Source organism: Peromyscus eremicus, chromosome 1, assembly GCF_949786415.1.
Source record: "Peromyscus eremicus chromosome 1, PerEre_H2_v1, whole genome shotgun sequence".
Lineage (NCBI taxonomy): Eukaryota > Metazoa > Chordata > Mammalia > Rodentia > Cricetidae > Peromyscus > Peromyscus eremicus.
The window spans coordinates 184,222,295-184,282,135 of NC_081416.1; the positions used below are offsets into that span (position 1 = coordinate 184,222,295).

Below are 59,841 nucleotides of genomic sequence, written 5' to 3' on the forward strand. Positions count from 1 at the left end.
AGGACTATGTCTAGATGTAAACAGCCTGGCCTTGATTTAGCAATAAACAACACCTGCAAACCAGTCTTTGCGTATTCTCTGTAGGGGCAGCTTAGTCTGTTTTGACCTTGTTCTAAGGTCTTTGCAAAATGTGTAAAGGCTGTCTTTGAGACTGAGAATACTGTTACTTTCCTGCCAGTAAAGAAGAATATTCTGGTATTATTTCTATACATCAGAATTATACAGCTTAAACAGAAATCATAACCTGACCATCCACAATTGTAAGTATGCCCAAGATGTAAAAACACACTAACAAAGAGCTGTGGAAAGCACCCCACAGATGGTCTTATTAGGGAGGCATAACAGTGGCACCCAAGAAAGTTACAGACAGAAAACAACCAGTTTCCACAGTCAGTGACCTCATGGCTTTGCCCAGTGGGTCTCCCCATCAGGGAGCTATCCACCTGGTGGGTCGACTTGTCAAACACTAGTTGTCACTTGCTGTATACTCCCACAGCCCTTGGCAGTTTGTGATGTCTGTTTCCCAGCCCTGCAGCTCCACTGGGCTTAAGTTTCCCCCACTACACTGCTGACTGGTAATTCTCCCAGATGCCTAAGGGTGTCCTGCAGCTGAGGGGAGTTTTCCTGTCTGTACAAGATATGGACATGACATCTGTGTCTTCTATTTGGTTCTGAACAATATAGCTCCTAGAGGTCCCTCTGGGAATGCTGGGTTTTCCAGACCATCATGCCATGGTTCAGGTAACATGGCTCCTATAATGCAGATTTCACCATGCACTTGCACAAATGCTCAATTTTCCAAGCCCACATAACCTCTGCTTCACTTCCCCATCACTCATCAGCTCACATAATTGTCCCAGCCCCACTGATACCCATCTGTCCCACTCTGTCCAGGCTACCTTTGACACGGCTCCAGTTGTCAGACTGCCTTGGACCTGCTCTACTCAGTCTCCCCACATGTTGCTGCTATCATTCACGAGAACTGTGGTTATAAATAAGTATAGAATGAAGAAAATAATATTGTGTGGGGAGTATAAAGTGAGATATCTTCATTGCGTACAAGTTCACAAATTTACCACGGGAAATCTGATATGAATTAGGTAGGATAATCATCAAATGTCACTAAGTGGAGAGGCCTCAATCCATGGACTGCTTAAAATTGGCATCCAAGGTCCAGCTGGTTGCATTGTCCAAATTGCCAAGGACCAGTCCAGAAGCCTAAGCTTCTACTGTATCCTGTTTCAGACTAATCAGCCCCAATAGAGCAGCAATTAATACAGATTATTACACAGTCATTTGCCAATGGGAGACTGAATTTACTCAAGATTGTACAATCCATCTGAGGTCATGTTTCAACAAACTCCAATACTGAGAACACCAAAATGTTCTCAAACAATATTTCCCCATTAGTTGAAAATTAATATCCTTTTGTACTGAAACCCATGAAACACTTATGCAATGGTATGGTTTTGTTCATTATAACATGAAGTCTAAAAATTCTGAGTCTTGCTGTTTTTAGTATCAATATTCTAATATAATACTTGGGAATTGAACTAAATACTTCATCTTTTTTCAGTGCTTCAGAATGATCTTCCAGCACACCCTTGGGGATTTCTTTTTTTGTGTGTTTTGTTTTGTTTGTTTGTTTGTTTTTCGAGAAACGGTTTCTCTGTGTAGCTTTGTGCCTTTTTCTGGAACTCACTTGGTAGCCCAGGCTGGCCTTGAACTTACAGAGATCTGCCTGGCTCTGCTTCCTGAGTGCTGGGATTAAAGGTGTGCGCCACCACTGCCAGGCTTTTTTGGGGGGCAGGATTTCTAAGCTATATATGAGTATGTGCATCTTCTCTTACTCATAGGTCATCTCTTCAATGCTTCACAGTCTCTTGATATTTCTATGGATGAGCTCACATGAAATTAAGCTGACTCTAAGTCTTTATTAAGGCATTTCTTTGAGTTTTATTTCATGCTGAATTTTCTGATATGTCTACACTATTAGCATTGTGTAAAGAATTTAACAAAAGGCATTTGATTCATTTACTGAGGCTTATAGAATGGTACAACAGGATACAAGGATAGCACAATGGTATTCAGTATTTACCCATGGACAACAGTCTTCTGAGAGTCATTGGAGTTTGACTGAATCATGGAGTCTAAACATGACTTCAGATTCATGCATGGACACAGCTCAGTTTGGATGATATCTGTCAATAACACAAGCTTGTACCTGTATTTTCATTTTTCCCACTGCAGACCGGCCACTCTCTTCCTTGCATTAAAGGCTTCTTTCTTAGGCTCCCCAAGCCTCTACATTCTGTCTGTGTTGAGCCCTTTCAATGGGACAATGTACTACTATAGTAGTAAGCATAGAGCAGTGAGCAAAACAATCTTCCCCACTTTAGTTGACTCAGATGCTTTTGTTCTAACATTGATTTTCTGGTGTAAAAGTTTGGAGGAACAATTAATGGGTTCAACACATGTGGTATGAGAGATTTTTCCTGGAGAGACACAACATTCATATGCACCCACATAGTCAAAAATGGGAACTGAAAAGAGAACCAAGTATGCTTGCCACTGAAATCCATGTTGTTGAACCAATGGGCTTTATTGGGGTTCCTTATATAAATATGGAACTGGAGCTGTTTACAAAAGCAAAAGTTACTCACAGACAGTTGTCATCATGAAACTCCAAGTCAACGTGAAATACAGCTTTTGAACAGTAGACAGTCACAGCATACTACACACCTGTAGGCATACCTACATGTTAAAGAGGACTGTATCTTACTGGCTTAATTTATCAAAGCCTCTTCTAAGCAGCAGGAATGGTATAAATTTCTTCCATGGGATTAAGCATAGTGAATCCTGTCAGTTTCAGGAACTTCTTGAAGCTTTTTTTTTAATGGTTTATTTCTTGTCCTAATCAGCTTCCCCACAGGATGGAATGCTTCAGTCTCCAGAAAACTGCTACTCAACAGCACATTTTTAGACTTCTCCATTTTGTCTTCATTATGAAGTATTTGAGGTTGAAAAAGTAAAATGTTTTAACAAAAATTTTCCTACAATGTCACAGTTCCAGAATTTTTCCTCAGTATAAAGTCTTGAATTTTTCTAAGATTTGAGCTTTACTTAAAGGCTTTCACAAATTTCTCATGTTCATGATTCTCTAGGGTGGAGCTTGCAGTGACCTATAATGACAGAACTTGGATAAAAAGCATAGGCTTTATACATTATTTAATATGGAAACTTTGATCTCCAGTTTGAATTTTCTTATGTTTTCTTAGACCTGAGAGGTTGGCAAAGACTTTGCTTTATCCACTGCTTTTATAAGGTTCTCTTCTGTATGAATTCTTTGATGAGTTCTAAGCCTGGCTTCCTGGATAAAGGATTAGTCACATTCAGTGCATTGGTAAGGTTTCTTCCAGTATGAATTTTCTCATGTTTTCTAAGAACTGAGCCAATGGAAAAGGATTTTTCACATCTACTACATTTGTAAGGTTTCTCTCCTGTATGAATTCTCTGATGAGTTATAAGATTGCCTTTCTGGATAAAGCATTTGTCACATTCACTACAGTTGTAAGGTTTCTCTCCTGTATGAATTTTCTGATGTATTCTAAGCTTGGCTTTCTGGATAAAATATTTGTCACATTCACTACATTTGTAAGGTTTCTCTCCTGTGTGAATTTTCTGATGTGTTCTAAGATATGACCCAGTATTAAAGGATTTCCCACATTCACTACATTTATAAGGTTTCTCCCCTGTATGAATTCTCTGGTGTCTTCTAAGGTTGGCTTTCTGGACAAAATATTTCTCACATTCACTGCATTTGTAAGGTTTCTCTCCAGTATGAATTTTCTGATGTCTTCTAAGACCTGAGCAAGTGGAAAAGGATTTGCCACATTCACTACATTTGTAAGGTTTCTCTCCTGTATGGGTTTTCTGATGAGTTCTAAGATCAGCTTTCCAGATAAAGCATTTGTCACATTCACTGCATTTGTGAGGTTTCTCTCCAGTATGAATTTTCTGATGATTTCTAAGATCTGAGACAATGGTAAAGAATTTCCCACATTCGCTACATTTGTAAGGTTTCTCTCCAGTATGAATTGTCTGATGTCTTCTAAGACCTGAGCCAACAGTAAAAGATTTCTCACATTCAGTACATTTGTAAGGTTTCTCTCCTGTGTGAATTGCCTGATGTGTTCTAAGGTTGACTTTCTGGATAAAGGATTTGTCACATTCATTGCACTTATAAGGTTTCTCTCCAGTATGAATCCTTTGATGGAGTCTAAGAGATGTTCGAAAGGTAAAGGATTTCTCACATTCACTACATTTGTAAATTTTCTCTCCTGTATGAATTCTCTGGTGTTTTCTAAGACCTGAGGAGGTAGAAAGGAATTTGCCACAGTCATTACATTTGTAAAGTTTCTCTCCACTGTGGGTTCTATAATGGTATTCAAGGTGTGACAATTTATAGAACGCCTTACTACACTGTTTACATTTATAAGGCCTCCCTCTTCCACGAATTTTCTCATGTTTTCTAAGACCTGAGGAACAGATAAAGGATTTTCTACAATTTTTACATTTGTAAGTCTCCTCTCCAGCATGGATTCCATAGTGTCTTTTAAAACCTGATGAATGATAAAAGCACTTGCCACATTCTGTACATTTATAGGTTTTCTTTCCATAATGGATTTTGTGATGTACTTTCTGGTGTGACAAATGCAGAAAGGATTTATTACACTCTATAAATTTATAGAGTTTCTCGCCAGGATGAGTTCTCTGATGTCTACTGAGGATTAAATAGGTCCTGAAGCATTTTCCACATTTCCTGCATTGGTATGGTTTCTTTCCATTATGGATTTGTTTCAATGTGAGTTCATGTTTAACGTCCAGAATTTCATCATATTCTGTATTTTTGGGTTCTTTCTTTCCAGTGTGGATTCTTTGATACTGGCTAATGGTGGAACACAAATTTAAACACTCCCCATAATCTTTACATTTGTATTGTTGTTCTACAGTGTTCCCACTTCCATGTCTCTTCAGGTTTGATGACTCAACAGAGTTATACCTGTGGTTACCACTTCTGAAATTCTGGCAGTTTTCTGTAGTATCACTTGTTTTATAAGGAATACATTGGGAGGATTCATGAATCATTTTGTCAGACCATTTGTGAGACTTCTCTTGGATATACACATGCTGGTGGACAATATGCTTTGAGCCTTGATCCAAGACCTTCTCATATTTACATATGCAATGGTTCTCTGGAAAATTAGCATAATTAGGAATAATAAGGATTGATGCTTGATTAAACAGATCCAATAACTGATACATCCTTAAGTTCTCTAAGAAAAATAAATTAGCAATTCTTAGGGACAGAACTCTTACCAGAGGCCTTTTGTATTTCACTATCACTAAATGGATGCTCAGAAGAACCACCACTCTGATCTCCATCAAACCACAAGGACCAATAATAGCCTTCTCATACTTACCTAATCTTCACACTTTGCAGAAGGTTGAACAAATGAGGGATGGAGCAATAATGTACTTTGAGAAAAGAGCTCTTTTAACAATCATATGGAGAATGCTTCTCTTTTTTCTTACTTGGATTTTTGAGAGAATCACACCGTGTAGCCTTCACTGCCTAGGAACGCACTATGTAACACAGGCTAGCCTAGAACTCACCAGATCCACTTGCTTCAGCCTCCCTAGAGATAGGATTAAAATCATGCTGTGCCAGGACTAGAGACCATATTTCAAAAAATAAAAAATAAACAACAATATGCACACCACCAACAGCTCTTTCTCTGTTTTAAAATCTCTTCATTCTTTTGAAATCTGAAATAGGTGCCTAGTTTAATTCACGAGTAAAAATCAAATTATCCAACAACTAAGTGCACTACAATGCATTTCCTTGCTTTGAATATTCAATTTCTTTGAACTCTGAAGTTAGGATTAAAAATTAGTTGAGAGGACTGGAGAGATCATATAGTATGTAGCACTGGTTGTTCGTGAAGAAAACACTGAAAATGTAAAGTTATGGTTATGGTTATAGTTATCAGAATTCCCCTTATTTTTGGTAGCCTCTAGACAGATCAGAGAGTTTTACATACCTACAAAGTAGGTAAATACAAAGGAAGAGTCAGGAATTCTACAAGAAAAGCATTCTTACCTACAAAAACTAGATTGCTGTAATTCTCCCACATTACGTCTGTGTACAGAGCCCTTTGAGAAGAATCTAGACATTCCCACTCCTCCTGGGAGAAGACCACAGCCACATTCCTGAATGTCAACAGACCCTGTAATGGAAAATTACTCAATTACCATGTGCTGCTGGATAAAATGCTTTCCTAAATAAAAAAGACCTAAGGAATTAAAGACATTTTCATGATACAGGTGAGGTGTGACATTATTCAAAGACAAAAGTTTTCTAACAATATTGCAGAGATGGTTCAGAAGTTAAGAACACTGGTGCCTCTTCTGGAAGACCCAAGTTTGGTTCCCAGAACCCACACAGCACTCCATAATAGAGTATAACTCCAGTTCCATCAGATCTAATGCTGTCTTCTGAACTCTACAGGAAGTACACATATTACTTATGTAAACATTCAGGCAAATATATCCATAACATAAAGCAAAAAAATGTTTAATAAAAGATAAATTCTAGAATATTCATAATCTATATTGTATTTTCTTTCTTTTATTTATTAAGAAATTTTTTATTCATTTTACATACCAACCACATATCCCCCTCTCTTTCCTCCTCCTGACCCCCAGTCTCCCCCCACTGAAATCACCCCCCATTCTCTCTTCTGACAAGGTAAGGCCTCCCATGGGTAGTCAGCAGAGCCTGGTACATTCAGTTGAGGCAGGTTCAAGGCTCTCCCCCTGCATCAAGGCTGTGCAAGGTGTCCTACCATAGGTAAAAGCCAACTCACGCACCCGGGATAGATCCTGATCCTACTGCCAGGGGCCCCTTAAGCAGATCAAGCTACACAACTGTCTGCCATATGCAGAGGGCTTAGTCCACTAGTCCAGTCCCATGGAGGCTCCACAGCTGTTGGTCTAAAGTTCATGAGTTCCCATTAGATTGGTTTGATCGTAAAAATACATAGCTTCAGGGCAAGGAAACATACAGGGTTGGGGGGAGCCTTCCTCTGCCCAAAGAAGAGAGCAAAGTAATTAAGAGAAACATTCATTTACGCTTGAAAATTGATGGCTTATTCACAGAACTGAGTCAATAACTCTAGAAAATTCTTACTAATATATTCCACATAATGCAATATAGAGGTCAGGACAGGACTGCTTACACCTTGCCTGAAAACTAAAACAAAAGACAAAGAGAAAACACTGATCTGTCTATTGAGAACTTCACACTGAGCTTATTTTGTTATCAGGAGAATGATATGAGAATCCTTAAACAGACAGATTTCAGGTGTCAACACATCCATCATCACTGTGTGATATCAGACAGCAAAGAAATAATCCACTGTATTGCAATTTGCATCTCCTCTTCTCAGAAACATCAGTTTTATGGCAAGAGCAAGCTACACACTCCTTCCATCATCTGTACTATCTAAAGTACCGAAATATTTACTACAAGGATTCAAGACTCTGAGTCTCTTCTATTTCTACTTTTCCATAAATAGCCCAGTGATGTAAACCAAAAGTCATGTGTTTCCATGACCACTTTCATAATATGGTTCTGGAAACCTTATCATCCCTGAAATGAAACCTATGTGGCACATGAGACCTTCATTCCTCACTAAAAGACCTAAGTCCATCCTCTGTAGGAACTGGGCATCAATATATTTCTTTGATCATCATTCACAATGGAATCTTTCAGAATTGCAGGTCTTAAATGCATGGAAAGTATATTTCCTCACAGTAATAAAATAGAACAAGGCTGAGCTTTGTAGGCAACAAAATTTAAAAAGGTTTCATGTTAATTATCAGAAGGAAAAAAAGAAAAAAAATGATAGGAAATAAACACTTTAGAGAGCTTTACCAGAGGCAGGGAATTAAAGGCTTGCATGGTTTTGATTTTTAAAAAATTTCCAAAGAAATGTGGACATGACACTGACCTGGGGAATATTTATTGGAGAAGCATCCATTTTCCCTGTTGCTCTTCTCTGAGTTTCTGTCTTAGGAACAAAGACTGGAACTCTTCTTGACATTTCACATCAAGGTGTCAAAAAATGAAAAGCTAAAATTAATACAACCCTGTTACAGACAATGCTAAACTATATAACAAAACCCCCAAATGAAAATGATGCCAGAGGTATTGTCAACATTTCTCTAGAGAGGAGAGCATGAGAAGACATATTTATAGTGATGAAAAAAAAATAACTATGAACACTATCATTGCACCCAGAAATGTAAGCTCTTAAAATTCTTGAAGAAGGAAGTGCATTTGAAGGAAGTTATGAAATAACAAAGGTCATGCACTCAAGCTGCACTAAAGATCATAATTAGAGGTAAACTATACATATAAAAATCTGAGAAAATTATCCATGATAACACAGGGAATAAGAACATTTTATATAAAGAAGAGAAGAACAGAGGAGAGCTGGGGGTGAAATACCATACCCAACTCACAATAACAACAATCCACTATTTTTAACTGGAGGGAAGAAAAATACTATCAGTAATTTTACCAAACAGAATATTTTTTTTTAAAACGTCATTATTAGAAATAAAAGCCCTGTGAGATGAAAATCTCAAAAGAAATGGAAATGTCTAAGACAAAGTTCAACAAGATTCTGTGATGAACTTCTAAAGGAACTAGGAAGAACGGAAACACAGCTGAACACAGTAAAGGGCACATGTGCCACACAAAGACGAACCACATGGTGCTGAGAAATAATGAACAGCATTTGCAGGAAAACTAGAAGGAGAGGAAGATGCATGTGTTCTCCAGTCCAATTTAATCCAGAGGCGTAAGAGTGAGCTAGAGAAATCTGAATAAAACAAAGGATAAAAAGGAGATACAGGTAGGAAAGAAAGGCACCAAACTCCTCTTTAATGATGATAAAGTCACACACAAAACTCTTCACAGACGCCATGGGCAACTCTAAGACTTGACAAGTGTTTTAGTTATTATTTAAAAATACAAAACTAACACACAAGATGACTAGTTTCCTACAAATCCATGACAATTTGAGAAGTAAATTAGGAATTTGACCCATTCAGGTTGCTTCAAAAAGATCTAGGAATAAGCCAAAATAATGATGACTTTACTTCTATAAGGGAATTTTGAAGGCACCCAGGGAAAAAAAATGAAAAAATAAAAGTATACAAGGAAATGAATGGACAGACACTCTGACTGACAAAGGACTGGTATAAATGATTATGTTACTAACAGCCATCAGCAGAATCGATGCAAGTCCCAGCAGCAAAATACTGACATTTTCCCTAAAAGTACATATGGATACAGTCATATGGTCACAGGACAATCACAAATATCAAAGAAAGGAGTGCAGTTCTTACAGAAAATAAAAGTTTTCTTTGAATATAAATTAGGGGTTTGGGAAACTCAGCCTCTTGCCCAATGGCTGGCAACCATAAGTGAGAGAATGGAATTAACATGGGTTCTTATCACTGCTTTGCAAGAATGCATTTTGTACAATTATTGAAATGTTTGTTAAGATCCAGAAAAGCAATATATTCAGAGCTACAGCTCTGCAATTTTGTATGCACAGGAACTAACGTAAAGAGAGCCCCTGAAAAGGGGAGATAAAAATCCCTGCCAATTATTGAAAATAAATAAAGAAATAAGTGAGAAATAAATAAATGAGAGAAAAAAAATTTCTGCCTGACACATCTTGGTAGGGCTGGCCAAATGGATTCCATACCCACTCATCCTCCAGGCCAGCTACACTGAGTGGAACTCAAAGCCCTCCAGCCCTACTGTCTTTTCCAGGGCCGGGGTCTGGCCTCGTTTAGAGCACAGAAAGGCATCTGAGGCAATACATCAATTCCAAGGAACGGTGAGCGGGGCTCTGCTGCTGCAGCATGAACTAGCTTGGCTGCCCCAGAACTTAGTTTTTTGGCATTTGTTTTTCCCTCACATCAGAAATAACTCAATTTAGATTGATCAATGTTCCCTTCATGGGGAGAAATTAAAACAGGCCCAATCTCTAGTGCAGGGACAATTGTAACTAGGACATAGAAAACTTAAGCCAATGCTGATTAAATTTCCTGAGGTATTGGTGATTCATTATATGGATGACATTCTCTTCTCTTATTCATCTAATAAACACTTAAATGAGTGCTTGACTTTCAAGGTCAATAAACTAAAAGAGAAAAATTTTAAATTTGGCATCATGTCAATTGAGTATACTTTTTTTTGCATCCGCTTATTTTTTTTACGATTTATTTATCTTTTAGATATATAGTGATCTGCCTGTATGTCTGCCTGCAGGCCAGAAGAGTGCACCATATCTTATTATGGATGGTTGTAAGCCACCATGTGGTTGGTGGGAATTGAACGCAGGAACTCAGGAAAAGCAGCCAGTGCTCTTAACTGCTGAGCCATTTCTCTAGCCCATTTGGGTATACCTCTTATCTGCCTATCACTACTGAGGATTTAGCTCTGCTCTTGAAGTTACCTGCTGGAGACTCCTGGGTCAATTCTAGAAGTGTCACACCTGAAGCAGAGTGGATGATTAGCTTATTAAAGCTGCAGCTGAAACAGTAACTCCGAATTAATCCCTTACTTCCTTATCAACTACCTATCCTTCTTTCGTCTTCATCTCCAGCTGGAATTACACATCACAAGGTAATGGTATTAAAAAAATTCAGTCATGTCATAATTCTATGCAATAATCTATAACTCCTTACTTACAAGAACTTATAGACTTAATAATGATGGGAGGGACACATCTGTGGTAAAGAACCCACAGAAATCAGTGTGCCACTAAATAAAATGCAGGTTGATTATTTGTTCCACACTGATAACTGGTGAGTTGCATTAGCATGTTACTTGGGCTCAATAGACAATCACTATCCAAAAAATCCCCTATTAATATTTTTTGAAGATACCCTATGAGTATTGCCTAACATTACATTTAAAAAAATCTTATAGAGATTACTTTTAATGCTTTTACAGATGGCTCTTCAAAAGGACAAGGAACACATGTTTCATATACAAATTTCCACATGCTCCACAAAAAAAGACTGTACCCATCCCAGATGTACAGCTCAAAGGTCTGAACTTGCTACATTTAATCAAATTTTATTAGATGTTTTCCAACAATTAAATATTTTAACTGATTCTGTTGTTTATTTAAATTTGAATGACAGTTTCTTGGGTGGACTAAGGAAGAATCAGACTCATCCAGTCATGTTGGATAGCTATAAAATCCCAGTTTGCTTATCCTCGCCCAAAATGGCTATCCTGAAGGAAGACTGAGGCTAACACTAACTAACCTCATATATAAATTATCACAGGAAGGATAGAGAAGCACTGAGAATAGAAATCAACCTAAATTGAGAGAAAAAGGAATGCTGCAGAAGGATTGTGAATTATAGAAAGGGTAAAATAGAAGAAAACATTTGGAATGAGGTTCTCAAGGAAGGAATAATAAACAGCAAATTGGAACAGATGGGACATGAGTAGCTTAGAGACAAAAATGGAAAAAAAAAAGGTTTAGTACACTACTTCAGCTAGTGTTATTTGCCTTAAAAATAAAAGGTAAAGAACACCTGTGGTAGCCTTCCCTGCTCCCATCTCCTGTGGATCCTACAGATCTTCCCCCTTTAACCTCACTCCCCACATTTGTTGCTTTATCCCAGACTCCAAGACCAGCAGGCAGCCCTGCTAACCAGAAACCCTGACAGACTGCCTACAGATCCTTCCTTCCCCCTCTGTTCCTCAGATCCAATACCCCCGTCTGTCTCACCCCTCGCTCCACAACACAACATCTGCTGTAGCCTTCCTTTCCCCTCTGCCCACATCTCCTGTGGATCCCACAGACCTTCCGCTCCTAACCTCCCTTCCACACTTGTTGCTATGTCCCAGCCTCCAACTTCAGCAGACACTCCCTGCTAAGCTACTGACCACACCTGCCAAGAAAGTAGGTGGACTGCCTGTAGATCTTCCCTTCTCCTTCCATTCCCCTAGATCCATCCCAAGAGTCTCATCCCCAGCACTACAGCAGGACGTCTGTGGTGACCTCTCTCCACTGTCTCTCTCCATTCCCAGCAGATGAAATAAGTATGTCCTTATTGAACACTGTTCTACTCTCACTTGTGAACCCCCTCAGGACCATAGCATATCCACACTCCTCGGTATCAGCTCCCAATACCAGAAACACATTTTACCTGAAACCCCAAATGGCCATCTCTTTTCACCAAATGATTCTTCCAGTAGAGGGACTGGGTTGCATTCAATTGAGTTGTTGGCCATGGGGGACCCATGGAAAATCCCCAAACTGAGGCTTTTGCTATGACAATGAGTTGTGCTCTGCAAACTGACAGTGGGCCCCACTGCTGAGGACAACTTATTTTGAACACAGAGAATTTGAGTGGAGCCCATCTGGAGCCTTCACGCCTTCATTCTAGCATCTTTGGTGCAAGAAGGAACTAGTTAGGCTACCAAAAGAGAAACAACAACACCAACCCAACCACAAAATCTTTGACCTATAATCAGTCCTGCCTGCAAGATATGTTAGGGCAATGAAGACACAGAATGAGTGGGAGTAGCCAAACAATGTCTGATTTGACTTAAGGCCCACTCCATGAGATGGAACCCATACCCAACATTGTTTAGGTGACCAAGACCCAGAGAACTAGGGTGAAAAAATCTAACACTGTTGGTCAAAATAAAAACAAAAACAAACAAACAAACAAACAAACAAACAAACAAAAAATAAATGACTCCTAAAGATGCCCTGGTATATTCACAGATCAGTGCCTTATTCAGCCATCATCAGAGAGGCTTCCTGCAGCAGATGGGAACAAATAAAGAGAGACACAGCCAGACATTACATACACACACACACACACACACACACACACACACACACACACACACCTTCTATCACACAGCCCTAAATGAGATGTCTCTGTCAAATTCCTCCCCTCAGAGCTAAGGGAACCATGCAGAAGAGTGTAAGAGGGGATGGAGGACACTGGGAGAACAAGGGCCTCTGAATTAACTGCACAAGGCCCACATGAACTCACAGAGACTGAAGAAGCAAGTGCAGGGCCTACAGGGTTCTGCACCAGGTCTTCTGTGTATATATTATAGCTTTCAGCTTAGTACTTTATAGACTCCTGAGAGTGTCATCAAGTGGGTCTCTGATTCTTGTGTCTGCTCTTGGGGCTCTTTTCCTTCTGTTGGGTTTCTTTCACCAGCCTCGATGTGACAGTTTTTTGTTTTATATTACTATATTTTATTTGGCCATGTTTGGCTGCTATCTCCTAGAAGCCTGCTGTTTAATAATGAGAGACAGAAAAGGAGTGGATCTAGAGAGGAGGGGAGGTGGTGAGGGACTGGGAGAAATAGAGGGAGGGGAAACTGTAATAAATATATATTGCATGAGAAAAGAATTGAATAAATGGGAAAAATAAAATATTAAAAAAATAAATACAAGGTAAATAAGGAATAAAATAACAGATCCAGTCCTATCAAAGTATGACAGTGACACTGAAGTGCCAGCACCTCTGTCTCCAGAGAACAAAGCAGGAAAATCCTGCCGAGGGGAAAACCAGGAACAGCCGTGGCCACTGTTGGTAAAAAGCTGCTCCAAAGCGTTGTTGCAACCAATGAGTTATCTTTATGGAGACTACAAATGTCTTCTCTGCTGTTGCCTGGTCAAATTAGGGATCAATGAAATGATCAGAAGATTAGCAAAATTAAAAAAAAATATTCTTCCTTTACATCAAAAATGAAAATTTACTCATTGAAGGCACTGAAAGCGCAAATTCTTTTGTATTTATTATTACTAAAACTTCACTTTTTAAATTTTGTATTTTTGTACCACATAACCAATATTTAAAAATAACAATGTAAACATGCTTTGGGTGGACTTAGAAATAAAAACAGAAATAAATTAAAATCAAGAAAGTTTTTTAAAGGCTGGAGAGATGGCTCAGGGATTAACAGCACTGGCTGCTCTTCTAAAGGACCTGGGTTCAATTCCCAGCACCCACCTGGCAGCTCAGCGCTGTCTGTAACTCCAGTTCCAGGGGAACTGGCACCATCACAGACATACATGCAGACAAAACACCAATGCGCATAAAATAAAAATAAATTGATTACTTTAAAAAAGACAGTTAAAAATGTTTCTTCTGGGTAATGTGGTGGTCAAGAAATGCAAACATAAATTGCATGTTTCTCAAATTACCTTCAAAGACAGAAGTGGTTAAACCAGAAATACAATAAAAAAATTAGATTATTTTGAAGCTTTCACCTAATACTTTTTTGGGACAGCCTGAGAATCTGCTATATCAGACTGTCTACAAAATACGGTAAAAACTGGAGCTTTGATATTGTACATTCTTTGCTTCATTTATAGTATCAGCTAAATATGTACTTTCATACTTGAATGGGAAAACCCAACTGTTTTCTCCTCAAAATTTTCTGTGAACATTTCTCAGGTACTTCTAAATACCCTTTTACCTAGTAGGAGTCTTCTTAAGCTCAAAATTAACTTGCCCTAAATTTTAAAGATAACAAATCTTAAATTAATGAAGCCTTAGGTTTAATTTTGTTTTGGTTTGTTTTTTGAGAAATGGTTTCTCTGTGTAGCCCTGGATGTCCTGGAACTTGCTTTTTATATCAGGGTGGCCTTGAACTCACAGAGATCTACCTTCCTTTGCCACCTAAGTGCTGGGATTAAAAGTGTGTGTTACCAGGTTAATGTGGTAGTTTGAATGTAACTGGCCCCCATAATCTCATAAAGAGTGGCACTATTAAGACATATGGCTTTGTTGGAATGGGTATAGCCTTGTTGGAGGAAGTGTGTCTCTGTGGGGGTGGGCTTTGAGGTTTCCTATACTCAGGATATCGCCCAATGTGCGAGTAGACTTCCTGTTATCATGCTGACTGACTCTCAGCTATTTTTCCAGCACCATGTCTGCCTGCATGCTCTCATGTCATACTCTCCGCCATGATGATGGACTTTACCTCTCAACCTGTAAGTTTCTGAACCCCAATTACAAGTTTTCATTTATAAGAGTTGCCGTGGTCATGGTGTCTTTTCACAGCAATACAAACCCTAACTAAGACAGTTAATGACCACTATTAATGTAATATGTTTTGTTTATTTTTAGTTTCATGCATGCCCTTGATCTGATAAATGATCAGAATCAGACTCTGGCAAGGGAGGTAAAGAAGGCTCATGAGAGCCTATCCTCTATTAACAGCATTATTTTACATGGTATAAAGACACAATTATACAGCATTCTAATGCATGATTAGTAATGCATGGACATCAGCTTGACATCCGGAACTACAGCTGTTTGTGTCTGGGACCTTCTCTGCTATCATATATGTAGAGATCTATGCTCGGAGTGCATAATGTCTCTCCGTGACTAGTCGGTTACAGAACACATCCCCAGGTCTGGGATGGGGCCCTAGTGACCCCAGGAACATACCATTGTGACACATCTGAAACCTGACTTTGTAAAAGAGTCTTTTATACATTTCCTTTTTAGGACTCTGATCACAATTAAATACTAGTAATGACCCTGCCTATGCTAGCAAAAGTGATTTGAGGAATTTTAATATTAATCGTGTTACTAAACTATCCACAGGGTGAAGCTATTGTGGAATGACAACATCAAATATTTAACTGGAAAAATTTACAAAATAAAAAGATGATGTTGTTTATACTCATCTAAATCCTCACATACTATTTAGCTATGCTAACTTTAAATTTAAAAAAAAAATCACTTTAAAGGATAAGGCTTTTTCTGCTGCCCAAAATCATTTTACCCTAAAGGAGACGTAGACTAATGTACATGTGTGGTTGTTTGAATGAAAATGATCCCCGATGGCTTAGAGGGAGTGGCATCATTTAAAAGAAATAGCTTTGGTGGAGTAGGTGTGGCCTTGTTGGAGGAAGTGTGTCACTGGGGGTGTGCTTTGAGGTTTCAGAAGCTCAGGCCAGGCCCAGTGTCACTCTGTCTTCCTGCTGCCCGCTGATCCAGAGGTAGAACTCTTGGCTCCTCCTCCAGAGCCATGTCTGCCTGTGTGCTACCATTCTTCCTACCATGATGATAATGGAGGTTTTCCTTTATAAGAGTTGCCATGGTCATGGTATCTCTTCACAGCAACAGAACACTGACTAAGACAATATGTTAAATGAAAAGACCTAGAAACTAATCAATAGAAAGGACCGAGTGTTCTAACATTGAGGTGAGGTTAACTTATGTCTTTCAGAAAACGAACAAAGTCCCTGGTGGCTCTTGACCTAGTACATCTGACCAGGACATCCAGAGGCCACTACATGAATGAGACATCTGAAGGCAGATGACAAATCCATCAAGAGGAGACGTCCTAAGAGGGAAAGTAAGCTGATAGCTTGGGGAGACATCAGGACTTTAACTCATCAAGCCGAGACTTTGAGGAAACAACAAGGACACTACAAAACTGACCCCAAAATGATGCTGCTAAGTTTATTACTGTATTACATATTAATTATCAGATTGCCAATGCAGAATCCAAATTTTTTTTTTTTTTTTTGGTCAGGGATGATGAAAGACACACCTGTGACAGGAAACAGTATGATACTGTTTTGCCCATTCTGCTCAGTAAAACTTTGCAATCAATCAGTAGAATTAAGAAAGCTCTCCCTGAAAACTGTGATGGTTTCTTACATCTATTGGATCCTGTAATGGTTACAGCAATAGCGGCTTTTTCATTGCCTAACCCAAGAATCATTACTGAAATACAAAGAAAAGTCTCAAAAGTGGCCTGTATGACTAGGAAAACTGCTAATACTATAGCAAAAATATTAGCAGAACTTAATCTACAGATTGGTGAACTGAGGATCACAGTTTTACAAAAAAGAGCTACTACAGATTATTTGTTGCTCAAGCATAATCTTGGTCACCAACAATTCCCCAGTATGTTTTGCTTTAATATGTGAGATTTTCCTCATACTATTGATGGTCAATTTAATAGTTTACATAAAGAGATAGACAAAATCTCTCAAGTGACCTTTGATGGCCATTCTGGTTATGATGGCTTTTCCCTTTCCTCTGTTAGCTATTCTTATAATTCTCTTATGCTTGCCTATATTAATTAGACTAGCCATAGAGGCAATGAATTCAACCTCGGCATCTATTACAGTATTGAGAGGGAAAAGTCAATAGCCATCTTGAGAGACGCTCCCTCCCCCCTCCTCTTCTAAAGGTATTTGCTAACCAGCAGTTTTAGAACTGACCAGAAGTGGAACTCATGGGAAGGTAAGACTGGAACAATAAATCTATATATCCTGGACTTGGCAAAACAAGATATGGGGAGTAATGGGCTCAACTGACCAGAAGTTGAACTCATGGGAGAATAGGACTTGAACAATAAATCTGAATATATATATCCTGGGTTCAGCAAAAGCAGGACATAGGGAGTAAAAAATTTATGTCTCTATAGATACCCTGCATCCTGTTAGCCATTAGTAACCTTATGCTTATAGTTCAGCCAGTAACTCCAAAGAACTACCTCACCCCTAACCCCCTTGTCTGATCCCGAGATATGTAACCCTCTGCATGTGAACCTTTCCTATATAAACCCCTTAAAGTGAGTGCTCGGGACCTCCCCTCTTTCACCTGCTGTAACATGGTGTCGGGAAGGTCCCTGCCTAGGCTGGAATAAACGAAACCTATTGTTTTTTCATTGGAAGTTGGCTCCTTGTTGGGGGGCTCATGAGCAGGTATTACAGTATCTTTTCTTTAAAAAAAAAATTAGAAGGGAGGAGATGTTGAGATCACAAAGGTCATTGTAACACATCACTAGGGAAACCAAGAATATTAATCACACAGGGCTGTCTCCTCAAAGGAAATGAATACTTGTTTTCCATTGAGAAGGTTGGTCGTAAATGTTCTTAATAACCTGGTGACCTTTGTTATCTATGGACACTGACCTCCCCCAAATACGGCAGAATATTCATTCCAGACTGTCCCTCCCTAGACCTTTCTCTTTAGCTTTGTTTCTCAGTCAATAGAAGCCATCCTCACGGGAGATGTCACACATATTTTATAGCCTGTGCTATAGGCCTCTACACTATCTGCATGATCTGGATGACCAACAGCATGCTAGGTTCCTCCCTACACCCTTAAACTAATATATGTAGCCTATCTCTAGAACATATCTTCCTTGAAAAAAATGACATGTACTTTAGTTGGTTTTGATGTAATTATGCATTCTTCTGCACCACAGAACGTATTACACCAGGAAATGTTTTTCTAAACTGTACTGTATTTTAAATATGTTTACAATAAACCACATGGCATCATACTCCCCAGAAGTTTGAGCCAGCACCAACTAACTTGGGTTGAATTGAGTTTTTCTTCTTGCTTCCTGTTATTTATTTCCCTGACAGCTGTGATTCCCACACACAACCTCTGAGCCATCTCTCTGGTGCTCAGGCAGTTCTTAATGCACTCAAGTTAACAATCACTATTTACTGTGACAACTCTGAGATCCTTCAGTCACTGGCTGCTACCATTTTCCTCTGTGGAAATCAACTTTATACTTCCAAAAGAAAGTAGAAATGTGAGACATGTATCTATTCTCTTGGCTTATGTAACTGTATGTTATATCTAATTTTAATCCTGTGTCACAAAATAAGGTTTAATTCTGCAAGTCTGGGTAACGTTTTTTAGTTTACACAATCACGGTGCCACTATCTATCTATCTATCTATCTATCTATCTATCTATCTATCCATCCATAGATATCTATCTATCCATAGATAGATAGATAGATAGATAGATAGATAGATAGATAGATAGATAGAGGCACTATAGTATATGTATGTATGTATGGATATATGTATATGTGTGTATATAAATAGACTATATATATATTATCTCATATAATTCTCTTGGTAATTAATGGACATTTCCATGATTTCTTACTGAAGAACTTTAAGGTAAGTACGAGACAGCCAATGCCACTTACATTAACTGAATTCTCAACTGACCATATCCAGTCATGGGGCAAATGCATTCTATGTTTCTTCCCAATGATTTCAGAGGAACTGCTCTACTGTTTTCCATTATATGTTCCAATTTCATAAATGATCAAATGCAAACAATAGCCAAGAGTGTTCAAAGATCAAAATAAATAAAAGAATACAAATAAATCTCTAGAAACCAACTACAGATATTTATGAATTCCTTGAGGAATTTAAAAGACACTCAATGAGCTAAGGAAGAAGAATAACAAGGAAATGAGATCAGGAAATTCACAGTATAAAAGGAGAGATAAAGCAATACAAAGACAACAGATTATAGTTCTGAAATCTACAATAGAAGGAAATAGGAGGGAAATCCTCATCTTTGAGGAAGAAAAAAGACATCACTCAACAACTCCACTAATCCTACCCAGCAAAAACCAGAGGACTCATGGAAAATTCATTATCTTTGAACTAACAGCAGAGGGAGGACTTGATGAGCAGCAATAAAAATGTGAGGTGCCCTCTCTCAACAGAAGGTAGTTCTAGGAGAAGGTTCGTGGAAGTCACATCAGCAACATGGAATTCAACAGCAATGTAGAGACAAAAGTGGAGTGTAGCAAGATCAAAAGCCCGCGTGAAGAGCACCACATGCAGCCAACTCTCCTCAGAGAGCAACATGCACGACCTTCAGGACCTTAAAAGCTCAAATGCAAACCACAGCACTGGAGTGTGGCAGTGAGAATGTCACCCATTGTGTTTGGTTTCAGCACATTTCGCATATGAACAGCATGAAAGAGTTTGTTGTATGTGACTTAGGACACAACTAGCATGCAGCTCTTAATCAAGTTCTGTTTGGCAATTGTGAACTATTTAGAGTGGGAACATGTCCTTTCCACATCATACATGACTGATCAGTGCAGAAGGTTTGAGGTCTGGGGCCTGTCATTACACTACAGAATAAGAAGACTGTGGTGTCTGATACAATTCACTTTCCTTCTGTAGCAGACTTCTCTGTAGACTGGATGCTGGGTGACAGCGTTATCCTGTATTACAAGATCTTCCACAATTAGAGAGGATCCTCTCAAAAGTTAATTGCTATGTTCCTAGCTACATCATCAATAGGATAACTCTACTGTTACCGCATTACAGTGGACACAGCATGTTCTCCAGCTCTGGGCTCCATGAACACAAACAACTTTATTTCTCACCCATAAGGTGCTGTGGGATGGTCTGTACGTCAAGTGTGTTGCTGATTGGTCAGTAAATAAATCACTGATTGGCCATTGGCTAGGCAGGAAGTATAGGCGGGACAAGGAGAAGAATTCTGGGAAGTGGAAGGTTGAGTCAGAGAGACTGCCTGGAGCCGCGGCCAGGAGAAGGAAGATGTAAGGTACCAGTAAGCCATGAGCCATGTGGCAAAGTAAAGATTAATAGAAATGGGCTAAATATAAGAGTAAGAGCTAGACAGTGACAGGCCTGAGCTAATGGCCAAGCAGTTTAAATAATGTAAGAGTTTGTGTGTTTATTTTATAAGTGGGCTCTGGGACTGGCGGGACTTGGTGGCGGGAGCTGGAGAGAAATTCTCCAGCTACAATAAGGATCATCCTAACTCTTTCAATGCTGACATGAGGTGTCAGCTACCACATCACATAGGCAGGTTCCACACTTACTCTCACACTAGCGCTGATAACCTCCAAGTCATCTCTTGTACTGTTATCTTGAATCCTTATGCAATACCTCCAGATGATTTACTGTTCCTTTTTCTTTTTTTAAGGTTTATTTTATTATTTTAATTTTATGTGTGTAAGCGTCTTTGCCTGCACATAGGTCTATGTACCTTGTACATGCAGTGCCTGCAGTGGCCAGAAGAGGGCAACAGATCCTCTGGAACCTGAGGCACAGGAGTGTGTTAAGTCTCCATGCAGGTAAAGGGAACTGAACCCAGAAACATCAAGTGCAGCAATGTTTTTAACTGCTGAACCACCACCTCCCGAGCCCCTTGTTTACTGTTTCTTGATTAGATACCATAGAGACTTAAATTAAGGAAAAAAATGATACATAATTCATGGAGCACTGAGAACACTTTCTTAAAGTGTCAGGGTGAGGATAAGCTCATAAAAGATAGTCACACAGAAATGGGTGACAAAGACACTTCAGAAGTATTGGCAGCAAGAGGGGCTGGTTATGAAAGACATTTGTCTATAATTAGGTGGCTGAGGGCTAATAAGAATAAAAACAAGTCAATCTGAAATAGTATGTAGAAAGGTTGTGCAGAAATTAATGAACTACAGACTCCAAGACAACACAGAGAGTCAATGGAATAGACTTGCTTCTGTGAAGACAAAAGGACTGACAAAGCACTTTTCTCCCTATCTGAACTGAAAGAGTGAATCCTCAAGTACTAGGACTAGAGCTGAAAAGAGGACATTGCAGTGTATGCCAGTGACGTCAGTGTTACCTTATGGAGTACTGTGGAAAGTCTTACGCAAATAAATCAGAATTGTTTCCTAGAAACAAGTGAACAAATCAACTTTCTGTCTTAAAACTAGAGCAGGCATTTGAGTGCTGAGACTGAAGCAGGAAGAGTTTCCTCTAACGGTGTCTCAGGACTGAACAGATGTAACATGGAACTCTCTTTTCCTCCAGTCAAACCTCATATTCATGCCAAAAGGAGAATATTGCACAAAACACAAAGAAAAGGAATTCTAGAAGTCATCATACAAAGCTGGCTTTAACTTGATACCGAGAAAAGCAGGTGAGCCCAAACAAGCATATGCAAAGAAAAATCACAAACCGGTTGCCAGGATGGACACAGACACAGAGATTGTCTCTAAATGACATGGAAACAGAATGCAAGCTGATTTAATGTGAAGGACACAATACTCTTTCAACATCTACAAACTACTCGATGTAAGACACTACATATGTAGACTCAGGGAGAGAACACACATGACCTTGTAACCAGATCCATGAAAGGCCTACGGCAAAATATCACATTTGCTCAGTAAAAGAGCTCTGAAGAACGTGAGAACAGAAGGAACATACCTCAGCATAATAAAGACAATGAGACACACCTAAATCTAACACTACCAAAGGACGACAACCGGAATCATACCTCTGTAATCAGGACACAGTGTCACTTCCCTTCATACTAACTCAACACAATGCATCGCTGGGTACACAGTTTAAGGAGGACAGAGAAAAGTTTAAAGGGGAAAATACAGGAAAGTCAGAATGCACATGAAATGGACCTGCTACAGAGAACACAGAACTCCATGACCCAAAGGCTATAAAATACTCATGAGGAAGCTCAGATCCGATAGCCCTCTTACTAAACTGTATAATCCACATACAACATCTCTTAGTTTTTGTACATACCAACAATAAGTTGCTGAGAAGTCAGCAGACCACTCACAGTGTCTAAAAATATCTTGGACTCCCTGGTGGTAGCATTCATAGTGTCAAAAACTGCTATGCAGGCCAGGGCAGGGGGCAGCGTTCTTAATGTACATACCCAGATTTGAATCCTGTGTGATATAATCCCAATCTGCCAGGCAAGGCATGACTACTGTTCTCATAGTGGCAAGACTATTTTGTGGGAAAGAGAAGGTTTCTGGTTCAAACTGAGGTCAGCTCTGTAGAAGGAAATACTTTGATAGGAACTTGGCTGAAAGCCAACTATGGGGAATGTCATAGGCCTTAGGAGGGAAACCAGTACTCACATTTTGCCACATGTATAAATACTTAAACTGCCTTTACAAAGCCATAGCCTGGTGCTGCTTTCAGCCTGGGTCAAAGAAAATTTGTTTTCAATGGGCAACAGTTACTTCAGACATATTGAACACTGAATCACTGTTAGTGTGCTATCATTCAAACATGTGAAGAAATACAAAAAGATGTTTGTGTTCTGAAAAGATTCTACATAATTTGTACCAAGATTGTACAGGCACTGTTTTTATATAAATAGAGAAAATCTCCATAAGATTTATAAAATTTTGAGAAACCACAAAGAATTCAAAAATCACGAGACAGGATCCAACCCAGAGGTGATTTCGAAACACCTTAAAATTGTAGAAATGCAAACCATTGAGTGTTGACATGAAGACAGACAACAGGAGTTTACTACACTGATATTAAGATATTAAGAGAGATATTAACCAGCGTGGCTTGATGTGTTTGTGGGTGCCCTGGCAATGGGATCAGGACTTATGCAGGGTACACGAATTAGCTTTCTAGAGCCCATTTCCCTATGGTGCAATGACTTACTCAGCCTTAATACAGGGGGAAGTGGCTAGGTCTGGCCCTAACTTGGTTTGTCAGCCTGTGTTGACTACCCAAGGGAGGCCTTAACCTCTATGAGGAGGGGATGAGGTGGTCAGGGCGAGGTGGGGGAGAGGGGAGAGAAGGGGAGAGAGTGGAAACAGGGGTTAGTATATAAAAGAAAAGAATTTTTTTAAATAAAAAAATTATAAAAGAAATAAAAACATATTAACCAAATCTTTTCAAAATCCTGCTGGCACTATTTTAGAAGTGGAGAAATTAACCTTAAAAGATACAGAACCTGAAGGAATTGTTCTAACGAAATGCTATATTAAAATTAATGAAAACCATTTGATATTGGTATGAAGACACAACCAGTGATGTGAATGAGAGATAGTATTTTTCACATGCAAAGTCAGATAAAATTGTATTTGCCTCTGAGTATTAATTCTTACATAGACAGTCTTCTATATGCCTACAATAGGACAATCCTGAGATTATTTTGAGTAGAATTCTCTAGAACCATTTCTAACGAAACAGAATGTGTCAAAACAAATTTCATGTCCTGTTTCTACTGTCACTGGAGCCCATCCCTGTTGTGGGACTCCAGCAGTCACCGTATCTTGGGTAAACAGTAGAATGAACAGCTGTTTTTTAGATGTACTTTAACCTTGAAGAAATCTCTGTGGAAAACAGTGACTGTTTTCTGTGATTTACAGAGTTGTTTTTCTGAAGCAGCTCTACAGCCTTTGCATGACTTTGGTCACAAGACTATCCTGGCACACCTGGATGTCTTGAATTATTGGGCACTGCAAGCAGTAACAATAAGACAGGGGCGTGATGTTTTCCTTCAGAACACATATAGATTTGATCAGGGCTATGGTATGAGGAACTTGTTTTTGTCCAAAGAACAACTTTTGTGTAACAATCAAAAAGGGCCTAAAACTCACCTTGGAGTGACCTTTCTTCCACTGACCTGAACAACATAGAACACCCGACACCTCCCTACCGCTTCCTCAGTCCCTCTAACACACCTGGGTCCTTTGCTACTGTCTCCTCTCTCTTCACCATCCAGGGCTCTTTGTTCTGCTTCAGAGGTGAGCAGATCTGGCTGAGCAATGTGAGACCTGCACACGGGAAAGAGATTCTTCAGAAAGCACCTGGAACTTTTCATGGGACAAAAAATGAAAGATGTGTAACACTTGCCAAGTAGATAAACATGAAGGAGAAAGAAAATAAAATGTTTGTCTTTCTCTGAGGATTTCACTTTACTCTGTGAGATGTGAGACTCATTCACACACAGCTCACACACGTCAGAGTAGTTTTTTCAGGAACCATGAAGAGACGCTAAAGAGACTGCAAGGAAACTATTCTCACCCTCAGAATCCAGACTGCTGTACTTCAACAGAAGATCTCTGCAAAAAGCCCTGTGAGCAGGGTCAAGGCATTCCCATTCCTCCCACAAGAAGTCCACAGCCACACCACTGAAGGTCAACAAACCCTGAAATTTAAAAAAAAAAAAAAAGTTTGGCCACAGGCACATGGGCAAAGTGCTTTGCTTGAGTCAAGGAGACATTTTTTTCTGATCTAGGTGAGTGATTAAAATTATTCAAACGGTGCCTTTTAATTTTGTTTTCAATTATAGTGAGTTTTCTAACTATCAAAATAGTGTGGACTGATATCCTCTCACAGCATGCATACTGCACTTGTCTGGACCTAAGGGGTAACATTAAGTACTTAGTACGTGAAGACATATTTCTGAATGCTGCATTTACATCATAGAACACATACATCTGGAATGGAAAATTAATAGGAAGTAAAAGTTTGCTTAGTAAAAGTTCACAACCATAACTGCGGCACTTGATAAAGTATTGTTATGGGTAGCCCAACAGAGATTAGCATTCAAACAGTTTATAGCCAACTCAAAGTCTGTATTCCAGCCAGCTGAGACCACACTCAAGTGTTCATTCAGGGTCCTAGGCAAGGCTCCAAGTATCCAGAACATGAGTTTTTAAGGGCAGAGACCTCGGTCCAGGAGTCTTGCTTGGCAGTTGTAGGGGAAGTTTTTAACAGAAGCAAGCAGTTTTTAACAGAAGCTAAGAGAGGATGTTAGCCTGCCCGAGGGGGCGGGGGTCCCCCCCCCCACAGGCATCTAGGATAAAACGTTAGCTGGGGGAGGTTCTCCACAAAAAAAGCAGTTTTAACAAAGGCTAAGTAAAATAGGTTAACTAGGACATCCTGACCTTTGGTTTCTAGAACGGAGTTGGGTATTTTTCCATGGGATTCTCCATCAAGGAAATCAGACTCTAGTTAACCCTGGAAACGGCCTCAGAAAGAATACAAGATGGAGGAACCCCTGCACTGTCTTGTCCTGTCACTGTGTATTTTCTGATTCAATCAAATCTGCACTGGTTCCTCATGTGGCCAATACCTACAAAGCTCTCTGGATGCCTAGTCCCAGGGGCAAAGGCTACTCTCTTGAATAGGAACGTGGTAGAAGAGGCGAGTTAAGAAAGCATGGATGAATTTAAATTCCAGAAGCTTTGTAACTGCTACAATAATAGCAAATAGAACCGTGTTTGCTAACAGCACATAATGCGAACGCTTTATCTACCAGGTTATTTTATGAAAATATTCTGGCAACCATAAAATTAAAAAAAAAAAAAAAAAAAAAAAAAAAAAAACACGATAAGCTTCAGTGTATAGCACCTCAAACTTCCCGACAACGGAACGATCTCCACAACAGAATTTTGAAAGCTGTGTCCTTCTGAGCAGCCTCGGCGAGCACACCCCGGTCCCTCCCCTCCCGTGTCCCAGCCCCGCAGCTCCTCTGACCTGGGAGGTTCCAGGGCCGCCGGGCTGCGGTTCCCGCCGCTGCGCTGCTGACTGGTGACTTTCCCAGGACACCGGACGTGGCACCTGTGGCTACCGGGAGTTTTCACGTCCTCCTAGGGAAGCGACTGTCCTCCGCCCCGGATTCTGGACTACGCGCCTCCCCGAGTTCCCACAGTGAATGGAGGATTTTCCTGTCACTCTTGCCTAACTCCTTAGAGCTCATCCCTGGCCCCGCCCACTACAACCCGGATCTGGTCACGTGGCTCTTCTAAACCGGCTCAGGTCAGACGCTTTCCCTTTCTTAATTAGTTTTCCCAGTACACTCAGCTTTTTTCTTTTCTTCATCATCCCTCTGCGTGGGTGAGCCCCTCCCTCCTCCCTCCCCGAGCCTCGTCCCTCCCACTGGGTCTCAGGCTGCCTTCCACACAGCTCCAGCTGTCAGGCTGCCCTGGACCCGCTCTGCACAGCCTCCCCACATGCTTGCTGCCAGCCTGGACCAAAACTGCATCTAGGAGGACGCTGCAACCCAGCCTCTGACCCTGAGCTCTGACCCCATCAGATACAAATTATCCTGCCTAAGTTCTCATCTTGAAATATCAGCTTTCTGTGCTAAAAACGCACGATGAAAGACAACAAACACCCTAAATTTTGATTTGTTTTTGTTCCATTCCCAAAACGCAATGTTAAAACCAAAGGGATCCACCCACAGCAGGGTGCTCCCTCCCTGACCCCAGATTAGGAACAAACCACATCTTAACACCTATTTTCACAGAGATCCTTTATTAAGCTGTGGAGAAAATTAAAGTGGCTGGTCTCTGACTCAGGCAGAAAAACATCAGCAAATGACATCGCATGTGTGATTTTTAAGAGGAAAAAAAGGGGGGGGGCGTCTATGTTAGAATGGACTAGAATGCAGTGTTATATTTTGATTGGGCATGTTAATTAGGTTAGTCAAAGGGGGCTTTTGATTGCTGGGGTTAAATACTTGATAGCTAGACCTTGGTAGTCAAGGTCTGGAGGAGGAAGTGGCCAAATACGGGAATGGACCTTGGTGGCTAGATTTAATAATGTGTTTTAATGTATTTTAGCAATTAAGAGGACGTCGGAGAAGGGCAAGGCCTGCCAGAGCCGTGTTTGCAGCGCTAGGGCTTACTAGAGCCCCTTTAAAAACTAAGACAAAATTCCACTGACTCAAATCACAAGCTGTAGCTGCGTCCCCTAAGGAAAGCAATTTAAATAATATCTGTTATACAGAACTCAAAACCAGAGACATGCTCAAGGAGGCCAAAGCACATGAATGAACTCAAAGGGAATAGGAGCAAAATGATTGATGGGTGAGAAAACATTAGCAAATGACATTACGAAATGTGCACAATGTAGATTATAAAAATTGAATTCAATAAATGTTAGAAACACTGAAAAAAAAAACCCAAACTGAAATAGAACAAAAAAATGAAAAATGCAACAAATCTAATAATAACTCAAAGAGATCCAGTAGGAAGGAGACTATCAGGCTTGAAGACAAAGTAGAGGAGCTGGATGGCTTGGTCAGAGAAAATGATAAAGCAAAACAAAATGCTCCATGCAAGTAGCACTAGTTAAAGGTAAAAGTGATTTACAGCTGCATGATCTACTCATGCTGGATAATCATTTCCATCACTATGCAAATGAAGTGACACTAAAAAGTCATCTTTATCCTTCTGTCACAGACCTCCACTATTGCCACTCAAATATCTGGAAATGCATTATTCGCAATACTGCCTTGGGGGAAGATATTTCAGGAACTCGGAATTTTAAGAGGAAATAGATATCTCAGGAAATCAGAGGTCAGTTTCAAACCTGGGACAAATGACTGAGGTGCCTATTTAACATATCAAAGTGGACCTGGTCTCCAGGTTCTCCCAGCATCCCTCAGTTCCTACCTGATACAGGTATGGCTGGCGTACCCAGACCTCTCCCCTGACCTTTCCAGCCCAGGGGTTGGGCTGCCCTTCCCCCAGAGGTTCTTCCCTATATAATCCAGACATTTTGGTCACCCACCTCTTTTGTACCTTTGGCCTCCTGGCTACTGCACCTGGTTCCCCTCTCTTCCTATTTCTCCCCCTCCCCCTCTCTTGCATGGCCCAACTCAGTCAGGTCATGTCCACTCTGAACTCTTCCAGATGTCCCTGTCCATGCCTCTACCTACACTCTCCCTTTTATCTGTAATAAACTTTCTCCTCCACCGTACCTAAAATCACCCATGCCCTTTTCCTTTTTATTTCTATTCTTCATTCAGTCAGCTCATTGCCAGCCTAAGGCTGCATTAATCCTGCAAAGTCTTGACATCACCATTAGATAATGGCATTGCTATTTTTCTAACTCTCAAGGAACTTTGTCCTCTAGAAATCCTTTTAAAGGTGCTTTTAGATAAAACATGGAAAACATCTTTTAGAATTCTTGGGAAAGGACAGGTGGAGGAAACATTGCTTTAGGCTTTAACTGTGGCAGGGAGAAGAAACCATCCATCTTAATTCCAGTTAACACAGAAAGCAGCAGAATCTCTGACTTACCGAATCTACACAGAAAGAGATCAGTGGTTTGGGTAGTTTATTGGGACAAAATAGACACTGCTATTTTTTTTTTTTTTTTATGGCTGACCCCAATGTGTGCATGTGCATGTGTGTGGTGTGTGCGCGCATGGATGTGTGTGTGTGTGTGTTTAAATTACTCTTCTTTGAAGCATTTATTCAAGTGTAAGAAGAGTGAGCGTGCTGGGGGGAGGAGGAGAAGACTGGTTGAAGTGAGGACTTATGCCAGCTAGAGTTCTGCAGCCATCAAACCCCAGAGGTGAGTTTGTCACCAGCCTGGCTTGAAGAGGCCATTTGGTGACAAAACTGTCACTCTGTTCTCTTCAGCTATTTTCATTTTTGTTAGGAAATAATGGAAAATAAAATAATAAAAACTTCTTTAAAAAAAGAAAACATCTTTTAAAAAAGATCACAGTGGTGAATGCAGAGACTCCTGCCTGTCTCAGACACAGAAAAAAAAAAACAATGTATGTGGCACAGCCTTAAACAAGTCAGTTACACCATGTCATCTCTGGCTCTGGGAATATTGAGGAAAAGGAGGTAGGAAGGAAATAAGAAGGGGAAGAGGGGGAGTGGGCATGACCTGCCATTCTCCAGATTCCACACAGCTGTTGTAATCAGTAACTCATAGCCACTGTACTCACCTGCACTGGGCTCAGTCAAGGCCAGCCCTGGACACAATCAGTCTAGGAAGGGGAGAGGCTCACAGGGCCCCACCTGTGCCTCTTCTGCTGGTGAGCCCACCAGGCTCCAAACCTACATCCTCACAGATGGCTCTGGTTAATCTTGATGGTTCAAAAACAAAATGAATAGAAATGAACTAGAAAAAAGAGAGGTAGGGAAGCACACATAGACACACACACACACACACACACACACACACACACACACACACAGAGGGGGGGGAGGAAAAGAGGGAGAGAGAAAAAATAATGAATAATAGTCAAGGACTGTAGGGAGTCAGGGATAAGAGTAAACTAAGCAAGGCATATCACGTGAAAGGGAAAAATAATAAAATAAAAATGACGACAGTCTGTAATTTCATTTTTGTGTTTTTATCTGGTTTGGTATCAGCAAACATTAGCTTCATTAAGTTTCCAGAATCCTTTCTTCATTTTTACATCAAGAAATCCTTTAAGTAGCTTCAATATCAGTTAGTCTATGAAATTCTGACATAATTCTGTGAGGACTCAGTCTCCTTCTCTTCCACCCCTCTTTTTTTGAATAGGGTGCTTTTATTATTGCTTCACTGTTGATGCTGCTTAATTGTCAGTTTATTTATTTCATGTTGGTATAATTTTGGTATGTGGTATGAATCAGGATATTCAACCTTTCTTTTATAGTTTCCAATGTAGTTGCCTAGAGGTCTTTAAAGTCAGTAGGCATTAGATATGCTTGGACTCTCATGTCTACTGATTCGGCCATGCAGTTAGCTTGGGTGCTTCTCAAGTTGGGTTGACAAAGAGTCCTGTATACACAGCTATCAGGGATATGCACACTAAATTTCCTTTAAGATTCCATCTCATCCCAGTCATAATGGCCATCATAAGGATAAATAACAAATTCTGACATGAGTGTGAGGAAAGGGACACAGTTGTACAGTGCTTGTGGAAGTGTAAAGTAGAGAAGACACTTTGGAAAACAGTCTACACCTTTCTCAAGAAACTGGAAATAGAACTACCATGTATGCTACACTGTTTGGTCATTTCTTCATAGATTGTCTCTTGATTGCTGCTTACAGTTCTCTGTGTACACCGATGCCCATCTACACAAGCTGAAGAAAAGAGACTCCAGAATTTCTCAAGTCCCTTTGGAGATTATAGCTAAGAAATATATTTGTCATAATTATAAGGAGGACCATGTTTCTCTGCTGTGTTCTGAGGTTCAAGCTCTCCTGCCATGATCATGACAGGTAAAAAAGCATCCCAGCTCTGCAGGGAGGTGAGAGCATGGAAATACAAACCAAAAACTAATGTCCATCCTTAAAGTCACATGGTCACCTTCCAAAAGATAGTGCTACTTGGTTCACATTGTCATAAGTTTATTGTTTTCCTGAGTATGCAAAAACAAACAAAAATAATGATAGCACCAGCTAATAGATTCTGCATATGTGCATGAGGCAAACACATTAGTGATTAACTGTGTTATCAATAATGCATGCATATTGAGTCAAGGAGAAAAAAATGAAGACATTTCCCCTTGGAGTCATTTAACTAAGAGTGAGTTCAGAGCTCTTAAGAGTGAGTCTCTACTTCATGCTCCTAGTGTCCTTTTAGGAACAGACAGACACAGACAGAGAATGCAGACAGATACACACACACACACACACACACACACACACACACACACACACACATTCATATGACAGCCTTCAGGCAGGCACAGATTGAGACTCATGTAACAGACAGAGTAGAGAAGACACGGCAAGTATGAAGTGGAGAGTAAAACCTGCAGTCTTTCTTGGTTAAATGACTCCAAAGGGAAATGCTTTTATTTCTTTCCTTTACAAGGATGCATTATTGGTGACTTGGAGTTAATCACTAATGCATTTAATTTGCATGCACATGCATATACTTATGTAACAACATTTAATGAAAAGTGTAGATGTAACAACTGTCTTATTAAATAAGAAACACAGAACCAATGCAAAGAAGAAAGCCAAGAGATCAGAGCTAAGAGACTTACCCGTCTGCTGCAGTTAGCCTCTTCAGCAAAAGAGCCCTACTTCCTGTGTTTTTGTCTTTATATAGACTTTCTGTTCTGTCTTCTCATTGGTTGTAAACCCAACCATATGACTGCCTCGTCACTGCCTGTCTGTACAGACCTCCAGGTCTTCTATGGTTGGTATTGAAATTAAAGGCGTGTGTCTCCAATGCTGACTGTATCCTTGAACACAGAGATCTACCTAGCTCTGCCTACCAAGTGCTAGGATTAAAGGCGTGCACCACTACCACACAGCTTTCGCTATGGCTCTAATAGCTCTGACCCCCGGGCAACTTTATTTATTAAAATACAAATAAAATCACATTTCAGTACAAATAAAATATCACCATAGAAAAGAGAGGCCATGAATTTTACAGAGCGCAAGAAGATGGTATATCGGAAGATTTGGAGGGAGGAAGGGAAAGGTAGAAATGATTTAGTTATAGTATAATCTCAAAAAGTAAAAGAAATAATTCTTTAAAAAGAAATGGAGAAGATATTACTGCCAGAAATAGAGTCTCTGAGAACAATTTAAATCACAATTAACAAAAATTAGCCCATTGTTTAATTTACAGGCTATGTATATTTTAATTAAATCAAGGCCTAGTAATTATGAAAAAGGGTCTCTGCAAAAGAGCTTATCCTAAAATGTGACGTTTGCCCAGCAGAAAGCAGTTTAGAGATTTTTTAAATCATTTAATAAAAGTATGTCTTAATAATTGACTCATCTTTTAAGTGTAAAATATAACACGTTATCTTTTTCTTAAGGCAGTAGAGAGGTTTCAATGTATTTTTATTTTATGTGTATGAGTGTTTGGGCTGCATATATGTGAATGCACCACATGCTCACAGTGCCTCAGAGAGCAGAGAATTGAATCCCCTGTAAGTAGAGTTACAGACAGTTGTGAGCCACCATGTCGGTGCTGAGACCAAACCTATGTAGTGGGACATCTAGTAGAGTGACTGTATCTAGGGTAAACATCAGAATGAAGTAGTTGTTTTTTGGAAGTACTTAGACCTTGAAGAAATCGTAGTAGAAGAGAGTGATTGTTTTCTGTAATTTATAGAGTTGTTTTTCTGAAGGAGCTTTACAGCTCTTGCATGACTTTTAGCTACAAGACAGTCCTGGCAAACCTGAATGTCTTATATTATTGAGTACTACAAACAATGCACAATAAGGACTGAAACTGCAAGGGTAAGGTGTTCCTACAAGAAACATGTAGATTAGAGCTGGGTTTGGTGTGGGGAATTGGTTTTATTCTAAAAATAACTTTTGTGTGACAGTATGAAATAATGCTTCTGCATGACTGTTCCTCCCTGCTGCCTACAAGGCCTTATGCCATCCTTATTTCTTTGATCATTCCGTGTGACTCGGATACAAACAATCTGGATCCTCTGGAAGAGCAGTGAGTGTCTTTAGAAGCTCCAAAGGCATAGACTGGTTTTGCTCCAATTCTGTCTAAGAAACAGCATTTAGCTTGTTAAAGACTAGCTAGCCATATCACTCCCTGGCTAGGACTAAATTAATATGTCCAGGGTGATGTAAATGAGAAGAAAGATCTCCTACACCACCAATGGTTCCATAGAACCTAAGAGATTTCTCAAAAGAGCCCCACTGTCTGGCACACAGCGAATGTCCCAAATGAAACAGCTTTCACATTGTCACAGCATGTTCTATATGCATCATACTACAAATAGTTTAACACCAATTCCCCCACAAACAGACCAATCCCAAAATGACTCAAAAGAGAGTACTGAAGGAAATTAATTGAGAAGCATTATCATTGTGTTGAGTAAAATAGATCATATGCAGGTAGACAAATATTACAGGGTTTTTTTCATTTATTTGTCATAGGATTCTCCATTGATACATAAAGCCATTTATTGGGTATGGGGGATGTGGTCAAAGTACATAAGATAGTTGAAACAACATGTCTGTGTGAAAATCAACATTATACAATGGATAAAATGGTACTTCATGACGGTGATCACAAGTGTTTCTTCATCTGAAAATTTTCTGTTTAGTTCCATGGCCCACTTTTCATGGGGCTGCTTATTTTCTTCATGTTTAGATTTTGTTTGTTTGTTTGTTTGTTTGTTTGTTTTTAAGTTCCTCATACATTCTAGACAACAATCCTGTCAGGTGAGTAGCTGTGGAATAATAAAATTTTGAAAGAAAATAATTAATTCAAATACGTAATAAATTTTATGAACTCATGAATCAGAATAAAATCATTACTGTTGCAGGAACATGGGCTGAACTGGAAATCACAGTGTCAAGTGAAATAAACCCAGTTCAAAGAGAATGTTGTCTGCTTTTTACACATATGTAGAACTGGTGTGTGTGTGTGTGTGTGTGTGTATGTGTGTGTGTGTGTATGAGAGAGATAGATAGATAGAGAGAGAGAGAGAGAGAGAGAAGGAGGAGGAGAAGGAGGAGAGAGGGAGGAGAGAGTTGAAAGTAAGAAGGAGCTCTAGGAAGATAAGAGAGAGAGAGATTTAGAGGTAGGGGAGAAGAGAGTGGGTAATAGAACTCATGAGACATGAAAATGGAAAGGAGAAAGAAGAGAGGACCAGGGATGAAACCAGCTGTTTCCTTGGGAATGAGGAGTTCATTGTCATAGCCAGATGAGTAAGAACCAGTATGATATGCATGAAACATCTTAATGAAACCCTTTACTTCATCTTTTGAAACAGGCCTTAGATTTGCAGAAACAGGACATGGTCAGAGAAGGAATAAAGTAACAGCATTTTAGATTTAGGTTTAGTTATTGTTTTTCACACATCAATGGGAGAAAAAAAGGACATTGTGATAGATTCACAACACGCCCCCACAGTTGGGCATGGTTGTGCATGTCCGTCGGACCTAGACACTTCTGCCTAGCCATTTCCGGGTCAAAATAGCCATTTCCGGGTCAAAACGTCTCGAGTGACCAGGACCCGGTGGCTTTGCATGGTTGCATAAAGCACACAGCTCAACCATGTGATCTACACGCATGCGTGGAGTAGCCACATGAGCCTGTGCACGCAGGCCCAGCCCAGCCTTTATAAGCTGGCGCCATATTCCTGGCTTCTCTTTTTATGCACGTGTCTTTCCCACAGGCCTATCATGTCTGTCTCTCTCTCATCTTAATAAAACTCTTGTTAGTGGATTCTGTCGTGTTTCGTGACATTTCCTTGCAGGGTAAGAGCGCCTCCAAATAACTAACACATTGCCTGCATGTATGTTTATGCATTATGTGAGTGCAGTCCCTCCAGAGGCCAGAAAACGGTTTGGGTCCCATGGAACTAGAGTTATAGATGGTTATGAGCCATTATATGGGCACTGGGGATCAAATGCAGGTCCTCTGCAAGAAGAAACAGTGCTCTTAACCATTGAGTTATCTCTCCAGCTCTCCAGGCAACATTGCACTCTTAACTTCAGAAAAAATATATTTGTCAAAACAGAGAGGTAAGTGTATACCTGCCTGTAGGGACTTCACAACAAATGGAGAGACAAAACTCACCCTTGTTTCTGTAAGTACATTTTTGTTTTGAGGTGCTAGGGATTGAACCCAGGGACTTGCACATGTTCTAGGAGTGATTCGCAATGCAAGAGCTCTCAGCTTTGGTAAAGGGTCTCAGTGGTGCCTTAGTGCTAGGATCATAGGTGTGCACAACCAAGGCTGACTGGTGAAATTTTAAATGGTGATATAAATGGCTTCTCATGTTATGTCTTTTTTTTTTTTTTTACAGAACTTACAAAATGCAACAGAAAATCATGTTTGAAACAATGTAGAATGCCCTTATTCATTACATCCCTGATTATTGTGAATGTGAACCAACAAAACTTGAACATTTCCAAGGTATGAATTAACCAAATATATAGCCAAAGTTAATCAATCAATACACATGCCCCATAAACACTACACTCAGGCAAAGGAAGATATTAAAGCATAACTAAAGAAATTAATGGATCTTAATGTTAAAAATGGGTCTGAGTACTACAACCCACAGCTCCAGAGAAGCTAGGAAACAAAGAGACTGCCTTTGGCAAGGCAAAGCAGATGAGATATCCATGAGGAAACTGGGGATGCATGATGCAATAGAGGGGAGAGGATGGGGGATGAGAACATGAGGGAACAGGATGGTTGAGCTGGAGGAGGGACCGAGTGGAAGAATAATGAAAGAGATATCTTGATAGAGGGAGAGATTATGGATAAGGGAGAAACCTGGTGCTAGAGAAATTCCCAGGAATCCGCAAGGACAACCCCAGATTAGATTACTAAGCAATAGTGGAGAGGGTGACTGAGCTGGCCTACTCCAGTAATCAGATTGGTAAATACCCTAACTGTCATCATAGATCCTTCATCCAATAACTGATGGAAGCAGATGCAGAGATCCACAACTGTTGTACCCATTTTGAGAAACCCCCAGAGACCACTAAGGAGCCGGTTTCTGATGCAAGCACATAAGGGTCCTTTTATTCAGGTTCAACCTGGGCCACCACACAGCAGATGGAAGGAAATGTGGTGGTGGCCATAAACCCAGCTGTAGAGAGTTTTTATAGGGAAAAACCACAAGCCAGGAATTGGTAATTTGGGATTGGGTAGAAGGAATATGGAGCAAGGCAATTTTCTGAAACTATTGGTGTAGACTTTGGGCACAAAACCACATTTGAAACCACTAGGTTAGACTTTTGGTAGGGAACCAAAATCCACTGAACAGGATTATCTGAATTGCTCAGCAGGATTATCTGGCATCTCCAAGGGCAGACAGGATGTCTGTAGGAGTATCTGGACCTTGTTAAACTTTTCTTCCCTGTATCTGTTCAAGTTGCTATGACACATTCCTGAGATTCTTCCTGGAACTGATTACAGCAGGTGGTCTGAGATGGTGGCCCTTTCCCTAAGATGGAGCTTGTAAAGTTAAGTCTAGACCTTCACACAACCACAACCAGGCACCAGGCCGAGCTCCAGGAGTCCAGTCGAAGAGAGGGAAGAGGCATTATTCAAGCAAGGGGAGTCAAGATCATGATGGAAAAATCTACAGAGACAACTAAACCAAGCTCATAGGAACTTTAGATGGACACCCATGGAACCTACATGGGACCAGACTAGGCCCTCTGTATACAGGAGACAGTTGTGTAGCTTGTTTTGTTTGAAGGGCCCCTGACAGTGGGATCAGGATCTATCCCTGGTGCATGAGTTGGCTTTCTGGAGCCCATTACCTATGGTTGGACACCTTGCTCACCCTTGATGTAGTGGGGAGTGCTTTGATTTGATCCTGCCTCAACTGAATATACCAGGCTTTGCTCACTCCCCATGGGAGGCCTTACCCTTTTGGAGGAGGAGATGGAAAGGTGGGGAAGGACGGAGTGGGGAGTTGGAGGAGGAATGGGAGGGGCATGTGAGGCTGGTATGTAAAATGAATATTTTTTTAAAATAAAAAAATATTTTTAGAAAAAAAGGAAAGAAATGGGTCTGAGCATCTCAAGGAAATGACAAGGCAAAATTTTTATTTCTGTGTAAGTGAGCATAGCTGTGCCAAGCTCAGCATGCAAACGGACCTGGCAGGGGTCCCACTAGGACTTTTGCCATATAGCAGAGGCTAGTGTTTGAATGGGCACAGCTCACCTCACATGCTTATGATAATGGCTGGGTTAAAACAATGCAATTACAAGGAGAATAAAGTTTTGAGCACCAAATGAAACTTTTTTTTTTCATAGTTGACCTCAAGAATAATTGACCTTGGAGAAACTTCAATTTATACCAAGGGGCTTCTTTACTTTATTTTATTTTATTTTATTTTTATAATTTGATTTACTATTACGTATCAGCCACGGATTCCCCTGTCCTCCCCCCCCCCCGCCCTCCCCCCACCCCACCCCCCATTCCCATCTCCTCCAGGGCAAGGACTCCCCTGGGGATTCAGCTCAACCTGGTAGATTCAGTCCAGGCAGGTCCAGTCCCCTCCTCCCAGGCTAAGCACCTGGACTCCCCTGGGGATTCAGCTCAACCTGGTAGATTCAGTCCAGGCAGGTCCAGTCCCCTCCTCCCAGGCTAAGCAAAGTGTCCTTGCATAGGCTCCAGGTTCCAAGTAGCCAGCTCATGCACTAAGGACAGATCCCAATCCCACTGCCTGGGGGCCTCCCAAACAGTTCAAGCTGATCAACTGTCTCACTTATCCAGATGGCCTGATCCAGTTGGGGGCTCCTAGCTATTAGTTCATAGTTCATATGTTTTCACTTGTTTGGCTATTTGTCCCTGTGCTTTTTCCAATCATGGTCTCAACAATTCTCGCTCATACAATCCCTCCTCTTTCTCAACGAATGGACTCCTGGAGCTCCACCTGGGGCCTGGCCATGGATCTCTGCATCAGCTTTCATCAGTCATTGGATGAGATTTCTAGCACTACAGTTAGGGTGTTTGGCCATCCTATCACCAGAGTAGGTCAGTTCAGGCTTTCTCTCAACCATTGCCAGCAGTCTATTGTGGAGGTATCTTTGTGGATTTCTGGGGACCTCTCTAGCACTTTGCTTCTTCCTATTCCCATGGGGTCTTCATTTATCATGGTCTCTTTTTCCTTGTTCTCCTCCTCTGTTCTTGACCCAGCTGGGGTCTCCCGCTCCCCTAAACTCTCTTTCCCTCGACCCTTGCCCTTCATTACCCACCCACCCCCACGTCCAGTTTCCTCATGTAGATCTCATCCATTTCTCTGTCATTGGGCGATCCCTATGTCTTTCTTAGGGTCCTGTTTTCTAGGTAGCCTCCCTGGAGTTGTGAGTAGGAGTCTAGTCATCCTTTGTTTTGTTTTACTTCTAGTATCCTCCTATGAGTGAGTACATACCATGTTTGTCTTCCTGAGTCTGGTTACCTCACTCAAAAAAATTTTATTTTTTTGAAATGGAATTCTTTCTTATTTAATCCTCTGACGAGAGAGAGAGAGAGAGAGAGAGAGAGAGAGAGAGAGAGAGAGAGAGAGAGAGAGGACAGTATATTTTGTTTACATTTCCCCACACTTTTTTGTACATTTAAGAATATCCAATGTGCCAGGAGTGGTGGTGCATGTCCTTAACCCAGCACTCTGGAGACAGAGGCAGGTGGATCTCCTGGCTACCAGACCAGCCATGTCTACATAGCAAATCTCAGGCCATTTAAGGCTACTTATTTAGACCCTGTCTCAGAAGAGAAATGCCTGGGAGCAAAAGAGATGGCTCAGTGGTTAAAATATTGGCTGTTCTTTCAAAGGAGGCAGGTTCTATTCCCAGCATCCCTATGGTAACTCATAATCACCTTAACTCCAGTCCAAGGGATCTGTTGCTCTCTTCTGGCTTCTGTGAACACTGCATACGTATGGACCACAGACTTACATGAAGACAAAACAACTATACCCATGAAATAAAAATAAATCTTAAAAAAAAGTCCAGTGAAACCCTCTGTGGTGATGTTATCAATCCCTGCATCACATCTACAAAGAGAGAAAGTAAGTATATTTTATTTACTTGGCTTTAACAGATGACACCTGAGATCAGCTCTATGAAGCCTAGGACTAGCCTAACATAGCTGTTGTCTGCTACATGGGTTTTTAATGTTACTAAAAGCTTGTTCTAAAGTGCTGGGGGTAAAACCCAGAGCCCCATACATACTAGGCAAGTGCTTTATAACCCAGCTATTTCACTAGTCCTGCTAACAATTATTTAACTCTTTGTTCCCAAATGCACTCTGCCTGCCACTAGTATTTACAATGGAAGCAGCAGCCTATGTATTCCACGAGGCTCACTGTAATCAGGAGAAAGCAGAGTACACAAAGAGAAAGCAGACCACCCTCCCCTCTATAATCCCCATATTATGAGAGTACAGAGTGGAAATGGGGGAAAGCTTCCAGGAAGCAGACATTGAGCTGAAATTTGAAGAGGCAAATTCCTGTTCTGCCAGAAGGGAATGGGGTGGAGTTTGGGAATTGGGAGAGATATCTTGGTAGTTAAGAGAACTTATTGTTCTTCTAAAGGACTTGGGTTCAATTCCAATCACCACATAGTGGCTCATATCATCCTGTAACTCCAGTTCCATGGGTCCAATGCCCTCTTCTGGCCTCTAGGTGCACCAGGCATGCATGTGTTGCACAAATATACATACAGATGAAACACTCATACACGTATTTTTTTTTAAAGGAAGTCATGAGAATGATTGAGCCAAGTGTAGTAACAAAAAAGACAAGGAATTTAAGACAGTTGAACGTACTCATTCCCATCTCCCTCTCCCTTCCTTCCATGCTGGCTACTCATTCCTTTGAAAAATCAGAAAGCCAGGGCGGAAGAGATGGCTCCATGGTTGAGAAGCTCAAGAAGATCTGGAATAAGAATCCAACAATCCATGTAGGCACAGCAGTCTGCCTGTAATTTAGCCTGGGAAATCAGAGATAGAAGATCCCAGAGAAAACTGAATTGCAAGATTATCTGCCTCAGCAAGCTGTGGTCTGATTTAGAGACCCTGTGGTGGTTTGAATGAAAATGCTGCCTCCCCTAGGCTCGTACAGTAGTGTGAAAAGGGTCAAGAAAAAAAAAAAACACCCTGAACTGGGCTAGACTGAGACCTCAGCCAAGGAAAAACATCTTGACCCTGACTTGACCCCAGGACCAGGACTTCAAATCCCACCAATCCATCAGCTTGTTCCAGAATCATGCCACTAAAATCCACAAATCTCATGCCACCCTGGAAAGATCCATTCCCCCAAGAAACCCTCTATAAGCTCTGTGCTGTGTTCACTTTGCTGCTGCTTCTCACCCTAGAGGCAGCCACCCTCCTGGATTCTTTTTTCCCCAATAAATCTCTTGAGTGAGGTTTGTTGCGTGGTGTGACATTTTCTCTGGAGTAGAGCAGAGCTGTAATAATTCACCTGACCAGAGCAAAGCTTTGCTCTGGAAGTCCTCCCCTGCTGGAGCAGAGTTGCTACACTTGCATTGGGAAAACCTTTCCCTGGAACAGGGCTGTAATCTGCTACATTTACTGCAACTTTATGGTATTCCTTGGTTCCTGACTGCCAGGATACCTCTCCATCACAGGCTGTAGTACTTACACATATAATGAATGTTTGGTTCCCAGCAGTGGGAGCTGTCTTGGAAGGATTAAGAGATGTGGCCCTGTTGGAGGTGTGTCAGTGAGGGTGGGATTTGAGGTTTCAAAAGTCCATACCATTCCCAGTTATCTCTCTCTGCCTTGTGCCTATGGACCAGATGTAAGGTCTCAGCTACAGTGCCATGCTTCCTTCCCTGCTGCCATGGTCCCTAACATGATGGTCATGGACTTTAACCCTGTGGAACCTCAAGACCTCAAATTAAATGCTTTTTCTTATAGATGTCTTCGTCAGGGTGCATTGTCATGGCAATAAAAAGTAACTAAGACAGAGCCTATGTCAAAGAATGAACAATAAGAATACAAACATTGGGCTTCCACCCACACAGGGAGATATGTACACATGGACCACCCTCCAAAAAACACACCCATACACAAATGAACCGGTGTACACACATGAATGTACACTATGTCCACACATACATATGAAAAGGAACAAATCAGAAACGGAAGTTGGCTTGTTGCCTTCTGATTCCTTTTATCAGCGGGCACATGGCTATCTATGATGTATAGTAGATATCAATTGTGGGGGAGAGAATGTGGAATCAAAGAGTTGGGCAGAGGCCAGACCTACCTCTCCATATTTGGATTTGTGGTCTTAATCTCCTGTGAACCCTGAAGGCAGTGTGCACCTCTTCTGACAGCACCCTGCCCTTGCATTGTGAAGCCAAAGCAGGTAGAGTGATCTCATAGATATCATGATGCATCTCTCTCCCATTCTGCTCATCCTGGTCCTGACTGAGCCTCTTCTTCCCACACCCCTGAGAAAAGCTGCCAACTTTTGTCAATCAACCTCACCAAATTCACTTATAAAGATGGATGTAAATGGTCCCAAGTGCTGGGACCTCCACAAGTCACTTGATCTGAACCCTCGCTCAACGCTGACAAACAAGAATCTGCTACAAGAACCCTGTGGTGTGGTTGGTAACAAGCTGTCAACAAAGATGTGTGCTGTAGTCATTGACATGGGCACTGGCATGTGCAAGATGGGTTTCGCAGGACAGACTCGGCCCACTTACGTTGTGGCCAACGTTGTGGGCTGCCAGCCCAAGAAACAAACCACCATAGGGCAGCCAAAGGTGGAGACGTTTATTGGTGAAGCAGCCCATGCTTGCCCAGAGTTAAACCTGTTGCAACCAGTTCGTAATGGTATTGTGGTGGACTGGGAAGCAGCTGAACTCATCTGGTGCCACATCCTTGAGAATGACCTCCGAGTGGCCACCCAGGACCATCCTCTGATGTTCACAGATCCGCCCTTCAGCCCTGCCAGCAACCGTGAGAAGCTGGTGGAAATAGCCTTCGAGTCTCTTCATTCCCCTGCCATATATGTGGCATCCCAATCCGTGCTGTCAGTCTATGCCAACGGACGAGTTAATGGGCTTGTGGTAGACACTGGCCATGGGGTCAGCTACACAGTGCCAGTCTTCCAAGGCTACAACCTGCCCAATGGTATACAGCGCCTAGACCTGGCTGGTCACTACTTGACTACCTTCTTGGCAGAGAAAATCTTGAGATCTAGCTTGCCGCTGAAGAAGGAAGACATGGACACCATGGAGAGCATCAAGCACCATTACTGCTATGTGGCCTCAGATTTCCAGAAAGAGCAAAGGCGCCCTGATGACAAATTCCGGCGGTGCCTGAAGCTGCCAGATGGACAGACTATCACAGTGGGGAAGGAGCTCTTCCAGTGTCCTGAACTACTATTCCATCCCCCAGAGACCTCGGGACCTTCGTCTTTGGGCCTCCCGGGCATGGTGGAACAGAGCCTCTGCATGGTGCCCCAGGAACTGCGGACCGACATGGAACAAAATGTGCTTCTGTGCGGAGGCTCCTCTCTCTTCACTGGCTTTGAAGGCCGCTTCAAGGCTGAGCTGCTGCAATGTCTTAATCCGGGTGCCCATGTGGTTGTGGCGGCCCAGCCCAACAGGAACCACTCGGTGTGGATTGGGGGATCCATTCTGGCCTCCCTGCGTGCCTTCCAATCCCGCTGGATCCAGCGTGAGCAGTATGAGGAAGAAGGTCCCCATATAGTGCACCGCAAGTGCTCTTGATTCAGCACAGGGTGGGGAGGGGTGTGGGAATAAAGCTTCCTTAAAGAGCCAGCTCTGTCCTGTCCTGTTCCATTCTCCCCCATCTCACTCACTGAAACCCACCCAGGAGCGTCAGATATGAACTCACTTGCAGACCAAGGCCACTGAAACTTCATCCTCACACATTCCTGGGTGAATCTGACCTAAAGCACCTCCCCTAATCCACACCCTGGAGACATCCTAGTTCTCACCTCTTCCTCCATAACAACCCTTAACACAGTACCTTTGTCAATGAATCTCATCAACCCACCATCCGGAGATCATTACCTCATCTGTCCACCCAAGGCATCCTCAGGTCTGGTGAGACACACACTCACAGATTCTAGCATTTGTTACTAGTTTTTCTTAATTGCCATTCTGACTGGGATAGGATGGAAACTAAATGTTTTGCAGTTTTCCACAGGTTAATGAACTGGAACACATTCTCTACGTATATTGACCATTTGCATTTCATTTTGAGAACTGTTAGTTCATTAGCCCACTTAGTAACTGATGTCTGATTTTTTTGTTTGTTTAGTTTGCTGAGTTTTTTATGTATTCAAGACATTAGCACTCTGTCAGATGTGTAGAATGCAAAGATTTTCTTCTATTCTGTAGGGTCCTTACTTACTCAATTGGTTTTTGATTTTTGTTCGTTTGTTTGCTGTTCAGGAGCCTTTAAGTTCACGAAGTCTTAATTGGCAGTTGTTGGCCTTGTTCCTGGAACAACTGGAGTCCTGTTGACAAAGTCTTCCCCTATGCCTATATTAAATTATTTTTTCATATTTATTCTTTATGAATGTGTTGTCTGAATATTTTATGTGAATTAAATGCATACCCGAAGCCCATGAATTTCAGAAATGGGTATAAATTCTCCTGGGATTGAATTTATAGATGGTTGTAAGCTACCATGTGGGTGCTGGGAAGTGAATCCAGTTCTTTAGCGAGAGCAAGGATCTCAACTCCCGAGCCTTCTCTCTAGGCCCCAGTGTTTTTCTTTAGCAGGTTAAGATTGTCAGCTCTTTCATTGCTCTCCCTCCTGTCTCGCCTCATCCCCTCCCCTCCACTCTATTCCCCCCTCTCAGTTTGCCCAGGAGATCTTTACCCTTTCCCCTTCCTGGGGCAATCCATGTGTGTCCTGCTTGGAGTCTTCCTCTTTACCTAGCTTCTCTAGGGTTGTGGATGGAAGCCCTGTTACCTTTTGTTTTGCTTCTAACATTCACTTATGAGTGAATACATATCATATTTGTCAAGAGATATCTTGACAGAGTGTACTATTAAGGGGATGGGGAGAAATCTGCAGCTAGGGAAAACCCCAGGAATTCACAAGATTGTCCCCAACTAAGACTCAGCAGTGGTGGAGAGGGTGCTTGAACTAGCCTTCCCCTGCATTGAGATTGGTGTTTACCCTAATTGTCATTATAGAACCTACATCCAGTTACTGATGGAAGCAGATGCAGAGACCCATAGCCAAGCACTTGGCCAAGATCTTGGAGTTCAGTTGAAGAGAGGCAAGAAGGATTATAAGAGCAAGGGGGGTCAGAATCATGATGGGAAAAACCACAGAAATAGCTGACCCAAGCTAATAGGAGCTCATGGACTCTGGACTGACAGCCGGGGAGCCTGCATGGGACTGAACTAGGCCTTGTGAATGTGGGTGAAAGTTGTGTGGCTTGATGTGGCTTGATGTGGCTTGATGTGGCTTGATGTGGCAATGGGACCAGGACTTACCTGGGTACACAAACTGGCTTTTTAGATCCCATTCCCTATAGTACAATGCCTTACTCAGCCTAGATGTGGCAGGGAGGGGCTAGGCCTAGCCCCAACATGGTATAACAGCCTTACTCTCTATGAGGAGGGGATGCAGGTAGGATAGGGGTAGATGGGGGAAGCAGGAGAAGAGGAGGAAGGGGGAACAGGGGTTGTTATGTAAAAGGAAAGAAAATCTTTTAATAAAAATTATATATATAAAATAAATAAATAAAGTAAAAGATTCTGAGAAAAAGCAAATTCATCAGTTATGATTCAGTAAACAATGTTATTGACAGCTACATTAAGTAAATGATAATAAATTTCTGGCTTCTAGTGAAAAGTAAAAGGTTGTCAGCTCTTCAGTGAAGGCCTTTGATGGCCTTAGAGTTAATAAACATGTAATTTAATTCTTATACATACAGCTCTCTGGCATTATTTTTAGTTTTATTTTATTTTAAGTGTATGAGTGTTTTGCTTACATACATGGATATGTACCATGTCAGTGCCTGGTGTCCACAGAAGATAGAAGGGGGGGTCAGATGCCCTGGAATTGGAGTTATGGATGGGTGTGAGTCACTATGTGGGTGGTGGAAGTCAAACTGGTTTTCTTCAAGTATAACAAATGCTCTTAATCTCTGAACATCTCTCTAGCTCCCCACCCCCTCTTTGAGACAGCTTCTCACTGCTCCGCCCTGGTTGGCCAGGAACTTCTTATATAGATGAGGATGGTCTTGAAATCACAGAGATCCACCTGCATCTGCCTCCTGAGTGTCGGAACTAAAGGTGCAAGCTACCACACGTGACTCAGCTATTCATTTTTACCAATACCATTTCTTAGAGATACTATCACAATGATAATGGGCATCTTCAGAGAAATATCATGTATCAGCTGTGAACTGAGCCACTGTGCACATGAACTCACAGGAGATGTGAATACATGCACAAGATTTACACACAAATTATAATTAGACAAAAAAATCTTGCCAGGAAATATAAGAGTTCACACATTAAAAACAAGAGGTATTTCCAGCTACTATTGTGTTCTAAATATTAAACACAGGGCTGCTTTCCAGCCACTACTGGCTTCTAAGATGAGCATAAACAAAGGATGAAATCAATGATGTAGGTGAATGGACCATTGGAGGGTACTGATCTGTAGGAAATAAGGGTCAGGGAAGAAGGTCATGTTTTGTAACTCAAATAATAGTTTCTCATGGTAAATGATGAATTGGATATTAATGGACCATGAGTCAGCATGAGTCAGGGAATGTCTGGATTTTGCCTGATTATTGGTTCTCCACTCAGTGCAGATCACAGGTCCTGATTGAGTATCCTGTATCTGTGACTAGTGGAGCATGGGTCCTACTGTGCATTCTCCGTGCATGGTGGGTGATCTACAAATGAGGCTGCTTTTCCCTGATTTGGACTTTGGAATGGAATGTCCAGATTATACATGAGTTCTGACTGTCATGGGTCCTATAAGAATCTTAGCTTCACATCTAACTATAGATCTTTTGAGACACACCACTGAAAACACTTTTAATGGTGTTCAGACAAATAGCTTGTTGATAGTGGCCTGGGACCAAATACGTACAGCATGGATTCCTCCCAGGAGCCTTAATGTATGGGAATGTGAGTAACATCATTGCACCTGAGGCTGAGATGACCTCAGACCTGATTTTTTCAACTAGAAATGCAGAACAATGAAGCAGAGAGTGAATGTCCCAGATATTTTCAGTAGAGTAAAGCCACATGGAAAGAAAGGAACTGGGGGCAGACAGGTGATATCTTTAGTGGGCAACAATAATAATATAATACCACAATAATGTAATAATAATGATAATAATAATAATAATAATGATAATAATTGCATGTGCTGCCAACATTTCCCAGAAATAGATGGTGCTGCCTGTCACAGATGCTAACATTTCACAGTGGGTGACTGGTGCTGCCTGCTGCAGCTGCTCACACTACACAGTAGGGATAGCAGGTTTGAAAACTAGGTCACTTTTGACCTGACTGAAGATGCATGTCTGCTATTTACAAGTCTTTCATTCTTTGTGCTTTATACCACATCCGGCTGTCTTTCCATCGTTCAGGAATTTTCTGTAAACATATTTGCATGCTGTTACTACTCTGTGCAGAGCTTCTGATCTCAAACTCCTAGCAGACGATGGGGAAATTCTCAGTGACAATTACTTTTTCCCTGGGGTGCAGGAGTGGGGGCAGGATGAAGACTGTTCAAGAGATGCTTCAGTATAGGTATGGACACCACTGCAGGGCTGTTCCCAGAATGAAGAACGTTCAACTCTGCGCACACAAGCTCACAGTCAAGGAGCAGGTTTGGGGGTGATACGTCAGATATATAAAATGATTAAGAAACAGAAGAACTGGGAGGCTCTAGTAGCACTGAGTTAACCAGGTTTGTGTTTAAGCCTGTTCTGTGAAATCAGATATGAGATCAGGATGAGGGCAGTGGCGACATTGAGAGTGACCAGATACCTATACTGGCCAAACTGAATTAGTACTATTCACACTAAAATTAAACAAAGGGGAAGAAACAAAAATGAAGAGATCTGCATGAAAACAAGCCCAGGAGAATCTCTGTAATCCATATGAAGAGCAAACCTTTGTACTTCATGAAGCAGAGTGCCCTCCTGTGCCCCTAGACCTTGTCACTGGAGACACAGAATGGAGACTTTTTTTTCTCTCTATGGGAAGCTAATTTGGGCTGTGTGCAATTCTCTCCTCTTTTTGCAACTTGGGGATGAATTAGCCTCAAAATCTTGCTACCTCCAGAACTGCACATAAGAAACTCTGTCTCCACCCAGAAAGAATGTGGTTGCAGTTTCTTGCATTTTTCATGTCTAGGTTGTACTTGGTCCTCTGTTTATAAAGGATGAATGGAACACCAGGCCAAAGGAATATTTTCGTATGTAAATTCTTCCAGTACAAATGCAAAAAGTAATTTACAGTTTCAGAGGTTCAGTCCATTATCATCATTGAGGGGAGTATGGTAGCATATGGGTAGATAAGGTGCTGAAGGAATAGCTGAGAGTCCTACATTTTGCAGGCAACATCTAGAAATTCATCATTTTCTTTTACATTTTCTGATTTGGTGGAACACAGTTTTTTCTTTTGTTTTTAAAAGTATGTCCTTATGATGCTCTGAGTTTTGTTACTATCTTTTGGAATGTCTTCCTTCTTTTCTAGTCTTATTAATTTAGGTCTTCTCTCATTTTCCTTATGTTCGTTTGGCTAAGGGCTTGCTGATCTTGTTCATCTTTTCAAAGAAACAATTCTTTGCTCTCCCGATTCTTTACATTTTTTTCTTTATTTCTATTTAATTGATGCCTGCACCAATCCTACTCATTCTTTCCTGTCTCCTACTTTCAGATGATTGCCCTTGGCTTCCCAAGACCTTAAGGGGCATTTTCAGATGATCTATTTGAGGTTTCTTTGATTTTTATAATGTAGTCCCTTAAAGCTAAAAACTTCTTGCTTAGGACTGACTTCACTGAATCTCATAGGCTTTGATATTCTCCCTTCTTATTTTTGTTCGGTTCTAGGAATTTGTTTCCTTATTGATCTCTTAAAGGACCAATTCATCACTCAATAAAGTGTTCTTAGTCTCCAAAAATTTATGAACATTCTGTAGCTTCTTTTGCGTTTGTTTCTAGCTTCATTCAACTGTGGTCAGATAGAATAGTAGACATTGTCTCAATTTTTCTATATTTCCTGAGACTTGCTTTATATAGCAATATGGGAATTACTTGAAAGTAAATTCCATGGGCTTCTAAGAAGGATGTGTGTTCTTTAATTTTGGAATGCATATTTTGCAAATATGTGTTAATTCATTTATTTGGCCTATGTTGTCTTGTAATGCCAATGTTTCTGTGATTTTTTTTTTTTGGTCTGGATGACCATTCTCTTGGTGAAAGAAGGATACTGCAGTAGCTCACTATAACTGTGCTGGAATTAATTTGTAACTTTATATCTATCTAGCAGGAATTGTTTATGTGATTGGTATCACCTCATTTCAGTGTATACATTTTCAGAATTATAATTTCCTCTTTATGTATTGTGCTTTCCACAAGAATAATATCTTATTTAACTCTTTGGATTAATTTTTTATAATCATTTTCTTTTGTATTAGAATAGCAACTTGTACTTATTTCCTAATTTTATTTCCTTGAAATCCTGATGCCTACCCTTTTCTCCTAGACAATGTCTATTTCCATTTTGAGTTATGTTCCTAGGAAGGAATGAAAGGAAAGATTTTGATTTCTGATCTGACCTGCTGTATTAGTGTTTGTCCTTCAGAGAATTGAGATGAAAAATAAATTAAATTTGATATTGAAAAGTATGTTTTATTTACTCATTTTTTATTCAAAATAGATTCTTCTCTCATACAATATATCCCACCACAGTTTCCTTTCCCTCCACCTTTTCCAGCACCCTCTCACCTTTGCTCTCCCCCAGATCCACCTGCTCCTTGATTCCTCTCCAGAACAGATCAGGCCTCCAAGAGACAAGAGCCAAACACGAGAAGATACGTTAAGACAAGGTAAAAGCTCTCCTGTTGAGGCTGGATAAGACAACCCACTAGAAGAAAAAGAATCCCAAGAGCAGACAAAGGAGTCAAGGAAATACCTACTCCCACTGTTAAGAATCTCACACAAACAACAAACTTACAGTCATAATACATGCAGAGGACCTGGTGCAGACCCATGCAAGCCCCATGTTTCCATTTCAGTCTCTGTGAGCCTGTGTGAGCCCTGTTTAGTTGATTTGGTGTGGCATGTTCTCTTACAGTCCTTCATCCTTTCTTACTCCTACAATCTTTCACACCCCTCTTTCTTGGGATTCCCCCATCTCTGAGGGGTGGGACCTGATTGAAACCTCCAATTTAGACTTTCCACATAATGTCTGGCTGTGAGTCTTTTCCACAAGAAGTCTCTATGATGAAGACTGGACAAGGCATTGATTTATGAGTACAGCAGAATATCACTCGGAATCATTTTATTTTTCCTCCAGTCTTATTTAGTTCTACTCCTCTGAGGAATCCACTTTCCAGCGCCTGGCCGTCAGGCAGTGTGGGGCAATGGCTCCCTCTTGTGGCCTAGGTCTCAAGTTAAACTAGACATTGGCTACTCCCACAAGCTCTGGGCCACCATTGCCCCAGCACGTCTTGTGGGCAGAACAGATTGCAGGGTGAAGGTTTGTGAGTGGGTTGGTGTCCAGGTTTCTCTTTCTGTAGCCTGCAGAGTACCTCACCCCTCCATAGAAACTAGACTGTAAGGGTGAAGGCTCCATGCAGGCAAGAGTTCTACCTCTCTACTTTTATAGGGCTATGTGAATGTTGTCCTCAGCAATGGGGCCCCACTGTCGATTTTCAGAGTGACCTTCTGTCCTAGCATCAGCATGGGGTGTTTAGAAAATCTCTATAGGACCCCTCAGGCAACAATTCAATCGAATGCAACAGAGTCCCACCACTGAAAGCCTTGCCTGGCAACAAGAGATGGCCAGTTCAGACTCTATATCCTCCATTACTAGGAATCCTCACTAGGGTCAACCCTCATAGATTCCAGGAAGTTTCCCTTGCATTAGGTTGCACACTGACCTCCAAATGCCCCAATTACAGCTGTCTGTTCCCACACTACCACAATTTTGGCTTCTTTGTCAATAATCAGGTGTGTGGATTTATGCCTGGTTCTTTGATTTGATTCCATTGATACACCTGTTTGTTTTTAACGCCAGTATCATGTGATTTTTATTACTATAGCTCTGTAGTAGACCTTTTTGAAGTCAGAGATGATGATACCTCCAAAAATTCCTTTATTGTACAAGATTGTTTTTGTAACCCTGTTCCCCCCTCCCCCATATGAAGCTGAGTATTGTTCTTTCAAGGTCTGGAAATAACTGTATTGGGATTTCAATGAATCTGTAAATCACTTTTGGTAAAATGGTCATTTTTACTATGTTAATCCCACTAATCCATGAGCATGGGAGACCTTTCTATCTTCTGATATCTTTCTCAGTCTGTTTATCATTTGTATCTAGAAGGGCTACTGATTATTTTGAATTAATCTTATATCTATCCACTTCATTAAAGGCATTTATCAGCTTTAGAGGTTCCCTGGTAGAATTCTTGGAGTCACTTATGTATACTACCATATCATCTGCAAATAATGATACTTTGAGTTTTTCCTTTCCAATGTTTATCCACCTGATCTCCTTTTGTTATCTTATTGCTCCAGCTAGAACTTCAAGTACTATATGGAATAGATATGGTGGGAGTTGATAGCATTTGTCTTGTGCCTGATTTTAGTCAAATTGCTTTGATTTTCTTTCAATTTAATTTGATGATGGCTGTTGGCTTGCTGTAAATTGCTTTTATTATGTTTAGGTAGTATCCACAGATTTTTAAACAGTTCTCTTACAGGGGTGCTTGAAAGATGTCTCTGCATTGAAGAGCACTAAATTTTCCTGCAGAGGGCCTATGTTCGAATATCAGACCCCACATAATAATCCATAAAAGCTTGCAACTCAGTTTTAGAAGATCTGACCTCTGTGGACACCTGGATTGTTTGAGGTACACATACATTCATATACTTAAAGCACTTATACACATAAAAGTAAATAAATAGGCATGGTATATTTGATCATATTACATGCTGTTTGAAACACTCAACAGTTAGCAACAAAAATCCAGTGTCTTTTATAAGAAGAGTGACTTGTATCTTTTTTCTCATGACTAAATGTTTAACTAAATATCTTATTTTGTTACAATATATTTGGACTGGAAACTAACATAAAATAATTAAACATTAACTTTTGAGAGAGAAAAAGGGAAGGAGAACATTGAAGGTACTGGATAGAGGCCAAAAAGGGCAAATTTATGTAATTATATTTTAGTGTCAAAATAAAAAATATTAATATGATCAAACAATAACACAAAATATAACTTATTTTGAAAATTAACCCTTCTTTTAATAACTGTAGTGACATTAAGTAGATATCCATGCATGTGAGCATAGACTTCAGAACCTTAAATTCTGAAACAGGATGAAAATTTTAAATTCACCTGAGATTACATGGAATAGTGATGGAATAGTGAATGATAATAATGGGCCAGCTCTAACCACTTTGGAGATAGTGATTGTATAGGTAAGTATCCATCTGAAACAACTCCAAACACTAGGAGTAAACCTAGAGGTAGAATTGAGTCTATACATTAAATGTCACTATTCTCAGGAAGTCAAATGATGAGTTAGCAATTCCTCTTATTCTAAGATGAAGATCATTGGAACTCTGCAGTAATACATTGGTTGTCATGGCAATGATGTGTAGATTGTTATCTAGCCAGAATGGGCTTCTGAATGGTATAATTATGAACAAAATATTTGAGCAATAGTCACTAATGTTGACTGGTGATGTAATTGATTGTTAGAACATTCCTTGGATCCTGGGTTCGCCCCTGTACCACTAGAAAAGTAAAATAAAAGATTGAATGACTGTCCTAAAAGCAGCTTATGAAGCTCTGACAAGTAAAATGACCAGCTCTATGCTAAAGCTCTTGTTAAAAGTGCTTTAGATGATGGACTACACTCCAAAGAGTCAAAATAAAGGAAGCCAAAGAAAAGAGAATTGGTGATGGATATTTGGTAAAATATTTTTTTTAACTTTCAACGTTATAATATGTTAATGTGTGTTTGGATACATGTATGTCTTTGCAGCACTTGCATATCATGTGCCTCAGAGGCCAAAAGATGCCATTTGATCTAATGCAACTAGGTTACAGGTGGATTACGCCACCTTGTGTGTACTGGGAATCAAACCTGTATTCATTGAGCAGAGTGTTAATATAATCCTCAAAGATATCAATTAACCACAGAGCCATTTATTTAGTTCTATAATTGTTAGGCATCTTACGAATTAGTATTACATTATTTTCAGATAGTATTAAATGTCAAGGTTTAAATTACACTAAATTGTATGAGAACAAAAACAAAGTCAATATCCTCAGAGATGTAGGAAACAAAAATTACAATAACACTGAGACACCATCATCCCAGGGAGAATGGATATTATCCACAAAATAACCCAAAACATTCATGAGTGTATATATTGGGGTTGAGTATCATGTACACATTTAGTACATGAAATGAAAGCAGTTATCACTGAGTAATGAGCACAACTGCTTATGGTCCACATATACTGTTTGAAGGCATATAAGTCAGCATAGCACAGAGACATTTGTTCATCAATGTTTTCAAAATTCTAATTTTGAAATTTAATATTTTAAAGAAATTTTCAAAAATTTAAAGATACTGAAACAGTCCAGATGCTTATCAACAGATGAATAAATAAAGAAAAGAAAACAATAAAATTTGGTACTTTTTACTGGGAAAAGAGAACATCTTCAACAAACCGTTCTGGTCAAATTAGATGCCTAATTATAGAAGAATACAAGTCCATACTTGTCACCCTGCAAAAACCTCAGCTCCCCATGGGTGAAAGGTCTCAACATATGACCATAAACACTGAATCCGATAGAAAAGAAAGCAGGGAATAGTTCTGAACTCATCAGCACAGGAAAAGTCTTTCTGAAAAGAGCACCGATAACACAGGCACTAAGAACAATTAGTAAATAGGACATCATGAAACTGAAAATCTGTGTAGCAAAGGAGAAGATCATTCAGTTAGAGATAGGCTACAGAATGGAAAAGGATTTTTACCATCTACACATCTAATAGAGGACTAATATTAATAATACAAAAATAAAAGAAGCCAACATCAAGAAAACAGATAATCCAATTAAAAATAGGGTACAAGCTTTTGCTTCTCCAGATGTCTATAGTCTCATCCATAGGGACGTAATAGAATACCAGTGGCAGCATTCCTTCTTCCCTGCGTATATCTCCTATAGAATCTTCTTTCTTTCCTTTTTTTTAATAAGAAATTTTCTATTCACTTTACATAACAACCACAGATTCTCCCCTCCTCCCTCTTCCTACCACCCAGCTTCGCCCCAACACACCCCCATCCCCACATTTTCCAAATCAAGGTCTCCCATGGGGAGTCAGCAGAGCCTGGCACACTCAGCTGAGGCAGGTCCAAGCACCCCCCCCCCGACCTGCACCAAGGCTGTGCAAGGTGTCACACCCTAGGCATTGGGCTCCAAAAAGTCTGCCCATGCACCAGGGGTGGATCCTGATCCCCTAGCCTGGGGGCTTCCCAAACAGTTCAAGCTAAACAACTATCTCTTGTATCCGGAGGGCCTAGTCTAATCCTATGGGGGCTCCACAGCTATTAGCCTACAGTTCATGGGTTTCCACTAGTGTGGCTGGTCATCTCTGCACATTTTCCCATCATGATCTTCATGTCTCCTGCACACAAATCCCTCCTCCATCTCATTTATTGGATTCCCGGATCTCAGCCTGGCTCCAGGCCATGGATTTCTGCATCTGCTTTCATCAGTCACTGGATGAAGGCTCTATGATGACAGTTAGGGTATTCACAAGACCGGTCACCAGAGCAGACCAGTCCAGTCACCCTCTCGACCATTGCCAGTAGTCCAAGGTGGGGTCATCCTTGTGGATTCCGGAGAACTTCCCCAGTACCATACCTCTTTTTATTCCCATGATATCTTCATTTATCATGGTATCTCTTTCCCTGCACTCCTCTGCTGTCCCTGTTCCAGCTCGGCTCTCCCATTTCATTATGTTCTTATCCCCCATTCTTTGCCCTCCATTCCCCCACACATACTCCCAGTTTGTGCATGTAGATGTCATCTATTTCTCCTTTGCTGGACTATCTATGTGTCCCTCTTAGGGTCCTCCTTGTTAGCTTGTTTCTCTGTAGCTGTGTGTTGCAGTCTGGTTATTCTTTGCCTAGCATCCGCTTATGAGTGAATACATACCATGTTTGTCCTTCTGAGTTTGGGTTACCTCACTCAGGATGATATTTTCTAGTTCCATCCATTTGACTGTAAATTTCATGATATCATTGTTTTTTACTGCTGAGTAGTACTCCATTGTGTATGTGCCACATTTTCTTTATCCATTCTTTAGCTGAGGGGCATCTAAGTTGTTTCTAGGTTCTGGATGTTATGAATAATGCTGCTATGAACATAGTTGAGCATGTGTCCCTATGGTATGATTGAGCATTCCTTGGGTATATGCCCAAGAGTGGTATAGCTGGGTCTTGAGGAAGATTGATTCCCAATTTTTTGAGAAACCTCAACACTGATTTCCACAGTGGCTATACAAGTTTACACTCCCCACTGTTTGTTTGCACTCCCACCAACAGTGGAGGAGTGTTGCCCTTGCTCCACATCCTTTCCAACATAAGCTGTCTTCAGTGTTTTTGATCTTAGCCATTCTGACAGGTGTAAGATGGTATCTCAGAGTTGTTTTGATTTTAATTTCCCTGATAATTAAGGATGTTGAGCAATTCCTTAAATGTCTTTTAGCCATTTGAGATTCTTCTGTTGAGAATTCCAAGTCGCCCATTTTTTTTCAATTGGAGTGTTCAATATTTTGATGTATAGCTTTTTGAGTTCTTTATATATTTTGGAGATCAGCCTCTGTCAGATGTGGGGGAAGATCTTTTCCCATTCTGTAGGCTGTCATTTTGTCTTCCTGGCCATGTCCTTTGTTCTGCAAAAGCTTCTCAGTTTCAGGAGGTCCCATTTATTAATTGTTGCTCTCAATGTCTGTGCTACTGGTGTTATATTTAGGAAGTGATCTCCTTTGCTAATGCATTCAAGACTACTTCCTACTTTTTCTTCTATTAAGTTTAATGTAACTAGATTTATGTAGAGGTCTTTGATCCACTTGGACTTGAGTTTTGTGCATGGTGACAGATATGGATTTATTTGCAATTTTCTGCATGTTGACATCCAGTTATGCCAGCACCATTTGTTGAAGATGCCTTCTTTTTTCCATGGTAGAGTTTTGGCTTCTTTGTTAAAAATCAGATGTTCATAGGTGCGTGGATTAATGTCAGGGTCTTCAATTTGATTCTATTGCTCCATGTGTCGGTTTTTATGACAATACCAAGCTGTATTTATTACTATAGCTCTATAGTAGAGCTTGAGGTCAGGGATGGTGATGCCTCCAGAGGCTTCATTATTATACAGGATACTTTTAGCTATCCTGGGTTTTTTGTTTTTCCATATAAAGTTAAGTATTGTTCTTTCCAAGTCTGGCAAGAATTGCATTGGAATTTTGATGGGCATTGCATTGAATCTATAGATTGCTTTTGATAAGATTGCCGTTTTTACTATGTTGATTCTACCTATCCATGAGCATGGGAGATCTTTCCATTTTCTGATATCTTCTTCGATTTCTTTCTTCAGGACTTAAAGTTCTTATCACACAGGTCCTTCACTTGCTTAGTTAGAGTTACCTCATGGCATTTTATATTATTTGTGGCTATTGTAATGGGTGTTGTTTCTTTGATTTCTTTTTCAGACCATTTATCATTTGAATATAGGAGGGCTACTGATTTTGAGTTAATCTTGTATCCTGCCACCTTACTGAAGGAATTTATCAGCTGTAGGAGTTCTATGGTAGAATTTTGGGTCACTTATGTGTACTATCATGTCATCTCCAAATAGGGAAAGCTTGACTTCTTCATTTCCATTTTGAATCCCCTTAATCTTCTTATTTTGTCTTATTGCTCTGGCTAGAACTTCAAGTACTATATTGAATAAGTATGGGGAGAGCGGACAGCCTTGTCTTGTTCCTGATTTTAGCGGAATCACTTTGAGTTTCTCTCCATTTAATTTGACGTTGGCTGTTCTCTTGCTGTAAATTGCCTTTATTATGTTTAGGAATGTTCCTTGTATTCCTGATCTCTCTAGAACCTTTATCATGAAGGTGTTTTAAATTTTGTCAAAGGCTTTTTCAGCACCTAATGAGATGATCATGTGGTTTTTTTTTCAGTTTGTTTATATGGTGTATTAAAACGACAGATTTTTTTTTTCTGTTGAACCATCCTTGCATCCCTGGGATGAAGCTTACTTGATCATGGTGGATAATTTTTTTTCTTTTTCTTTTTTTTGGTTCTCATTTCTTTTTTTTTTCTTTTTTTTCTTTTATTTTACAATACAATTCAGTTCTACAGATCATCCACGGATTCCCTTGTTCTCCCCCCTTCCGCCCCCCTCACCTTCCCCACAGCCTACCCCCCATTTCCACCTCCTCCAGGGCAAAGCCTCCCCTAAGGACTGAGAACAACCTGGTAGACTCAGTCCAGGCAGATCCAGTCCCCTTCTCCCAGGCCGAGCCAAGCTACCCTGCATAAGCCCCAGAGTTCAATCAGCCAACTCATGCAATGAGCACAGGACCCGGTCCCACTGCCTGGGTGCCTCCCAAACAGATCAAGCCAATCAACTGTCTCACCGATTCAGAGGGCATGATCCAGTTGGGGACCCGTCAGCCATTGGTTCATAGTTCATGTGTTTCCATTCGTTTGGCTATTTGTCCCTGTGCTTTATCCAACCTTGGTTTCAACAATTCTCGCTCATATAAACCCTCCTCTTTCTCGCTAATTACACTTCCTGAGCTCCACCCGGGGCCTAGCCATGGATCTCTGCATCCAGTTCCCTCAGTTGATGGATGAGGTTTCTAGCAGGACAATTAGGGTGTCTGGCCATCCCATCACCAGAGTAGGTCAGTTTGGGCTGTCTCTCGACCATTGCCAGCAGTCTATTGTGAGGGTATCTTTGTGGATTTCTGTGGGCCTCTCTAGCACTTTGCTTCTTCCTATTCTCATGTGGTCTTCATTTACCATGGTCTCCTATTACTTGTTCTCCCTCTCTGTTCTTGATCCAGCTGGGATCTCCCACTCCCCCAAGCTCTCTTTCCCTCGACCCTTGCCCTTCATTATCCTGACTCAAGTCCAGGCTGTTCACGTAGGTCTCATCCATTTCTCCATCATTGGGCGATCCCTCGTGTCTTTCTTGGGGAACTGTTTTCCAGGTAGCCTCCCTGGTGATATGAGTAGCAGTCCAGTCATCCTTGTTCCACATCTAGTATCCTCCTATGAGTAAGTACATACCATGTTTGTCTTTCTGAGTCTGGGTTACCTCACTCAGGATAATTTTTTCTAGATCCATCCATTTGTCTGCAAACCTCATGATGTCATTGTTTTTCTCTGCTGAGTAGTATTCCATTGTGTATATGTACCACATTTTATTTATCCATTCTTCAGTTGAAGGGCATCTAGGTTGTTTCCAGGTTTTGGCTATTACAAACAATGCTGATATGAACATAGCTGAGCAAGTGCTCTTGGGATATGATTGAGCATTCCTTGGGTATATGCCCAAGAGTGGTATAGCTGGATCTTAGGGGAGATTGATTCTCAATTTTCTAAGAAAGCGCCATATTGATTTCCAAAGTGGTTGTACAAGCTTGCATTCCCACCAGCAGTGGAGGAGAGTTCCCCTAGCTCCACATCCTCTCCAGCATAAGGTGTCTTCAGTGTTTTTGATCTTAGCCAATCTGACAGGCGTAAGGTGGTATCTCAGTGTTGTTTTGATTTGCATTTCCCTGATGATTAGGGATGTTGAGCAATTCCTTAAATGTCTTTCAGCCATTTGAGTTTCCTCTGTTGAGAATTCTCTGTTGAGTTCTATAGCCCATTTCTTAATTGGACTGTTGGGCATTTTGATGTCTAATTTCTTGAGTTCCTTATATATTCTGGATATCAGTCCTTTGTCAGATGTGGGGTTGGTGAAAACCTTTTCCCATTCTGTAGGCTGTCGCTTTGCCTTGTTGACCTTATCCTTTGCTTTACAAAACTTCTCAGTTTCAAGAGGTCCCATTGATTGATTGTTTCTCTCAGTATCTGTGCTACTGGTGTTATATTTAGGAAGTGATCTCCTATGCCAATGCATTCAAGACTACTTTCTACTTTCTCTTCTAGCAGGTTCAGAATATCTGGATTTATGTTGAGGTCCTTGATCCACTTGGACTTAAGTTTTGTGCACGGGTGACAGATATGGATCTATTTTCAGCCTTCTACATATTGATATCCAGTTATGCCAGCACCATTTGTTGAAGATGCTTTCTTTTTTCCATTGTACATTTTTGGCTTCTTTGTCAAAAATTACATGTTCATAGATGTGCGGATTAATGTCAGAGTCTTCAATTTGATTCCATTGGTCCACATGTTGGTTTTTATGCCAGTACCAAGCTGTTTTTATTACTATAGCTCTATAGTAGAGCTTGAAGTCAGGGATTGTGGTGCCTCCAGAGGTTGTTTTATTGTACAAGATTCTTTTGGCTATCCTGGGTTTTTAGTTTTTCCATATGAAGTTGAGTATTATTCTTTCCAGGTCTGTGAAGAATTGTGTTGGTATTTTGATGGGGATTGCATTGAATCTGTAGATTGCTTTTGGTAAGATTGCCATTTTTACTATGTTAGTCCTACCTATCCATGAGCATGGGAGATCTTTCCATTTTCTGACATCTTCTTCAATTTCTTTTTTCAGGGACTTAAAGTTCTTGTCATATAGGTCCTTCACTTGCTTGGTTAGTGTTACCCCAAGGTATTTTATGTCATTTGTGGCTATTGTAAAGGGTGATGTATCTCTGATTTCCTTCTCAGCTTCTTTGTCCATTGTATATAGGAGGGCTACTGATTTTTTTGAGTGGGTCTTGTATCCTGCTATGTTGCTGAAGGTGTTTATAAGCTGTATCAGTTTCTTGGTGGAATCTTTGGGGTCACTCAAGTATACTATCATGTCATCTGCAAATAGGGAAAGCTTGACTTCTTCCTTTCCAATTTGTATCCCCTTAATCTCCTTATGTTGTGTTATTGCTCTGGCTAGAACTTCATGTATTTTATTGAATAAGTATGGGAGAGTGGACAGCCTTGCCTTGTGCCTGATTTTAGTGGAATTGCTTTGAGTTTCCCTCCATTTAATTTGATGTTGGCTGTTGGCTTGCTGTAAATTGCCTTTATTATATTTAGGTATGTTCCCTGTATTCCTGATCACTCCAAGACCTTTATCATGAAGGGGTGTTGGATTTTTTCAAATGCCTTTACTGCATCTAGTGAGATGATCATGTGATTTTTTCTGAGTTTGTTTATATGGTGTATTACATTGACAGACTTTCATATGTTGAACCACCCTCACATCACTGGGATGAAGCCTACTTGATCATGGTGGATAATTGTTTTGATGTGTTCTTGGAGTCTGTTTGCCAGTACTTTAATGAGTATTTTTGCATCAATGTTCATGAGGGAGATCAGTTTGTGTTGTATCCTTGTTTGGATTAGGAATCAAGGTAATTGTAGCCTCATAGAAGGAGTTTGGTAATGTTCCTTCTGTTTCTATTGTGTAGAACAATTTAGAGAGTATTGGTATTAATTCTTCTTTGACAATCTGGTAGAATTCTGTG

The 59,841-nt window shown here is 40.6% G+C and overlaps 2 protein-coding genes and 1 long non-coding RNA gene across 5 annotated transcripts; 1 reads left to right on the forward strand and 2 right to left on the reverse strand.

Moving 5' to 3' along the window:
- Window positions 1–2,020: 2,020 nt before the first annotated feature.
- On the reverse strand, window positions 2,021–26,384 carry LOC131893954 (zinc finger protein 665-like). 3 transcript variants are annotated; one of them, XM_059244139.1, is made up of 5 exons: window positions 26,216–26,384; window positions 24,415–24,507; window positions 8,076–8,160; window positions 6,164–6,290; window positions 2,021–5,255 (listed from the first exon to the last, which is right to left on the reverse strand). In XM_059244139.1, the coding sequence occupies exons 3-5, from the start codon at window positions 8,103–8,105 to the stop codon at window positions 3,319–3,321; spliced, it is 2,094 nt and encodes a 697-aa protein (XP_059100122.1). In that variant the 5' UTR covers window positions 8,106–8,160; window positions 24,415–24,507; window positions 26,216–26,384; the 3' UTR covers window positions 2,021–3,318. The 3 variants fall into 3 exon arrangements, with proteins under 3 accessions (XP_059100122.1, XP_059100115.1, XP_059100104.1); XM_059244132.1 differs by lacking the exon at window positions 26,216–26,384 and adding an exon at window positions 24,758–24,869; XM_059244121.1 differs by lacking the exons at window positions 24,415–24,507; window positions 26,216–26,384 and having other exon boundaries at window positions 8,076–8,399.
- A 6,928-nt stretch (window positions 26,385–33,312) lies between these two features.
- LOC131902641 (uncharacterized) lies at window positions 33,313–38,934 on the reverse strand. The gene is made up of 2 exons (XR_009377099.1): window positions 38,763–38,934; window positions 33,313–33,639 (listed from the first exon to the last, which is right to left on the reverse strand). It is a non-coding gene; the product is annotated as an uncharacterized LOC131902641 (long non-coding RNA).
- A 2,394-nt stretch (window positions 38,935–41,328) lies between these two features.
- On the forward strand, window positions 41,329–42,703 carry LOC131902642 (actin-like protein 9). The gene has a single exon (XM_059253650.1). It carries the CDS (start codon window positions 41,417–41,419, stop codon window positions 42,650–42,652), a length of 1,236 nt encoding a protein of 411 aa, XP_059109633.1. The 5' UTR covers window positions 41,329–41,416; the 3' UTR covers window positions 42,653–42,703.
- The last annotated feature ends 17,138 nt before the right edge of the window (window positions 42,704–59,841 follow it).

What these genes read in the sequence shown, in the direction of transcription:
- LOC131893954 (XM_059244121.1), bottom strand. Translation starts at nt 8,168, where the DNA reads ATGTCAAGAAGAGTTCCAGTCTTTGTTCCTAAGACAGAAACTCAGAGA. An exon ending in CTCCAATAAATATTCCCCAG is followed by an intron (nt 6,291 to 8,075) that starts GTCAGTGTCATG and finishes TTTCCATTACAG; the next exon opens with GGTCTGTTGACATTCAGGAA. An exon ending in CAGCAATCTAGTTTTTGTAG is followed by an intron (nt 5,256 to 6,163) that starts GTAAGAATGCTT and finishes CTAATTTTCCAG; the next exon opens with AGAACCATTGCATATGTAAA.
- LOC131902642 (XM_059253650.1), top strand. Translation starts at nt 41,417, where the DNA reads ATGGATGTAAATGGTCCCAAGTGCTGGGACCTCCACAAGTCACTTGAT.